The following is a 72,089-nucleotide window of genomic DNA, read 5'->3' as shown; positions in this document are numbered from 1 at the left end:
CCCTGGCCCCTATTTATAGGCAACCAGAGTCACCCGGAACGGCCCGTATTGAATTCGGAACGGCCCGTTCCGAATCTTTCAAATGTACGCAAATTTTTAAACTGGAACGGCCCGTTCCAAAATCGAAACGGCCCGTTCCCAAAAAGCAGAACGGCCCGTTCTAAAATCAGAACGGCCCGTTCCAAGACTCATCCAGAACGGCCCGTTCTCCCTCCGGAACGGCCCGTTCTCCCTCCAGAACGGCTCGTTCCAAAACCAGAACAGCCTGTTCTCCTTTTGGAACGGCCCGTTCTGGGTATAATTTTTATGCTTGGAACGACCCGTTTTGCTTTTGGAACGGCCCGTTCCAAGTTACCAAAACACCCCTTAAATTTTTTTAAAATTGCGAAAATGCCATCAGTAATAAAATTACAAGAATACCCCTATACCTTTATAAAATTTACGAAAATGCCATTGATAATTAATAATAATAAAAAAAATGGGTATTACAATCATCTTCACATCACAATTCACAATTACACCAATCCATCACAGATCTTGCAATTAACACTATGCCAAGGTCACGCCACCCCTATAGCATCTCTTGCCCAAGGTCATGCCACCCTTGACATAAGTGTTAATTGCCTCACACATCCCACACTATGCCAAGGTCAGGTCACCCTGTAGCATCTTTTGCCCAAGGTCGTGCCATCCCCGACATAAGCGTGATGAATCACACATCCCACACTATGCCAGGGTCATGCCACCCCTGTAGCATCTCTTGTCCAAGGTCGTGCCACCCTTGTAGCATCTCTTGTCCAAGGTCATGCCACCCCTGACATAAGCACGAGGAATCACACACCCCACACTATACCAAGGTCACGCCACCCCTGTAGCATCTCTTGCCCAAGGTTGTGCCACATCATAATTAATTAAACAATTAAGTCATAACATACCATTCGCCACATCATGTTATCAATTCAATACTAAAACGGTAGATATAATGTATACATTTGTGCCAAGACATCACACCACATTCCATAACTCAATTCCACATCACATGCACAAAATAGATAAGTCCACACAAAATAGTGGTTCACATACCCCTCAAGCAATTCATCATGAATCCACATCTAGATCATCAATTTTTACCAAATAATATAACAATAAAATTTATAAATTAATATAAAACCTGATTGAATCACCAATTTAATAGAATCTTAACTCAAATATTAAAAAGCCCCAATTTTTCCAAAACCTAACTCACAGGCACTTTTCTACGATTTCGTTCTCTCTCCCATATCATCATTTTTACAAATTAATTTCCATATATTCATAATCCTAAACACATACAAAATCTCATAATACCAATAATTCTCCAAACAGAAAAAATTATAAAATTATTAAAAATTTCACAGGAACTCTTCTCCACCCATTCCCTCATGTAACTCTACACATAAATCTCCCCTTTTTCCCCGTACCTTGATAAGCAGTAACTGAAACTAAAGCAGGATCTGGTTGGTCTCCTCCTCTGGGTTCCCCTCAATGTTCAGAGAGTGTAGAAGGAAAAAAAGTCAGAAGTGAAAAATGTGTTTTTGGGAGTTCTAGAGCATGCTATTTATAGACATCAAGAGTGGCCAAAACAACCCATTTCGAATCCGGAACGGCCAGTTCTAGACTCATTCATCATGTGTAAAATTCACATCTAGAATGGCCCGTTCTTAAACCAGAACGACCCATTCTGGGGTTGCATTTTAACCTATAAAAGCTATGTTTGGAATGGCCCGTTCCCAACTAGGGCTACAAGTCTTTTTGGTGATTTGGAACGCCCCGTTCCAGTTGGGAACGACCCGTTCCCAACTAGGATTTATAAGCCTTTTTAGTAGTTTGGAACGGCCCGTTCCAGTTTGGGAACGACCCGTTATGGGCTACTAAATCACTCTTATTGGGCTTTGGGCCTTCATATAACTTGTGAAAATTGGGGTGTTACACTAGTGATGGGTCCCACATGAAGCTCCAAGAATGGTCCTCTATTAGTTTTCGATTAGCAATATTCAACCCTTTTTTCTAGTGTCTTTCATTTCTCCATAATTATGAATCTATTATCTCTCTGAAAAGAATTAAATGTTGCGTAAATGGATAATTTAGGTTTGACCTTATGGTAATGATGTAGAGGATATTTTGTTGCCCTTAAAATCCCAAATTTATTGAGTGGGGTGATGATTGGATAATATAACTAGAGATTGAGAAACTGGAGTATTGTTGAATTTCCGCTGGGGTTAGTCTCTTTTCTTGCAAAATGTAATTTAATTTCTAACCACGAACTCAAAAACACGGCAAGTGCACCGATCGTTTAAGTAATATATAAGATCGTATCCATAAGAACTAGATAAGGTAAAATAAGCATTTAATGACTATTAGTGACTAAAGAATGATTTCATTTTGTAATTGGTGATGCATATAGAAGTAAATATTATAAACTACTGTAAAACTAAATTTAGAAGATAGTTTTTGTGTGTGAAAGGGATAAGAAATGATATTATGGAATTGTGAAATTGTGAGGGTTAGACGTCACCAAACTACACTCTTATGAATTAGTTGTTCTCTTATTGCATACATTGTTGAGTCAACCCACAAGTATACTCAAACTTAATCCCTTAGAGAAAGAGACAAAGAACATATATTGAATATCAATCCCTTGAGTATTCAACATATGAACCCGCATTAATGGCTAAGGTTTGAGACTACTAATGGGTCAAGCTTCATTCCTAGATACATTTCCCACTAGGTATTTTGTTTCAAAGCTAGTTTCAAGGGCTATTTTCCAATACCCAATGGATCCTATATCAAGGAATGGGAGATCAATCCAAGGCAAGCATTAAGAATAGAAACATAATACAATAATGAATGCAACAAGCATTGATCATTGATAAGATACATAATACATAAAAGTTTAGTTGGTTACATTTAACCCTACAAAAAAATGGGTACAACCAATCAAAACTATGAGGGTAAATCAATAATAGAGATGGAAGAACCGAAGGAAAGACACACACATGGAACGGTCCCAGGCACCGGGAATCCCTTCCACAGCTCGTAGAAGTCGCTACCTGTGTGAATGAGGGATAAAACCCTCGAAAGTGTGTTCAAATATGAGTTGGATGAGTCAGGAAAGGGTTTACATGCCCGATGCTTTATACTTTCGCACCCAGCATAATAATGGAATGCAGAGAGTGGTGCTCTCAACCTTGAGCACGCCCGACACAAGTACTTACGTGCCCAGAGCGAATTTATTTCTCTTACTCCTTAGCTCTTCCTTTTTTACTCCTTAAGATTCCAATCCTGTGGATCCTCAATATCAACTCTTCTACTCAATACCTACACAAAAAATGAGGTGTATCAAGGTATTGTCAGGTGATGTTTGGGTTAGCTATATATGCACAAAAATTGAATCAAAAGAGAATAATTATATTGCAAGACTGAATGAAGGAGTTGAATTTGCTTAGTAATTTGTATCAAAAAAATAGGTAGAAATGAGACTTAATAAGTATTAAATGGGTAATTAAGGATGCAATAAAGTCATATTAGGCTTCAATATGTGATTTCATCAATTAGAATGAATTGGTAATTAAATTGGTTGAATTGCTGAGTTAAGGATGAGTTAAAACCCTTATATTAAGATTTAATTATATAGAAAGTTATGTGTCTAATAAAGCATACTATATGACCAAATTAAGATTTTTTATCTTCACAAGAATTACAACCTTGGATGTTAGCTTTCTAATGGCATTAGAATCACCTGAAAAGGAGATATAGAACACAACTTATGATCAAATTAGTGAGTGAATGTCAAGTTGAATATCATGGTTATCAAAAGAATCACACACAAATAAGTAATAACATATAAACTCAACCATAAACTTTCAGAATCCATAACAATAAGCAAAGCACATTAATGAAAGATTTAATGGACAAAGTATAAATATTGAAAGAGATGGTAAATACAAGATAACTTTCTAAATAAAGTACACTATAGCAAATGATCCCAACATCATTTCAATATTGTTCTTGATTACACTTTCATTTTTGTTAACTATAATTTTTATAATTTTTCTCGTTTTATACTATCATTTATTTTATCTCATATTTTTTCTTTATTCTCTTCAAACTCTCTTCTTTATATAAATTATTGTATAAATATTATTAGTCTCTACATATTTTGGTGGAAAGAAGAATTAAAAAAAAAACTAATAAAAGGCTATATTAAAGAAAGTGTTTTTATATTGTAACGAGATCAATCTAACCTTAACAATATTAAGTTTATGTTATGATTAAAAATTTAGCATTCAAACATTAGTTAATATACATAAATTGCATTTGTTACACATGTAAGCTCAATTCAACAACAAAAAAAAAGGAACCTTAACGATAAAAGGAAGAGTGATTAAAATTTGAGAAATATTTCTTATTGAATTGATTGTTTCATGGCCTCATTGGTTGTTAACTAAAGAAAAAAGCATAGTTCCTTTTCCAAGTAAGGTTATTGAAAGAAACACAAGGTAACAATAGAATTTGAATTGAATATCACATTCAAAACCATAGTCAAGAGAATGTGAACAAGTAACTTCCACCATAAAAACATTTAAGGGGAAAATGAATGTTAATCTTTAAATAAACCACTTGTAGGGTTATAAGTAATATATAAATTAAAGATCAAAACAATATAGAACCCATGTAGGGGAAGAAACTAGCTCCAATTTCAAAAGAACTTATACGTGCAAAAGTCCCAAGATCAGTTAAACAAAAGTCCCAAAATATCAATTAATATGCCAAACTTAACAAGAATAGGTAAGCTAACTTGATCAATTAATTTCGGTTCATAACATTTTCTTGAAATGTGTATTTGAACGCAAATCCTAAGATTGATATATAAATTAGTTTAAAAGAATTACTAGTCAATTCAAATAGTTCAGCTCAAAATTCATAAGCAATTCTTCATTATATTACAAGAGGTTCTAAAGAACTATGTTTACCAACGTTGTTGTTGAAGTACTAAGCGCTAAAAATATAATACATTTCTTTTGCGTAAGTTAAAAGTTCAGAAAATAAATTATTACATTTTCTTCTCTAATGCAAACCTTTAGTAGTATAATTAACCACGTTTTTAGCAAGAAATAAAAACACACCTCTTCCCATATTGTTTTATTATCAAAATGCAACTTTGTTTGTTCTAAAACATCAATTCTTTAAGTTGGTGACTTGGACTACCCTTCACATAGAACAACTTAGGACTAAAACACATAAGTAAGATAACTTTGTAAGCATGCAAAATAGACACACACAAAAAAAAAGAATTTAAACCCTTGAACCCTATCTTCACTTGGTTTGTATGTGTGAACGATGTCATTGCATGTGTAAATCTTGGTTTTATGTTTAAGGATTTTGTTTAGAAAAGGGATAGGTAAGGAATTTAGGGTGACGGGTCATCTCTATGGTATTGGGAGTAGGGATGGGAGGTTTTGTTGACCTTTGCACAGGAAGGATTGGGGGAAGGGATGTTTGGATGTGTGTTTCTTTAGGTTTTAGGGATTTAGTTCAAGGGAAAGGGTGAGAGATTCAATGTGAGGGGTCATCTTTGTAGGATTTAGGGCAGGGATGGATGGATTCACATGGTTGGATTTAGGAATAAGGTTTCCAACAAGAGTGAGAGTCGAATGTGTCATGATCAGAGAAGGGTGAGTGTTTGAGTATTTTATTTGTTGGTCTATGATTCAATGATATAATTTTTTATTTAAAAAAAGTTTGGCTTAGTTGACATTATAGCCATAAAATAATCATAAATAAAACCATATTCCTAAAGTCGGATAATTCGACATAGGTAAAAAACATAATTTAATTTAATCTAAACATAATAAAAATATATAAATAAACTTACTTTCAATTAAATGATAACATTGTCGAGTCACTATAAAAAATAAACTAGATTTTTCCTAAAAATTTCCAATATAGGGAACAATGTAGATTATTCTTCACGAAGACACAAACACATTAAATTCGTATTTTATCACACAAAATTAGCAAGGGGATTTTTAATATTTTAATAGTATTCGATCAACAAATAGAGAATTAAGAATAAAAAAAATCAATCAAAGAAGTATTGGTTCAAGGTTTTAATCTATACGGTAAATTTTAATAGTTCAACAAGAAATTTGAATTCTCAATTAACCTAATTCAACACGAACTTAATAAAAAAATGTAGATCTAGGTCTAGATCTATGAATTTCATCAAAACATGAAACACAATCGCAATCTCACAATTTTAATAAAATTCAAGAACAATGAACGGTTAAATTAGGTGATTTAGGTTACTCAGGATTAAATTTAAATCTAAATTTAGATCTAAAGTTAGTATTCAATCTCTATTATAGATCCAAACCGAAATTCACAATCATGAAAAACAAAATAAAATCCTAAAATAGAGAAGAGAAATAAAAAAAAAAATTCGGTAAAAAGATCGTGAACTTGAATTTTACCATAGTTCTTGAAACCTATAATCGATTAATGAACTAGCCACACATGATAATCATGTTGTAGCAATCCAATTTCTGTAAGCAAGAGTGAAAATCTAAGAGAGAGAGAGAGAGAGAGAGAGAGAGAAGATTTTGAGAGACTTCTAAGAGAAACAACACAATTTCTAAAAAATGAGGTATATGATATCAAGTATACATATATTACACTAATTTGTAGACCACACTAATGGGCCTAATCTAAGAAATTAATGACCTAACCGACTAAATCAACTAATTACATCACTAAACAAATCCTAACATTACAATCTAAAAAGAAAAATAAAATACTATGTAAGGCTGCAACTTAACAATGCAATTTTCGCTCACTTAATGTCTTAACTAGCATTTTCTCCTAATAAAGAAGTTGTAGACCTCAATCTTATCTTTCCAAGGACACCAAGAATTTCTAAATTTGATGTTGGAAGCTCTAGAAATGACATGCACAAGAAACAATTTCAAAATAGGAAAAAATTACAAAAATTAACTAAAATTTACAACTAAGACCAAAATGATTCACTATAACAAATCAAAGTTAATATATTACAATAAGATACTAATGAAAGTCAAATAAATAAAAAACAATGCATAGAAAGATATATAACAATTGATATATCATTAAATCGACGTAAAAAAAAAGTAAATCTAAATAAATGAAAATTTGCTTTAAGAAAAATAAAATTATGTTAGCTTACTGTCAACAAAATAGACACTCTGATAGTTAGTTTTTTCTAGTGTCGGCTTAACTAAGACAAAAACTAGAGATTTGTTTTTTACAAATAACAAAACATGTAAATTATTTAAATGAATGAAAAATTAATAATAAAAAACTATAGTAGTGGCATAGAGACAACCAAGTCGTCTCTATTTATGTCGACTCTTAGTCAACCCTCTTAATTCACACCTATTATGACGTTTTCTTGTAGTAGTGACAATGCACGCAAGTGTCTCTTTGCACAAGAGAAGGTATGGAGGTTGTTCAAGGAGAATAGTTCTTTTTATTTCACTTTTTGTAGCTAAAATACTCTTCATTTTTATTTCACTTTTTTGTAGCTAATTTCCCTTGCCTTTTTATTCTCTCTTTACTTCATAATGATTATTTTTTTTTCTTTCTTTCTTTTTTCTCTTCTTCTCTTTTATTTTTTCATTTGTACTTGATCCTCTATCACTTGAATGGGTTATAAAGGATGAAGTACAAATTTATTTTCCTAATGGGTGAAGGATATTTCATTAGTTAAACCATTGTGCATTGATTTTTTTTTTTATCAAATTGCCAAGCTCTACCTAACATGATATGACAAGCTCCCATTGGTACTATATCACATAAAACTTCATATTCATAATTATTTCTTACAGAAAACTTGATTTTTTCTTGTTGGTCAACCACCATATCCCCATCTTCATTAAGTCAATAAAGTCTAAGATTTAGAATGTGGAATGGTGGTGAGGTTCAACTTATCTACCAACCTTGTACTACAACACTTGCAACAAGATCCAATATCTATAATGAGAGAAATATTTTTTTTTTGAAATTTTACATCTTATATGAAAGATTTTCTCCCTTTGAGATAAATGATTATTAATTGGTTGGCTTTTAAGGAGCCTCCTGACTATGAAGAGATCACCATGACATGGATAAACCCTTTCCTCATTAGAATGTACCCCATGTTCTTCCTCACTCTAAATATAAAATAAGGAAGATGTATTCTTCTCTTGACTACTATAAATGTTTTTATCCTTTAGAATCATGGTTTTCTTGATGAGGCATTGAGAAACAATGTTAAATCTTCCTAGACATTTAAAACATTTTATACTACTAGTCATAGAACTAGTGTTTGGTGTTTCTCTTTCTTGATAGAGTTTCTTTTCTTTTTCTTTTTCTTTTAAGGGTTCAACCTTGGGATATTTTTTAGAAGAATATCCCTCCCTCTTGTGATCTTTCTTGAAATAAGTTGTAGAATTAGAGGATTCCTTCTTGAAAGAAATCTTCCTCAAAATTTGTTGCTCTACCTTAATGCAAAGTTAGACTAATTTATTTAAGTCCCTATAAGGTAAGTGTTCTACCTTGTCCCTTATTTTTCTTCTTCTCTTATTTTAGCTTTCATCATGTAAAGATCCATTTTCTATCTATACTCTTCTATAGTCATGTTTCTTTGTTGGAGCCTTTGGAGCTTATCCGTAAGTTCTTTTCCACAATAAGAAGGAATATGCCTTCTCCTCAATGCACTCCTTAATTCTCTGTTGGAGCTTAGCTATGATAGCCTTTCTTTTTATTCTTTGTTTTTTTGGCTATCATTCAGTTTTTACTCCATAGTGTAAGCGATTTAAGTTCACACATGACTTTTGAAAGACTTATTGGTTACATTGAATCACTTCCACTATACAGAGAAGAATGATGATTATGATGCAAATGCAAGGTTTGAGGAAAAGAAGTTTTATCTAAAACTGTTTGGCCAACTATTAAAGTTAATGAAACCTTTGAAACTTCTTAACACTCTTAGGGTAAAGCAAAAAAAAAAATGCAAGGAATTAAAGAAAAATTACAAACAAATGGTGGAAGTCTTAAGTCGACACTTAAAATCTCTTAAGACCACTCCCACAAGTATAATGGTCGAGTATAACAAATTGAAAAGAAAAGGAAGTTTAAGTTTCTTTTTGTATTCTCTTAAGTGTTTCACTCCTTTTTGGTGTTGCTTCTCCCAATCTCCAATTGCTTACAAAGGAGTAGACCCCACTAGGCTTCCATCAACAACTTAAGACACTACCTTGTGACATAGGTCTTGTTTATACTTCAATTGAAAAGTTAGCACACCAAAATGTTAGAGATAATTTAGAAGACAACCAAGAAAAGATAAAAAAAATAGAAAAAGTTAAAGTCAAATAAGGATTTGATGTGAGAAACACAAAGAAAGCCAATAAAATAACAAAATAAAATTAAGAATAATTTTGAAAGCTGACACAAAAGAAATCCTAGAATGGTTCTAAATTGGATTACAAAAATAATAAAAGACTCAATGAGATTTCAAATGAATTAGTTACAATTTCAAATCAAGTTTATGTGACCAATTCTTGAATTTAATTTGCAGATTTTTTTTTAAATCTTCAAGATCCATTTAAATTTTTTTTTCAATAACAATGTGTACTATATTTTTTTGAACTCTTTATTTTCTTTTCTTTGGAACTGTGCCCTTTTTTTTAGTTCAAATTTGTCAACAAATTTAATTCCAAAAGATTGAAATTTAAAATTGAAACTAGATGAGAAATTAAATTCAAATTTGAACTAATAGTGGTTTGTTTAGTATAGCCATGCACATGGAGACTAATGTAATGCATGTATTGCACTTTTTGAATATTGGATTTCAAATTCAAATCACCAAAAGCTTTGAATTCACATTCACAGCCAAAAATTCAAATGAGATCAAAGAAATTGGTAAAAGCTCAAGACATAATATAGAAATTTAACTCTACAAATTCACCAATGATTTAATGGAAAATTTGAACACAAATATAGAAACACAAAAACACATAAAGCATTCGGCCAAATCAAGATTAATACATGTTTTGCATCATTTTTTTAGAATTCAAACAAGAACAAGCATTACTAGCTACATATTGACATTTAAGGATTATACATGACTCTAGACGGCTTGAATGAATTCAAAAATCAAAATCATGCATCATTTACATGCTATGAAAAAATTTAATTCTTGTGATCAAGAATCAAAACTCAAATAAAGAAAAATAACATATAAATGGCACGAATCCTAAAGAATAATAAGGATTGGTTCAAAAGGACTATATAAAAAAAAATATGAACTAATAGTTTTTTAAGACACGTAGATCTATCAAAATCATGAAGATTTAGATCTAAACTGCACAATGGAATCCAAAACATGACTAAAAAATTTTGACATGAAAACGTAAAGAAAATTAGAAGACATAACCTCATGGAAGAACTAAGGCTCTAGATAGCAAAATGATGGAATTCCTTGAGAAAAATGGTTGGCGATTTCTTCCAAGCAACTCCTAGCTTCCTTCAATTTCTTCCATAGACCCAAAACTCAATTTGAAACACAAAAATATGGAGAGATTTAGAGAGTGAGGCATACCACTTCTCAATAGAGAAGATAAGCAAGAAGAGTTGCACTTGCCACAAGGAGAGTTCCCTTGATGAAAGTGCTTATGGAGATGAATTCTCCTAAGAAACTCAAGAGAGAATTCAGAAAATAAATCTCATATGTCTACAAAAGTGATGGATTACGCTATCAAATGGGCTTATATAGACCATGTAAACTTTTGGAGAAAGCTAGGTTAACCAAGGTTCAAGTTTAACCATGGTAGCCTAACCTTGGTTAAGCTAGGCACCAATTTGAATTTGAAATCCAAATTTGACCAGCCCTAGGTATATACATGTGCATCTATGTGCTTCTAGATCTAGGGTAGTTAGAACTTCATTTTTATGCCATGTAAGTTGTATTTGAGTTTGATTTAGGCAAGATCATGTGTGCCTCGCACATGGTCAATCACATTGCTTGCTTAATCAAATTCAAATATGACTACAAGGCTCAAATGAAAATATGTAAAAATATGATGGAGGACCATCCTTGAGGATGCATGTGGGCTCCATCACTAGGTCCATGGCTAGGAGAATGAAAGAGGATGGAGGAGAGGCTACCTTATCTAGAGTTATGCTCATGATGATCATTGAGTATTGATTCTCTCATAGGTCTATAGTAGATTAAGGTTTATTGATTTATTTTATATTTCTCATTTTACCCTTGTATTTTGGGGTATCCTAGATGATCGAATTTTATTTTATTTTGTTCAATAGTTAGGGTATTATATTAGGATTTGAGAGATAGGTCTAGACCTCTTCTTGGTGTTTATTGGTGTTATTTTTGGGCTTGGTGAAGCTTAGGCCCAAAAGGAGGGCACCTAGGTTGCATAATCTTATTGTGCACCTAGATACAGCTTAGCCAAACCAAAATTTTCATCCTTGGCCACCAAGTAGGCATAACATTTAGGGTTGCATGTGGCTTGCATTTGTGATGCATTTCCTTCCTATTTAGCATAGAAATGCACACATTTCTAAACATAGCCATCACCTTCATCATTGGCCAATAACCCCATATCTTAATCTATAAATACCCTAGGCCATGCTTCATGTATTCACTTTGGATTATATTGATATTAAAAGAGTCTTTATGCCTTAGTATCATATCTTTAGTCTCCTTGATCTACTTGGCCATCTTGTAACTATCTCCACCTTGAGAAGAGTGAACCCTATAGTGAGTGGCCTTCATCACCCATGGAGTGAGCCAAAAACCCTAGAGCACCTTCTTAAGCATTTTCACAAACACCTTGCTTCCTTGCTTTTTTATGCATCATCTCCATCACATTAGGGCTAGTCTTGCTTGGAGAATCAAAGGTCCTTGGAAAGGAGGCTTCTCCATTGATATATCATCCATCAATGCTTGGAGTTCCATCAAAATATATAAGAGGTATACTGCTTATATATTTATTAGCCTATACCTTAAGATGAGCTTAGGCCTACTAACCTCATTACTGACCCAATCCTTTTGTATCATCCTAGCTATAGTCCTAGTGGTAGGTGTTAAGTCAGGTGAAGAAATTCTTAAAAAGGTTTTGAGTGAGACAAATATAATATATGTTGTTACCTCTAACAAGTGAGTTAGTTTTCCAGAAAGACATAAGAACAGGTAAAATGACGACGAGGCATAAGCATCAGACGGTACAAGACAGAAGGCCAACACAAGCCAAATCAAGAACAAGACCATGCCAAACATAATCTAAGGCAGCATATAAAGACTCAGACGGAAGATGGTCAATGACCAAGAAGAAACTCCAGAAGAAATGGAAAGCCTGACCATATACAAGGTTGACCAAGACGAAAGGAAAAGTCAAAACGCTGATGATCAGACAAAGGATGAAGTATTAAACTAAATGTCGACTACCAAACAAAGATGAAAATTGTCACGCAATCACCTGAGGAATCAAGCTTCAAAGGACAATTTGAATATCGTCCATACTCACAGGAGAACACACGAAGTCATCAAAATTGTAAGAAGAAAAGAAGAAAGGAGAAAATCAAGTGCAGAACTAGAAGCACGCATGCGTCATAAAAAGTACATTACTTTTTCAGACAAGGACAAAACTTCACAGCTATGAGACTAGAAAAGGACAAAAAGGTTCCTAGGTCTCTGTTAAACTTAGACACTACTACTACCAAGACAAAGATCACTTCACGCAAGGTTTATCACAAGAAGCAACATTTAATGCAAGAATCTGAGCATTAAATGACAAGATTAAACGAGTCATGAACAACTATGTCTGCTTCAACGGACACTTGCAACGGGCAGATTTCCACTAGACTATATATATCACTACTTCAAACCTTAAAAGGTTGGCTTTTCGATTGGAAGAAAAAGAGTGATATCAAGCCCACGAGACAGAGACTAGAGATGAGCATACATAGTCATATGTACAATGTAATATTGTATTTTTATCTCTATAGACTAAGGTGTTCGAAATGTAAGTGATGGACTAAACCTTAGTGAGTGTTGTAAACCTATGTATCCTCTCATGAGAGTAACCCAAACACTCAAACACTAGTCTCTGTAAAACTAAGGTAGCAAACCTTAGTGAGTGTAGGAAATTCCCAATCCTCTCTGTGAGAGTTATGTATGCACTCAAACCAAAACTGTCTAGCCAACATTGTAAAGCCAGAAAAGGCTAAGAAAATAATACTTGTAAAGCCCAGAGGGGCTTGTCAAAGAATACTCATTGCTAGCCAGAAATGACTGAGAAGAATATACTAGCGTTGGTGAATGAAGCCTACGGGCCAAGAGTGGTCGAGAATACTTGGAGAACCAAAAGTGGTTTAAGAATACTAGCGTTGGTGAGTGAAGCTGGCGGGCCAGGAGTGGTCGAGAATACTTGGAGAACCAGAAGTGGTTTAAGAATACTAGCGTTGGTGAGTGAAGCTGACAGGCTAAGAGTGGTCGAGAATACTCAGGACTTGGAGTGGTCGAGAATACTCAGGTCCAGGAGTGGTCGAGAATACTCAATATTTTTCATTTCATATCTAGTGGAACCCTTTAGTTGAAAGAGACTGGACGTAACTCAATTGAGCGAACCAGTATAAAAGTGATTGCATTACTCTATCTATATTTCAGACGTAAACTATTTTCAATTGTCAAATCACATTTAATCTTCATCTACTGTCTATTCTTCATTAAAACCATTTTTTCATACATAGACGCAAATTTTGTTTAACTAACATATTATACTGAAAACTTTTATCGTCTACTTGTCTTCAAATGAAACTATCTTGAAAAGGAAAATGTTAGAACTTCAATAATTATCATCATAAAACTTTTTTTTACAGTAGACGATGAATCCTTCAAATGCAATGACATTATGTTAACCAAAATCTGTGTAACAGTCTAACATTCGAAAGTGCATTAGATGAAGAGCATTACTCTTGCGAAAACTTTTTTTTAAAAGAATTCCTCGTTCACACACACACATATTCAACCCCCCCTTCTATGTGTTTTTCCGCTAACCTTAATTGGTATCAGAGCTTGACCCCTTGGGTTGAGCATCTAACAATGCAGGGGAATACGACGATCCATAGAAGAACGAAGGACAAAGGAAGCTGCAAAGCAAGCAAGATGAATGATTGACATAGGTAAAACAAGTATCATCCTACCTACTCAAAAGCATAATGTATACTATACTAGGATAGATATCGTCTGATACCCTAAAATATTCATATATGTTTAATGTTCATACAGATAGAGACATAGTGAATTACTACGTCTATATACACCTAAAGACATTGCAAGAAATTGCAGCGTTTGTGATCCCTCATCAGATAAAGTGTGCAAACACTCCTTTTGCGTTCAAAAAATTTAGTTCATTGGAATTGTCAATAATGGACGGAATGCAATCGGAGACAAACATTCTCCGCATTTAAAAGGATGAGACAACTAAGTAGAAAAATGACAAAACCTTCATTTGAAATTCTATCTCGAAAAAGAGATTTTCCTCCTAATATTAATGCGCTCCGTACGATAGCTTGAGTAGAATAGACCAAAGGATGCCACGTCGTACAAATCATTAGGGAAACAAAAAAAAATAGAAAATATTCTTCTGTTTCAAAATAAGAAATCTTATATCTTCCCTCCTTTTGGAAAACGTACTCCCTACGTTTTACAACTTTGAAACTCAAAACCTTTCATCACCGCCTTAAGTCTCTAAACCCTAATCTCTCATCTCTGAAACCCTTCTTCCCCATTGCAATGGCCGCACAAATTGAAAACAATGTTGACATGAACATTCCAGCAGAGATGTGCAAAGCTACCGACTGTGCTCACACCTTCTCTACAGAGGAAAAGCCAATCGTGTACTTAGAACACTGCTTCGACATTAACAAAATGCAGGAATGGGGGATACCTATCTATGAAGATTTCGCCAAATGTGGAATCCTTGGGTACTTCAACATTAAGGAGGTAGTCTACCCTGGTTTGATAAAATTGTTTTACGAATCCCTAAGAATCCATCAAGAATCGTTTGAAGGGAAAGTCCTTGGAGTAAAGATCAGAATATCCCCCTCCATCATCGCTCAAGCCATTGGATGTGAAAGGGCTAGGAACACTTACTGGGATGAGTGGATTTCCGACGCTGTAGGGTTGACAAAAGTTACCAAAGCCCTTCATAAAGAAGGTGAGAATGGGCCAATTGTCTACCACAACCTTAATGACAAGGCCAAAATTTGTCAACAAATTCTGAACAAATCAATCCTTCACAAAGTAGGTGGCAAAGACAACATATCAGAGATGCACAAATTCTGTCTGTTCCATATGATGACAGGAACTGCCTTTAATCGACCTCAAATACTATTTTAGCATTCGAAAGGATGTCTAAAAGATTGCAAAAATTTCATAGTTCACACCATGCTTCTGAATAAAATTCTCTGGGATCAAGGCGTCTATCACAAGTTTCACAATCTTGAAAACACAGAGGAAAAGCAGGAGATCATGGACATGGGGTCAAAAAAACGGCTACAACCTATTGTTTTCAGAAAAGCTAATCTAGGAAAAATGCCTGTGAGCTACACCATTCCTGATCCCACTGAAGCAATTGAAATAAAGAAGGAGATTGGAGAAGGGTAGCGTGAAACGCGTTCAAAGAAGTGTAAGTCATCTACGAATACCGAACCACTAGCTATTGCAGCATCAACGGTCAGACGAAGAATGGTTTTCCAATTAGACATAGAACCCACATCTGAAGATGAGGACAGCTAACCCATTGGGGAGATTGTAAAAAGGAAAGCCCTGTTACCACCACTCGTACCAGCTCAGTCTATAAAGAAAAGGATCATAAAGCTCAAGTCAAAGACGGTGGGTAAACCTGCGTTCGAAGGGCTCACAACTTCAACACAGATAAAGATATCTGCGAACGTTCCTCTCCTTCCTGTCACTGAAAGTCTGTCATCTGTAAGTGGCACTCTTATACCCATCTCTTCCTTGTCAAACCACTAATAATCCTTACTTAACCATGAATCGTCCTATAGGTTGTCACTGTAAATACTGCGGCATTGAGGAAGAGAAAGTTGGCAATCAAAGCTGATCTTATGATCCTACCTCCAATGCCTTCATTCTTTCCAACATTTTCCCTTAAAGAACCACCTGCCTCGAGGATACCAGAAGGAATGGATAAAGGGACAAACATGTACTCCATTATCTTTCTTGGAACTGTCGATTCTGATAAAAAGGCAGAGCTGCTCAAAATCGACCATCTCACCAATGATAAGAACATCAGTAAGAGAAATAGGGTTGGCCTAAGAACAAAGCCACGACCTTACATGGTTGACAGGATAATTAGTATGCTTTGTGAGCGTTATCCTATCAACTGGCCTGGACATTATGTCTTACAAAGGCCCACCATACACGCTCTGGGATACTATAGGCCTGTGTACTCGTGGCTCGAAGAAGGGTCAATCATACTAGATGCTTTAGGAAACCCTTTGCGAGACTCGCAAGGGAAGACTCACAAGTATAAAGCCATTCTACCTAACAAACCTACATATGGGCCAAAGTATTATTATCTCGAACAATCTCCTCCTCCGGCTCCATTTTCTATCCTTGTTCGCCCACCTACCTTTGGGCTTAAACAGGAATCTCCTTCTTCATCTTCGTCCTCCTCTCAACCAACAGACGAACTGCCCAAACACCCCTCATCCATGTATTCTCTGTTGAAACATTTCCCCGCACTAACTGTCACTGACCCACACAGTCAAACAGTTATAGACTCCTCTCTGATCTGCTCAAATGCTCTTCCCATGCCGGAATATGAATATGAGGAAGGAGTGTACGAGAACCATACTGCCCAGATGTACCTTTCTCTCCATCTGAGGCCTATCTGACTCTCCCACCAGATGCCATAACTGCTCTTCCTTCACCAACCTTCAAGAGGAAGATATATCAAGGGGGAGTGATCAAGTCCAAGTCCGTTTGGACCCCACCACAAGGAACACTTCATCTCATTCGTCCTTTACATCAACAACAATCCTCATCCTCATCCCCTAAAAAGAAAACGTCATCCTCATATCATCTAAAAGGGTCCCTATCTCCTTTGCCAAAGGTAGAATTCCTCAATTCTCCAAAAAAATTTGTTCCTGTACATATGAATCACTACCGATCACTCTCAGCATCGGACTGAGCAGCAATAGGTCACCTACGCCAATGTATAGATATACCCTTGCAACTATACATACCTCCCTCTCTATACACTCCAACAGACAAGCAAATTTATGTCTATCCTAATTGAATCTATCCATGACTTCCTCCGATTGATCGGAACAAGATGAAAGAACCTATCCTACATCTGGGATCGATGCCCAGGCGATCAAAAGTCAAGATTCGCCAATACAAAGGAGTAAGCCTGAATTGGCAACAAGATCCTGCCAGGGCACTAACATATACTAAAGATGATGTAGAGAAGTTCTATCAGAACTTTATGTATAAGTGTGAACAGGAAGTTAGTTCATCTAGTCTCTCAAATGAAGAAAAGGCTAAGACCCTCATGCTGCATGGGTATCACTAGCTGACCCCATGTAAAGTGATGCACTTTAGCGACACATCTACCGCCTTCCTTCATAGACGACGAGGACCTGATCTTGATGCTCTTAGCAAGAAATACTTCATCCACTCCTCGCTTTTTAATCTCGACCTATATAGAGATGAGTGGAAGGCTATCACAAACACCTGGCACAAGGTAGAATATCAATGGTGTAAGGACATTACACCATGGAAACCAGGTATGCATATGCCCTAGGATGCTCCCTCAGAAGATGAACAGTCAAAAACACAACGTCCGAGCCTATCACTGCTAAACCTATCTCTGCGTCTGGACCTCTGGTGGTACTTCAATCTACCCCTGATCCAGAACCGCAGTATGTCTCGATTGAGGAATTCAACAGATACAGGACAGACCTAGACAACAAGTTTGAAAGCTTGTTTAACCTGATTGCCTCCAAGCTTTCGAAAGATCCTCCTCCGTCCTAATGATCATATTTAGGGAAGCTAGGATAGCTCGTGCAGGATTAGTCATGTTAGGAAGTAGAATACAATGTGTATTTTCTTTTGAAATTTTTATTGTACACACTCATTGTCATTCAATACACATTTCTTTTTCTTTCGATACCCTACTTCTTATCTTGTCTCCATTTTTTTTAAGATTACAAAGGGGGAGAAATAGAAGAGAAATTAATCAAATATACAAGGCTAAAAACCTATTTTAGTCCCTTATAATAATTGTTTGTTTCAATTTAGTCCCACTTTTATTTTTTGTCTCAATTTGGTTCTTAATAAATTAATTGGTTGCAATGTCGGACTTCCATCTAAATTATTTCAACGGAGTTAACTGTTGGCCACATGGATGCCACGTAGATGCATAGGTGGATGCCAAATTTCTTGAATACACCTGGAACCAGAACGGCCCGTTTTGAAACCAGAACGGCCCGTTCTGGTTTCAAAACGGGCCGTTCTGGTTGCACTCTTGGCGTGTTAATTTTGCACCTGGAACAGCTCGTTCTGAATCCAGAATCGTTCTGCTGTACTCGTGGTGTGTTAATTTTGCATCTGGAACGGGTCGTTCCAGATGCAAAATTAACACACCAAAATGCACCCAGAACAGCCCGTTCTGGTTTCAGAATGGTCCGTTCAGGTTTTAGAACGGTTCGTTCTAGTTTCAGAATGGTCCGTTCTGGTTCCAGGTGTATTCAAGAAATTTGGCTTCCACCTATACATCTACGTGGCATCCACGTGGCCAACAGTTAACTCCGTTTAAATAATTTGGACGGAAGTCCGACATTGCAACTAAGTAATTTATTAGGGACCAAATTGAGACCAAAAATAAAAGTGGGACTAAATTGAAATAAACAATTATTATAAGGGACTAAAATAGGTTTTTAGCCAATATACAACTAACAACTAACATCTCATATACGATAAAAAGTCCTAAGGGAAAATCGAGTAAGGAGGAGTGCATACACTCAGGGGGAGTGTTACGGCTCATAAATAACACAATGATCCAAGGGAATATAACTGAAATAAAACATTTCAATTCCTCAAGTTTTTTTTATCAGAAACAAGTTTGATTAATTATATTTGTCATCATCAAAAAGGGGGAGATTGTTAAGTTAGACGAAAAAATTCCCAAAAAGTTTTTGAGTGTGACAAATATAATATATGTTGTTATCTCTAACAAGTGAGTTAGTGTTTCAGAAAGACATAAGAATAGGTAAAATGACGATGAGGCATAAGCATCAGACGCTACAAGACAAAAGGCCAACACAAGCCAAATCAAGAACAAGCCCATGCCAAACACAATCTAAGGCAGCACATAAAGACTCAAACGGAAGATGGTCGACCAAGAAGAAACTCCAGAAGAAATGGAAAGCCTGGCCATATACAAGGTTGACCAAGACGAAAGGAAAAGTCAAAACACTAATGATCAAACAAAGGATGAAGTATTAAACTAAATGTTGACTACCAGACGAAGACGAAAATTGTCACACAATCACCTGAGGAATCAAGCTTCAAAGGATAATTTAAATATCGTCCACACTCACAGGAGAACACACGAAGTCATCGAAATTGTAAGAAGAAAATAAGAAAAGAGAAAATCAAGTGCAGAACTAGAAGCATGCATGTGTCAGAAAAAGTACATTACTTTTTCAGACAAGGACAAAACTTCACAGCTATAAGACTAAAAAAGGACAAAAAGGTTCCTAGGTCTCTATTAAACTTAGACACTGCTGCTACCAAGACAAAGATCACTTCACGCAAGTTCTATCACAAGAAGCAACATTTAATGCAAGAATCTGAGCATTAAATGACAAGATCAAACGGGTCGTGAACAACTATGTTTGCTTCAATGGACACTTGCAACGGACAGATTTCTACTAGACTATATATATCACTACTTCAAACCTTAAAAGGTTGGCTTTTCGATTGGAAGAAAAAGAGTGATATCAAGCCCACGAAACAGAGACCAGAGATGAACATACATAGTCATATGTACAATTTGATATTGTATTTTTATCTTTGTAAACTAAGGTTTTCGAAATGTCAATGATGGACTAAACCTTAGTAAGTGTTGTAAACCTATGTATCCTCTCCATGAGAGTAACCCAAACACTCAAACACAAGTCTTTGTAAAACTAAGGTAGCAAACCTTAGTGAGTGTAGGAAATTCCCAATCCTCTCTGTGAGAGTTATGTATACACTCAAACCAAAACTGTCTAGCCAACATTGTAAAGCCTGAAGAGGCTAGGAAAAGAATACTTGTAAAGCCCGGAGGGGCTTGTCAAAGAATATTCACTACTAGACACACTACTAGAAAGTGATTGTTCAACATCGCCAACTCTACATCGGTTTAGGTAAAAATGATGTAAAAATCGAATGCGGTGGCATTTTTGTAAATAAGAGTATAATCTAAAGCATATTTACATCGGTTATGGTTGAGATCGATGTAAATATTGAGCGTTTTACATCATTTTTGGTGGGACCGATGTCGTTTTGAATGCGCCGTGGCAATTTTGGGAAGAATTACAAATACATCTACATCGGTTCACCCAGTAACCGATGTAGTATTGAGACGCATATGTTGGCTCGCATTGGATTCCTTTCTCCACGAAGAACATTATGTTCATCTTGTTTAACAAAGAAATCTAGAGGACTAGAAACCCTAGTCGCCGCCGCACTCGAATGATAGACGGCGCGCCTGACGATCTTCCCCTCTCTTATCATTTGGAGGATGACGCCGGTGGCCTTGCGCGCAGCGATGTGGCCCACCTTGCCCTCCGAGAGGGCGCGTGGGGAGAGGGAGGAGTCCAGCCCCAGGCCACGGATGTGGGAGTGCGCGCCCACGTGCTCGATTTGGGTTAGGTCGCGGCGAGCATGGAGGAGATCGGATCGGAGGACGACCTGTTCTTGACTGTAGACCCCTAAAATTGTCCGGGTCGGAAATAAAGCTTGAAGACTCTCGAAGACTGAAGGAAGATCAGCCAGAAGGACTTCCAGAAGGCCCAAGGAGGGTTCTCTATAGGTTTAGAGGTCTTAGGATAGCTAAAATAAGAAAAGTGGGAGGAATGAAGCCCAATACGGCCTCCCAGAGGTTCAGTACGGCCGTATTGAACATTTTGAACTTCAATACGGCCGCACTGAACTCAATACGGCCGTATTGAAGTTTCTGGACTTCAATACGGCTGCATTGAATTCAATACGGCTGCACTGAACTTCAATACGGCCGCACTGAACTTCAATACGGCCGTATTGAGGTTTTTTGAACTTCAATACGGCCGTATTGAATTCAATACGGCCGTATTAGTTCAAAATTTCAATGTTGACCGTATTGACCCTCATAAACCGTATTGAGCCTCTTCCCTATAAATATGACGTCAATGGGACGTCATTTGACACTTTTCCACACAGTTTTGACTCCCTCCTTGAGTATTCTGGGGTTTTTGAGCAGTGTTCTGCCCTAGAAATCTCTCTGGGAGTCGATCCGACGAAGTTCTGGAATTCCGAGCATTTAGCTTGGAGATTCGAACTTAGTCGAAGGGAAATCCTCCGGATTTCCATAGTCAAAAATTATTTTTAGGAAGGAGTGAGCGGGCTTGTAGAGTGAGGGAACGCCAAAAAGCTTCCCAGTTTTACTTGAATATAAAAGCACGCTTCAAAGGTTTCTTCTTAAGACCTTCCTTTTACTGCTTTCTGTGTGCATATTTAAACTGTCATCATGTAGATAGTTAATTTATAATTACTTAGAATAAATAGGGGTAATTTAGTAATTTCGCACTATTATTTTTAAATAATCTGTCATAGGGAACCCGAAAGGGGCGCTGTGGGGTGCTAACACCTTCCCCACGCGTAACCGACTCCCTTACCCGACTCTGGTTGTAATGGCCAAAGTCGATTTTTGAATCGATTGCCTTAAACTTCTTTTTCCAATGTTTTGAGTAAAACATTGGTGGCGACTCCATGAACCCTTCCTTTTTATGAAAACCGCTAATCCATGGAGGGTCCCGCTTGGGATTAACATGGATTGGTGAGCCTTTTAATAAAATTGCTCGTTTGACAAGGTCTCAGTTTGAGAATAAGTCATTCTAGCAATCCATATTTTTAAACAAATAAAAGAGTCCAACCATCCTTCGCGAATGCCGAAAGCCCGTTTCGGGCCGGTGGCGACAGATGGCGACTTCACTGGGGAAGCCTCGAGAGTCAGTCCCATTTAGTGACAGATTATTTTTAACAAATAATAGTTAAAATTACTTTATTACCCCTTGCTTGTATGCTAACATGTTTATCTATTTGGCTTTAATAATTGTTGTATGTTTAATTTTTCGCAATTGTTTGAAATAAAAACTGCACACAAACCTTTGCATACAACAGTTCCCTCTATACCCGGGGGCATGAGTGGTAAGCCATAGGGAGTGGATGTTAGTACGGCCGGTTGTCGAATGGGTCTATAGGTGCCCGTAGACCGTTGTCGGAAAGCATCACTCAAGGTGATAACCATGAACTCGAGTCCGACAGTGCGTTGGAGCTTTCCATCGGCTTACGACGAGAGGAATTGGGTCCCTATAATGGGGGCACCTTGGGGGCCTCAGACCGGTGAGAACAGTTAGAACCACCTTGAATATGCACCTTTCTGCAGGAAACCCCTACCTCGTGATTCGCTCGTGACTGTTCGTGGATGAGTGAATTGTTTGTGTAAATGCTTATGTGCAATTGTTTGTGCATTAATAAATAACCTCGTGATAAGGTCTAAAGAATAATCCCCATGCATGAAAATGTCATGACATGAGAGGAAAAACCAATGTGTGAAAATATAATAAAAGTAAGGAGCATAGGCATCATTATCAATAATACCTCATGCATCCTCATCAATTATTCATTTTAGGATCACCAATACCCTCTCGATGTGAGTAAAAGGGACCCATGACTATTGAGATTCTCCGTTGGGGAGAGATCATAGGCTAGGGAGGGTGATAAACCTTCATCTTAAAAAGGCAGCGCCTTTAAGATGGAGTCTTATCAAGCTCACATCGAGAGCGTATTCATACCATGAATAAACTAATTAGAATAAAACATTCATTTTAGAAAGTGGCTGGTCATCTCTCTGTCCTCACACGCGCGCAGAAAATCAAGAAGATGGAAGCGCTGGAGGACCAAAATAAGAAGCTTACAGCCGAGCTCTTACAGCTCAAAGAACAAATGGCGCAAATGATGGAACTCATGCGTCACCATAATGTACATGGGTCTCACCACAGTGACCATGAGTCCCATCATCATGAGGAGGAGGAACATGAGGAAGAACCTCCACGAGCTGTACCCCTTGGGGCGGGGATCATGATTAAAGAGCCCGAGGTTTCAAAGGAACAATTCCACGCCCTAGAGGATCGGCTAAGGGCTATGGAGGGGCATGATTTTGACATCAAAGATGTCGCCGACATGTGTTTAGTGAGGGACATCCAATTCCCTCCTAAATTTAAAGTGCCGGATTTCCCAAAGTACGTGGGATCGACTTGCCCTAAGAGTCATCTCACCATGTACTGTCGCAAAATGGCTGCATATGCCACAAATGAAAAGCTCTTGATCCATTGCTTCCAAGAGAGCTTAGCCGATACTGCGCTCAATTGGTATATGCAGCTAGATGGAAATCTAGTACATACATGGAGGCAGTTGGCCGACGCCTTTCTCAAGCGCTATAAATACAACATCGACCTAACACCCGATAGGTCAGATCTTCAAGCCTTGAGTAAGAAAAGTGACGAATCTTTCAAGGCGTACGCCCAACGATGGAGGGAGTTGGCGGCACAGATAGAGCCCCCGCTGTCGGATAAGGAGACGGTGTCCTTATTCATCAACTCGTTGACTGGTCCCTATTACGATAAAATGATAGGGAACACAACGACGCTCTTCTCGGACATCATCACCATTGGGGAGAGAGTGGAACAAGGACTCAAAAGTGGGAAGCTGGCTAAGCCTTCCCAATCATATGAAGCTAAGAAGACCTTCGGGAAGAAGAAAGAGGGAGGAGTCAATGCTATAACCATACCCTCGGCTACTTTCACTTCGAAGTCGGGAAGATCGCAATTCACCCCTGTGAAGAAGTTTGATAAACTTCCGACCACTTATAGCGATCTCCTGCCGAAGCTAGTAGAAGCCAAACTTCTAGCTCATGTTCCACCAAGGAAGATCGACCCACCTTACCCCGATTGGTACAAGCCACAAGACAAATGTTTATACCATTCAGGGGCACCAGGGCATTCAACAGAGAAATGCCTAGCTCTCAAATACAAGGTCCAAAACCTTATTGATGCCGGGTGGGTCACCTTCGATTCGACAGCGCCCGACGTGAGCAAGAATCCTCTGCCAAAGCAGGAGTAGAGAGAAGAACAAGCCACGATAGGGCCCCTTCATTTTTCTCTTTTAGGGACTCATGATCAGTACCCGAGATCATGAGAACCTTTTCATGTAAATAAGGGTTTTTCTACAGTTTTAATACATATCAATAAAGAGGCATTTTTACTCTCTTTTTTGTTCTTTTCTCTCTTTCCTCATTAACATTAATAATTCTAAACCTAAACAGAACCAATAAAATAATTATGTCTGTAATTGTTCGCTCTGACCGGGATCCGAAAAGTTGAGGATAAATGGGTTGAGTTGGACAGTGATGAGGAGACCATTTCTCCGGATCTGCAAAGATTGCTAGATCAAGAAGCTCGTCAAGAGAAATTGGAGACCGTGAATTTGGGGCAGGGCCGAGAGATAAAAGAGGTCAATATTGGGACCCATATCAGTGATGAAATAAGAACACATGTTTCCGCTATGATTATAATAAAATCATTCTTCATTGCTTCTTTTCTTGCTTATAATAAAATTCTAAACCACATTATTTTTAACCCTGTTTGAATAAACATGAATGAGGTTAAAATCATCTTAATAATAATAAACCCACATCATTTTTATGTGGAGGTGTGTGTGACAACTTGGAGCACCTTCCCTTGGCCTTGACAAGTGCCATCATGGGTAAAAAGAAATCTTTCAAAATAAAAGAAGCTCGGCAGGAAACTCAAAAAGGGGGACTGCGCAAAAATAAGAGCAAAAGACCCGCTAGGAATCCCACAAAAGGGTGACCTAGGCAAAAGTTAGGGTTACAAAAATAAACAAAAACAAAGGTCCGCTAAAACGCCACAAAAAGGTGTTTTAGGCAAAAATAAGGACAATCAAAAAACAAAAATAAATCCATGATGGTACCATGAACCGAATTCAAAAAGAAAGGTTCAAGGGAAGCTATCCAAGTTGTCGAATCACAACACGACTTTTTAACTTCATAAGTGTTTAATCAAACAAGCCTAAACACATAAGCCTATCTTGGCCATCCATTCTTACAAAAACCATTTTTGAAAAATAAATCCCCTCTAAAACACAAACTTCAGAACAAAAAATATCTTTCCTTTCTTTTCGCTCTTGTCCCAAATGATTTTAGAATAATCTAGTGGAAGCACGGAGAAATAAATCATCACTGATAATGGATCTAATCTGAACAACAAAATGGTGGAAGAACTGTGCCAAGAATTCAAGATCCAACACCGCAACTCTTCCCCATATCGGCCAAAGATGAATGGGGCAGTCGAGGCAACCAATAAGAACATCAAGAAAATAGTGCAAAAGATGGTTGTCTCATTTAAAGACTGGCACGAGATGTTACCCTTCGCTTTCCATGGTTATAGGACTTCTATACGCATATCTACAAGAGCTACTCCATTCTCCCTCGTCTATGGGATGGAGGCAGTGCTACCCGTCGAAGTCGAAATACCTTCCCTAAGGGTAATCATGGAAGCAAAACTTTCCGAAGCAGAACGGGTTCAAAGCCGGTATGACCAGTTGAACCTCATTGAAGAAAAACGGTTGAACGCCATATGCCATGGTCAAGCCTATGAGAGGAAGATCAAAAAGGCTTTTGACAAGAAAGTCCACCCTCGAGTCTACCATGAGGGAGAGTTGGTAATGAAGAAATTGCTACCAACTCGAAAGGACAAAACCGGAAAGTGGGCCCCAAATCACGAAGGACCATACGTGGTAAAACGAGCCTTCTCAGGAGGAGCATTGATCCTCACAGACATGGATGGAAAAGAACTTCGATACCCAGTCAACGCTGACGTGGTAAAGAAGTACTATGCTTGAAGACGTTGCTTGCATAGGCCCGCTAGGATGAAAACCCAAAAAGGGCGTCCTAGGCAAAAGTTAGGGCAAAACAAAAAGCCCGCCAGTACAAGGGTACTAGGCAAAACAAAGGCAAAATTATCCCCGCTAGGATACGTCCTAGGCAAAAGTTAGGGGCAAAAGAATAAGATGTAAAAGCAAAGCAAGCAACGGTCACTTGAATCGAAAACCGAAAGGCGGTTCAAGTGATTATCTTCTAGAAGCAAGCGTCTTGCAGCATCTACGCTCTTGGCTCAGGCATCTCACCCGAAGCAACTAGGGGAATGTAAAGAGCAACAATTACAGATATAATTGTTAAGCCCAATGTATATAGCCTACCCTGGCCAGCCATTCTTCAGAAAATCCTTCTGTATATCTTTCTGTAAAAACACTTGTGAATATCAATAAAATATCTATTCATTTTCTCTTCTCTCTTGACCATGTGATTATGCCTCTAAAATTGGTATTTCTAAAAAAATTGTATGAAATTCCTTAATAATCGGTCAATAAAGAAAATTGGAGGGGTTCCTATAAAATCCATAATCTCCTGCATAAAAGGCTCACAAAAATATTCCCTCACGTCGATGACAGAAATTCCTCCAAGAAAAGGAGGATAGGGAGAGCCATTCATTTTTCTAAAAACATTAAATAATAAAACTTGCATTTGTGCATCACACACATTAGTTGCACATTCAAAGACCTTATCATGAGGCAATTGCATAAAATAGAAAAATAGAAAATTGCTTGTGTATGACAGCAGTCAACAAAAGCCGAAAACGAAAAAAGGCAAGGATACAAACAATACTCCTCAGTTTGTACAGAATAATTGAGCCTGGAGAGGCTTGCTGAAAAAATACTTCCTCAGAATAATTAAGCCAGGAGAGGCTTGCAGAAACAATACTCTCTCACCATACAGAATAACCGAGCCTGGAGAGGCTTGCCGAAATAATACTCTCTCAGAAATAACTGAGCCTGGAGAGGCTCGCCGAAATAATACTCTCACAGAATAATTGAGCCTGGAGAGGCTCGCCGAAATAATACTCTCTCAGAATAACTGAGCCTGAAGAGGCTTGCCAAAATAATACTCCTCAGAGACATTTCTGTACAGAAAAAGCCAAAACCAACAAAAGAGGCAAAAATACAGAAAAAGCCAAAATCAACAAAAAATACAGAAAAAGCCGAAATCAACAAAAAAGGCAAAAACACAGAAAAAGCCAAAATCAACAAAAAAGGCAAAAACACAGAAAAAGCCAAAATCAACAAAAAAGGCAAAAAAATACAGAAAAAGCCAAAAACGACAAAAAAGGCAAAAGATTTAGAAAATCAATCGCCTCCCACAGAATAATTAAGCCTGGAGAGGCTTGCCGAAATAATACTCTCCAAAAGACGTCTCAGCTCGCATTCTCGGGCTGAACAAAAAACAATACTCCCACAGAATAACTGAGCCTGGAGAGGCTCGCCGAAATAATACTCTCTCAGAATAATTGAGCCTGGAGAGGCTCGCCGAAATAATACTCCCCAGAGATATCTCAGCTTCCACTCACGGGCCAAATTCCCCAGTGAAAGCTATCAAAGCGAGATCAGCAAAATTCCCCAACGGAAGCATGATCCAAACAAAATATCCAAGTCAAAGGACTTAGACTTCCTCAGTGGAAGATAGCTTTCCAACTCAAACGAAGAGTGAAGCTAAGCCTGAAGAGGCTTTCTAAATAATACTTTGGGATACATAAGATCCCCAAATCCCCAGCCGCCTACTCAAGAGGCATTCCTACAAAAAGGAAAAAAAATCAAAAGATCAATAATCATTCCCCAAGTGGAATCCGGCTCTTGGCCAAACATCAAGCATCAAGATGATCTGCCTAACAGAAGAGGCTAATCACAATCAATGACAAAATCCCCCAGCGGATAACAGCCTACACAGAGGCGACAAAACCAGAAAAACAAAAAGAGTCACCCGAATAAGGATAACCGGGATACTCCACCATCGTCGAAAGGACGTCAGCCAATCATAAGGCACCGCTCATCTCAGAAAGAGCATCTTCGTGTCTACACCCCAGGGAAACAAAAATTCCTCAATGGGCACCAACTATGCAAAGGAAAGTTGGGACACAAGAACCTATGAGTAACTGCACATCCCCTAGACGGATCCCTGCGTTATCCAGCCCTCAGTGGCACAAAAATCAAAAACAATCGTCAAAGCAGCATCGTGGACTGTGGAGACAAAATCAAAATCAACATCCAGAACCCTCAGTGGATAATAGCCTACACAGAGGCTACAAAAATCAGAAAAATCAAAGAGAGACACCCGAATAAGGATAACCGGGATACTCCACTTACGTCAAAAGGACGTCAGCCAAACATAAGGCATCGCTCAATTCAAGAAGAGCATCTGTGTCTACACCCCAAGGAGTCAGAAATTCCCCATGGGTACCAACTATGCAAATGCAAGTTGGGGCACAAGAACCTATGAATGACTGCACATCCCCTAGACGGATCCCTGCGTTATCCAGCCCTCAGTGGCACAAAATCAGAAAAACGTCGAAGCAGCATAGTGGACTGTGGAGACAAAAAATCATCTCAGATCCCTGGAGAGGGTAAACTCGCATTGCCGAAGTGATCAGAAGACACGGACGCAGACCCTGGAGAGGGCAAACTCAGTTGCCTAGGTCATCAGAGACCAAACAAAGTCTGGAGAGACGGTACTCAAACAAAGTCTGGAGAGACGGTACTCAAACAAAGTCTGGAGAGACGGTACTCAAACAAGGTCTGGAGAGACGGTACTCAAACAAAGTCTGGAGAGACGGTACTCAAACAAAGTCTGGAGAGACGGTACTCAAACAAGGTCTGGAGAGACGGTACTCAAACAAGGTCTGGAGAGACGGTACTCAAACAAAGTCTGGAGAGACGGTACTCAAACAAGGTCTGGAGAGACGGTACTCAAACAAGGTCTGGAGAGACGGTACTCAAACAAGGTCTGGAGAGACGGTACTCAAACAAGGTCTGGAGAGACGGTACTCAAACAACGTCTGGAGAGACGGTACTCAAAGAAAGTCTGGAGAGACGGTACTCAATCAAAGTCTGGAGAGACGGTACTCAAAGTCTGGAGAGACGATACTCAAAGTCTGGAGAGACAGTACTCAAGGTCTGGAGAGACAGTACTCAACCATCAGCGTCGTCAGAGGCACGTTGGTGTTCAACTTCCGGCTCGGGCGTCGAGTGAAGTTGACCCTGGAGAGGGTAAACTTAGCTACCGAGGTTGTCAGAAGCGCCGAGGTATGCAACAACCTGGAGAGGCTACTCAACAATTTTCCACCGGAAGACGCTACAAGTCAGAAGGTTGGCACATCACCCGGAAAATTGGGTCAACTCCTTTACTTGTCAGCCGGTACACCAAAAGGCCGTCCGACTAAGTAAAGGGGGGGCAGCTGTAGACCCCTAAAATTGTCCGGGTCGGAAATAAAGCTTGAAGACTCTCGAAGACTGAAGGAAGATCAGCCAGAAGGACTTCCAGAAGGCCCAAGGAGGGTTCTCTATAGGTTTAGAGGTCTTAGGATAGCTAAAATAAGAAAAGTGGGAGGAATGAAGCCCAATACGGCCTCCCAGAGGTTCAGTACGGCCGTATTGAACATTTTGAACTTCAATACGGCCGCACTGAACTCAATACGGCCGTATTGAAGTTTCTGGACTTCAATACGGCTGCATTGAATTCAATACGGCTGCACTGAACTTCAATACGGCCGCACTGAACTTCAATACGGCCGTATTGAGGTTTTTTGAACTTCAATACGGCCGTATTGAATTCAATACGGCCGTATTAGTTCAAAATTTCAATGTTGACCGTATTGACCCTCATAAACCGTATTGAGCCTCTTCCCTATAAATATGACGTCAATGGGACGTCATTTGACACTTTTCCACACAGTTTTGACTCCCTCCTTGAGTATTCTGGGGTTTTTGAGCAGTGTTCTGCCCTAGAAATCTCTCTGGGAGTCGATCCGACGAAGTTCTGGAATTCCGAGCATTTAGCTTGGAGATTCGAACTTAGTCGAAGGGAAATCCTCCAGATTTCCATAGTCAAAAATTATTTTTAGGAAGGAGTGAGCGGGCTTGTAGAGTGAGGGAACGCCAAAAAGCTTCCCAGTTTTACTTGAATATAAAAGCACGCTTCAAAGGTTTCTTCTTAAGACCTTCCTTTTACTGCTTTCTGTGTGCATATTTAAACTGTCATCATGTAGATAGTTAATTTATAATTACTTAGAATAAATAGGGGTAATTTAGTAATTTCGCACTATTATTTTTAAATAATCTGTCATAGGGAACCCGAAAGGGGCGCTGTGGGGTGCTAACACCTTCCCCACGCGTAACCGACTCCCTTACCCGACTCTGGTTGTAATGGCCAAAGTCGATTTTTGAATCGATTGCCTTAAACTTCTTTTTCCAATGTTTTGAGTAAAACATTGGTGGCGACTCCATGAACCCTTCCTTTTTATGAAAACCGCTAATCCATGGAGGGTCCCGCTTGGGATTAACATGGATTGGTGAGCCTTTTAATAAAATTGCTCGTTTGACAAGGTCTCAGTTTGAGAATAAGTCATTCTAGCAATCCATATTTTTAAACAAATAAAAGAGTCCAACCATCCTTCGCGAATGCCGAAAGCCCGTTTCGGGCCGGTGGCGACATTGACGTACATTGATGTGGGAAAGTTCGACAGTGTCAACGGATCTAGCAACAGTGGAAAGGGTGCAGATCCAAACGACAAACTTGAGAAGAGTTCGACACCGGCACAGTAGTTTAGTCGATGGTTCTTCATCGCTCAAGGAGATTATGGAAGCGAAGAAAGCTATGCCTCCTGATAAGCTAGTATTTTACTTAAATAAATTTATGAGTTGAAATTTCAATTTTAATTGAAAAAGAACATCAAGAGCTCCTCAGAATGTAATTTTTGTGCAGTTGTAATTAGATTGGTGGATTCGGGAGTTTTTGGTTGATTTGTGTTTGTATGCAACGTTTTTTTGTTGATTGTGATATCTGAACTAATCGATCATTATTATTGTATCCTGTTGTATAATTTTATGTGAGATTCAGAGTTTTGAGCTTTGAAAATTATCTGACAAATTCCATATCTATATGGCAAAACAGAGTCGTAGAAGAGGTTATTTTTGGCCAAGAAAATGTCACTACTGGAGCATTAAATGACTTCATGCAAGTTTCATGAGTGGCGAGGCAAATGGTTGAGAGATTTGGGTTCAACAAAAAAATTGGACAAGTTGCCATTGGTGGACAATTGATCCCAAGCGTGCCAAGAGGTTCTCAATTTCGATCATGAAAATGAATCTTCTACTTTTATTTTGGTTTCGAGTGGTTAATTAGGCTTTGGTGTGACGTGTGAATTCATAAACAATAGGGTTTTCTCTATTTCATTCAGCTTTCATTTTAGTTGCTTTTCGAGTTTTTAGTTTAGTTCGCCATTTTTGGATAAATTTCTCTTTGATTCTCATAAAACTGGAAAGAAAATTAAAATAGGTTTCTTTTATTAGCTAAAATTAACTTAAAAAACAAATTAAAAATAAGATTTGAGATGTTAATTGTGGAGAATTTATACAAATTAATTTTAGTTTATTTAATTTATTTGCCTACTATTGTTTGAGGAGAAATTTACCAGCCACATCCCTTAGTTTATGAAAGCCTTGTTGACTTATTTTTTATGCTTGTTTCATTCAGTAATTGTAGTGGATTTGATTTTTGTATAATATTTTTCTGATGGTTGTGGCAGTGTGAATATTGAATAGAATACTTGCGAATCGGCAATCTGCTGCTCGTTCAAAAGAGAGAAAAGCACGATATATATAAGAAAAAACTTTAAAATAAATAAATTTTTAACAAAAAAATACAAATCGGTTCAACTATGAACAGATGTAGATGAGGATATAATTTTACATCAGTTCACCTAAAACCAATGTAGATTTATGTTCTAATCTACATCGGTTCTCAGAACCGATGTAGAAATCTATATATTTTTTACGTCGCTCTATTCTACATCGGTTTCAGAATCGATGTAGATGGCTTCATAGAACCGATGTAGAAAACGTGTCTTGTAGTAGTGCCAGAAGTGACTGAGAAGAATATACTAGCGTTAGTGAGTGAAGCCGACGGGCTAGGAGTGGTCGAAAATACTTGGAGAACCAGAAGTGGTTTAAGAATATTAGCACTGGTGAGTGAAGCTGGCGGGCCAGGAGTGGTCGAGAATACTTGAAGAACTAGAAGTGGTTTAAGAATACTAGCGTTGGTGAGTGAAGTTGACGGGTCAGGAGTGGTCGAGAATACTTAGGGCCAGGAGTGGTCGAGAATACTCAGGTCTAGGAGTAGACAATAATACTCAATGTTCTTCATTTCATATCTAGTGGAACCCTTCAGTTGAAGGAGACTGGACGTAGCTTAGTTAAGCAAACTAGTATAAAAGTGATTGCACTACTCTATCTATATTTCAAACGTAGACTATTTTCAATTGTCAAATCACATTTAATCTTTGTCTACTGTCTATTCTTCATTAAAATCGTTTTTCAGACGAAGACGCAAATTTTGTTTAACTAACATATTATACTGAAAAGTTTTATCCTCTACTTGTCTTCAAATGAAACTATCTTGAAAAGAAAAATGTTAGAACTTCAATAATTATCATTATAAAACATTTTTCTCAGTAGATGATGAATCCTTCAAATGCAATGACATTATGTTAACCAAATTCTGTGTAACCGTCTGACATTCGAAAGTGCATTAGACGAAGAGCATTACTCTGGCGAAAACATTTTTTTTTTTAAAAAAAAAATCCTTGTTCACACACACACACATATTCAACTTCCCCTTCTATGTGTTTTTCCGCTAACCTCAATAGGACCTTTGTCTAGGTGTCTTCTATCAGATATTGTTTTGATAAGTAAAGATATTTTATTATGTAAATATAATGTGTTTCATTATAATATTGTATAAGATATTCATGTCAAGTTATTTCTTACTAAGCCTCTTCAAGCTTATCAACACACAAAGATTGAATGTTTGTAAGTGTTTAACCCACTAAGGTGAGGATATATAGATTACAAAACACTTGAGATATCTACACACTGACTGACAGTAAGGTTATATAGAGTTTCAGTGATCGTTTAATATAAATCATCCACTTAAGATGACTTAAGTTTATATGAACAAGATATTTTTCCTGAACTTGAGAGAATAAATGCTTAACGAATTTGATTAATCATTTTTCTACTCCATCGTTGTAGGTCTCATAATATAGTCTCAAAAACATATGTTGGGGGACAAATGTAAGGAACAAATTGTATTTTAGGTCTTGCGTTTTGCACATCATACGAAGGTACGCCAAATGATTTTTTTTTCCTTTTGTGTCATGTAAGTGTGGGTTGCACAAAACCACTTTTGGATAAGCGTGTTAGAGATATATTTGTATAGGAGTTAGTTAGTAGAGTTATTACTTTTTGTTGTATAAAAACTTGATGTAATCCTTTTGTCTCAACTTTCTCATTTTCAATACATTGTATTTTCAGGTTTTTTTTTCTCTCTTTTCTATCCTCTGACCTATGAATTCTAATAAAGCAACATTTACAAAATTTTGTTTATTTTCCATTGAAGTGTGGCTAATAATACCCAGTCGACTTATAATCTCTAGATAAGAGAAAATAACAACTACTATTCTTTTTCTAAAGAATGTTCAAACATTAATTGCATGTAAGAATATACAAATATAAATAATCCATACAAATTATGAGATCATCATACAAATTACGATATATTTTTAAAAGTTGCTCTATTTATTTAATTTTTAATTATTTATACTATAAGAAATGTTATATCCAATGACATATAAAAAGTGTCATTATATGTATAAAATATGTACATGTAGATATAAATCTATTTGACATATAATTACACATAATTTTAGTGTTGATTTTGAATGAGATCTAATAACATATAATGTGTGTAATTATAACCTATATCTACACATTTTAATAATATACTAATATATATTGTATTTATATTATATGTAAAAATAATTTTTAATAACATGTACTGAGTCATTATAAAATACATGTCACTATAAAACTTTGTTTTTTTATAATGTTACTTATTAATTATTGGCTATTTAGCCTACCTGTTATATTGTCCGTTATATTGTCCATATTTTTATTTTTTGTTTTTCATCTATATATACTAGTTGTAAAACCATTCTGTAGCTCTCTCTGATTTTTCTATCAATAGAAGAAATACTATTCAGTTTATGTGGTTCCAATTCTCAATATGGTATCAGGAGAATAATTTTTTTTCTCCCCTTCCCTCTTCCGCTGTTCATCCATTCTCATCTTCTTCGCGTTTCGTTTGTCGTCATGGCTGATGGGAATTCATCATCCCTCCCAAACGATGATTACGCGAATTCGTTCTTCCTTCATCCGTCGGATAATCCTGGTGCGTTCATTGTCTCACAACCATTAAATGGCGACAACTACAATTCTTGGAGTTGCGTAATCTTAATGGCCCTTGGCGGCAAGAACAAAATCGGATTCGTCGATGGCACGATTCCTAAGCCAAAGGAAACTGCAAAATCTTTCCATTCTTGGCAACGCAACAACAATATCGTTGCTTCTTGGTTATTAAACTCCATCTCGAAGGATCTCCAAGCAAGTGTCATCTATTCGTCTTCCGCCGCAGCCATATGGAATGATCTTCGAATACGTTTTCAGCAGCAAAATGGTCCACGCGTTTTTCAATTGCGACGCGATTTGATGACCTTGAAACAAGATTCCTTTTCTATCACTCACTATTTTACCAAGGTCAAAGCCTCATGGGAAGAATTGGCTGAATACAAACCCCTACACACTTGTGGTTGTGGTGGTATCAAATATTGGATTGATTATCATCAATATGAATATGTCATGCTGTTCTTGATGGGATTAAATGAGGGTTATTCTCATATCAGAGGGCAAATTTTGTTAATGGACCCAATTCCATCAATAGAAAAGGTTTTCTCTCTAGTAATGCAAGAAAAGAAACAAAAAGAAATTGGAATTGTAGAAAATTCCACTGACACACCAACAACTTTTACATACAAATCAGGATCTAACGACAGTTCAAGTAAAAACAGGCCCAAGTGTGAACATTGTCAAAAACTTGGTCATACAAAGGACAAATGCTTCAAGCTTCATGGGTACCCTGCACATCTGAAAAGGGGACGCTCAGCCAATGCTGTCAATCAAGTTTCAGACACACATGATAAGTCATTTTAGTTTACAGCAGATCAATACCAACAACTTATCTCATTACTACAGAATCAACCCAGTACCAACATTGACAGTAATCCCCTTGTAAATGGTGTGCTTCTTTCAATTAGTCCCTCTGTTGATCCTCTTTCTTGTACTAGTTGGATTCTTGATTCTGGAGCCACCACTCACGTAGCATGCTCATCAACCTTTTTTAAATCCTACAACATTACCACTGATCATCATGTGACTTTGCCTAACCAAAGTCAAATACCTGTTTGTGGCATAGGCACTATCATTCTTGATAATCATATTATTTTGAAAGATGTTTTATATGTGCCAAAATTTAAATACAATTTGTTATCTGTACATTGTCTTCTAAGGGACAACCCTCTTTCATTGTCATTTGAGTCTAATAAATTCGTTTTGCAGGATACTCTTCACAAACGGACGATTGGCACGGGTGAAGCTGTAAAGGGATTATACCTTTTGAAACAGCCTTCCAACAAACAACAAATTGATACTGTTTTTTGTTCTAATGCTAATTTTCCAACACACTTTACTTTCATTTCTAGTTTTCCCACTTGTAATAAACAGACAGATATATGGCACTATAGGTTTGGTCATGTGAATGACCTTGTTTTGAAAATGTTAAGCAATAAAGTTCCTTTTACTATGTCAAATTCCTATTCTTCATCTACATGTCATATTTGTCCTGTTGCTAAATTCAAGAGATTACCTTTTCAATGTCATAATCATTTTTGTACCAAACCTTTTGATTTGATACATTGTGATGTTTGGGGACCATATAGACATCCCACTTATAATTCTATGAAATATTTTCTGACTTTGGTAGATGATCATTCCAGATACACATGGATCCATTTATTAAGAACCAAAGCAGAAGCAACTTCTGCAATCAAGTCTTTTTTTAGTTTGATTCAAACTCAATTTGGAGTCACCATCAAACAATTCCGGAGTGATAATGCCAAAGAGCTTGCCTTGACAGAATTCCTCAAGGAAAAAGGCACTATTCATCAACTATCTTGTGTTGAAAGACCCCAACAAAATGTCGTGGTGGAAAGAAAACATCAACATCTTCTAAGTGTTGCACGAGCCTTGTATTATCAATCTAAAATCCCAATTCGTTTCTGGGGGGATTGTATCACTACTGCTGCCTTCCTTATAAACAGGATGCCCTCTCCCAATACTAAGAACATCTCACCCTACAATCTTTTATATGGTAAGGATCATGATTATACTGTGCTAAAAAGTTTTGGTTGTTTGTGTTTTGCAGCAACATTAAACTCCCAAAGAGATAAATTCTCTCCAAGAAGCACAACTTGTATCTTTGTTGGCTATCCTCTGGGGATGAAGGGATATAAGCTGTGCGACATTTAGACCAAAAGGGTTTTTGTCTCCAGGGATGTTATCTTTCACGAAACCACTTTTTCGTACCATTCCATCATTGGACATGAAACACAGGACTTCTTTCATGATACTGTTATTCCTTTACCCATTTCATCTTCTGATAATTGTCAACCCACAAAAACCAATATACAACTTGATCCTGATTCCACTCATCATACACAGGATCTCACTCTTCCAAGGCCCCACAATAATTCACCTGAATCTAGCCCTCCCGATAATCAGACCTTAGATACACCTGATCATAATTCTGCCACTACTCAACATGTTGCTCAAACACACCCTACAGATGTTACATACTTACCAGGCACAAGAAAATCTTCCAGAACTTCAAATAAACCTGCCTATTTAGAAGCCTACGACTGTACCAATGCAGTTCTATATCCCATACAAGAATACCTTACCTATGATAATTTGTCACCCAAGTACAAATATTTCATTGGTCACGTTTCATCCATTTATGAACCAACATTCTATCACCAAGCAATGAAATTTCCTTAATGGAGAGAAGACATGAGCGAAGAATTAAGAGCTCTTGAAGATAAGGATACCTGGACTCTTGCCAGGCTACCTAAAGGAAAGAGATGCATAGGTTGTAAGTGGGTCTACAAGGTTAAATACCATCTAGATGGCACGACCGACAAACTCAAGGCCAGATTAGTTGCAAAAGGCTATACATAACAGCCTAGAATAGACTACTCAGATACTTTCACTCATGTGGCTAAAATGACAACAATCAGAACACTTCTTGTTGTTGCTGCCATTAAACGTTGGCACCTCTTCCAAATTGAAATTAGTAATGCTTTCTTGAATGGCGACCTACATGAAGAATTATACATGACGTTGCCTCCAGGATACCCCACATCAGAAAAACACCTTGTTTGCAAGTTAAAGAGGTCGTTATACGGTTTAAGACAAGCAAGCAGACAATGGTTCAACAAGTTTTCCTCCACACTCAAGTGTCTAGGCTTTACACAATCTAGACATGATTACTCATTATTTACTTGTGGTAATGGTCCTAACCTTGTCATTTTAATTGTCTATGTTGATGATATCATCATTGCAGGTCCCAATACTTCAAGGATCCATCAAGTGCATATTTCTTTACAGAAACATTTCAAGCTAAAAGTGCTTGGAGACCTTAAATACTTCCTAGGTTTGGAGATAGCTAGAAATAAAAAGGGAATCAATCTCTGTCAACGAAAGTATGTGTTGCAACTTCTTTCTGACACTGGTTATTTAGCCTCCAAACCAATTGTACTACCAATGGATCCAAATACCATCCTCACTGCTGAAGCCGGCGATCTGCTACCGGATCCATCTCTATACAGAAGGCTTATCGGAAGACTTTTGTATCTTACCATTTCGCGCCCTGCACTAGTGGAAAAATAGGATATTACGTCACCCATTTTACGTCGGATATACAAAGACCCGACGTAATAAAAATACGGTAGCACGTTTCGTAATTTTGTTAAATTATTTACGTCGGACCTCCAAGGGTCCGACATAAATTTTAACATCTACGTCAGCTATGCATTGTGTCCGACGTAGATGTTAAAATTTACGTCGAACCCAATTAGGGCCGACGTAAATAACCCACAGGATGCTTAAAAGAAGGTGTATTGCGCGCATTAGCTAGTTCAAAAATTTCATGATTTCCTTCTCCCGCCTCCTCCTCAAATCGTGCACCTTCTTCTATCTGTTTTTCTTCCTCATCCCTCCGCCTCCTCCTCAAATCGTGGTTGTCCTCCTCATCTGCACCTTATTCTATTTTTCTTCGCGTGATGATGTTTTTCTTCTTCGGAGGGTTGCATTTTTCTTCTATGAGGTAGCATCTTCTATCAAGTTAGTGTTTTCTGGGATGTTTTTTTCGTAATAATGTTTGTGTTGCATTTCGAGTTTTTGAAGCTGGAGAAGGAAGTGACCAAGTCCGAGTTTGGAGAACCCACTCCTGGGTCTATCAAGCAGAACGGCCCGTTCTGCATGGAGAACGGCCCGTTCTGCTTGCACTCATTTTTTTAAAATTTTTTATAACTTTTTTACGTCGGACCTTGGCATGTCCGACGTAAATTTACATCGGTTTTCGCACCCCGACGTAAATTTAAGTCTCCCGCTTCAACGTCGAAAGTTTTTCTGACGTAAAAACCCCTAAAATGACCGACGTAAAATGTGTATTATGTACTAGTGCTGATATAACATACATTGTCCATAAGCTAAGTCAATTCATGCAAAGTCCGAGAAGTCCTCATCTTAAGGCAGTTCATCATCTATTGCAGTATCTAAAAGGCACACCTGGACAAGGTATTTTATTCCCCTCTGATTCAAATCTTAACTTGACTGTTTACAGCGATGCAGATTGGGCAGGATGCCTCAATACCAGAAGATCGACAATAGGATTTGTCATTTTTCTAGGTGAATCCTTAATTTCTTGGAGGTCCAAAAGACAAAACACAGTGTCAAAATCATCCACTGAGGCTGAATACGGATCTATTTCTACTGCATCCAGTGAGCTGATTTGGCTACAAAGACTTCTTACACACTTTGAAGTACATATTTCCTCTGCTATGTTGCTGTGTGATAACAAATCTGCCATTTCTTTGGCAACAAACCCAGGACTACACGAAAGATCCAAACACATTGATATTGATCACCACTATATCAGAGAGCTATTTGAAGAAGGATGTATCAAATTGATACATGTTAAGGTAGAAGACCAAATTGTTGATATGTTTACAAAAGCGCTCTCACAACCACTCTTCAAAAAATTCAACAGCAAGTTGGCTTCTTTCAATATCTATTTACCAACTTGAGGGGGGTATTGGCTATTTAGCCTACCTGTTATATTGTCCGTTATATTGTCCATATTTTTATTTTTTGTTTTTCATATATATATACTAGTTGTAAAACCATTCTGTAGCTCTCTCTGATTTTTCTATCAATAGAAGAAATACTATTCAGTTTATGCGATTCCAATTCTCAATATTAATTCCCCCAATAAATCACATGCATGACTCATTAAAATCTTACATAATATCCCGTGGATTAGTTACGTAGGTTTTATTGTGTATTCTGCCGGCGAAAATCAAACTACCACAAACAAAATTAATCTTAATTTTAGTGAATTGAAAATACTCATGAAAGCGAAAAAAAAATCATAGATATTTACACTAATTTTATTAAAAGAAGAAATTTTCCTATAAATATTCAAGAAGTGAATACGCGCATTTTGCTACATAATTATGAAACAATTCTGATTGGGATATTATTTAATTTAAGTAGTCCATTAAGCAAAGAGACATAATGACATTACATTCCGTACATAAAATTAATTTGAAATGATTTTTTTAATGCAAAAATGGAGCTAATACGTTCTTTACGAGGTACTTTGCAATGATACCATTGGTTTTCTCCGTTGGATGGAATGAGTCCCAAAATACATATTTGGAAGCATCTATGCAACTGAAAGAACTGGCCCTGCTGCATGCGTATCCCATCTCAAACATTCCAGTAGCACAACATGCCATTGAGGTCACTTGAAACCCTAAAAATAAAAAATATTTCAATTTTAAGTATAGTACTATTTATTTTATATTATTTTTATATCTATTCCACTACATGATAATTAGTTTTTCATGGTATTTTTCTCCAGGAAAACAAACCTAAAATATAAGATGTGAACCACAAATATGAAAAAAGAAAGACAAAATATAAGGACAAATGCATGCTGATTCAAGTGGCCAAAGAGTTTGATGATCCTTCATAAAAAAAATTGTATAGTTTATAATTAAATAACAATGTAAAATTTTTTTGTATTATCATTCATTGTCTATTTTCTCATATTTTAATAAATAAAATTCATGTTGGTATATAATCATAATAGAAAAGTAATTAAAACAAAAAGGAGTCTACACTTACCACCCCGATTTATTGTTTACGGTTCTGTTTTTGGACACCCAACTTTCACAAGACACACTCAAACAATACCTCATTTTTCATTTTTTCATTTTTACCTTTTTAATTAATTTTTTACCTCTTCTTTTTTTTTCAAATAGAACACTAAAAGAGAGAGAGAGAATAGTTTTTTAAGAATGTTAATTGTTTGGAATTTTTGTCTTATATGAGTGTCTAAAAAAGTATTTTTGTATTGTTTAACATGTGTCTTGTTATGCTTATGCACAAGTAAATTAAGGTCCAAAAATCTATATATAATTGTAAATTCTATTTATGACTTACCATACTGAGCTGGCTTTTTAATAATTTGCAACATAATATCATACGGATTTGAAAATACCAATCTGATCCCAGGAAGATCTTTGTTCAGCCTCGTTGTCAACTTAGTGAGTTTGGCATTGAACTCTAATGCAATGTTATTGTAACTTGGCACACAGTCATTTCCACCAACAAAATTTGTGGTTCTCTCCAGAGGCAAGCACCCCATAGGAGGTAAACCCCCTAAGGATATTTTTCTTGCACCAAGAGCATAGAGTTTGTGGATGAAATTCTCAGCTATTCCAGCAAGAAAATTTTGATACTCTCTTGGTGTATACTGTGATGCTCTACCAGGGATTGCATAATAGTTCTCTAGGAAGTCGTTTGTTCCAAGACTTATTATGTGCAATGCTTTGGCAATTGTCTCATGTGCCCTACTTTCTCCAAGATACACTCTCAGCTTCTTTTGGTACCCTTTGTAGTACTCCAACTGCTTCCATAATGGTATCACAGACTGCAACCAAAAATTCAAATTCATATATGTGGTGTTCAAACTATATCGTTTTCAGCATAAAAAAAAAACGGCTATTTTTTTGTTAATATTTTTGATATAGTGAGAGGAGTATTTCACATGAGAGGATGAGAAGAGCAAATCTTGTATGTATGTATGTGTGATGTTTTTTTTTGGCATGCTTGCAATCCATAATAATGAAAATTTATAATCATCAATAAATTCTTCAACAAACTTTTTTATCTATTTTTTTTATACTTTTTTCCAACCCTTTTCATAAGTTTTACAAGGTTTAAAGTGTTTTTGGTTTTTCTATATATTGCATTTGTGAGATTTTAGTCCTTTAAATTTTAATCGAACAATTTTAGTCTCTAAGTATTGTAGGTGTGTGTGATTTTGGTCGATTAATTTTTAATTGATTAATTTTAGTTCTTCAAGTATCACATTATACAATTTTAGTCTCTTTCGTTAAAAATTTAATATTTTTTATTAATGTGATACTAACAAGTTACATGATGGTGAACATTTATTTATATACACACAATTGTCTGTATTGATTAAAGACTTTATGTTTAAAATGGACAATATCTTATCAATGTAATCACACGTGTGGTAAGAACCCTCGGTGTACAACAAGAAAGCTCATGCCTGCATATATGTACTTTCTTTATTGTAAACTAACTACATTTGTAATGTTCTAATTTTTAAATTATATATACGTTTATGTTCATTTATAAATATATACATAGCTTGTGTAGTGATAACTAACTTTACCCCAAAAACATTAATATATAATAAAAACAAACACAAAATTTTATACATATATTATTATTTTGAGCCTTATAATAAATATTATGTTAGTTTTTAAATATAGCAATAGAGACTTAAATCCAAATCAAATAATATCTTATCAATATTGAGACATGTGTACGTTAAGAATTTTCGGTACACAATAAAAAGGTTCATACATATATGTATTCTTTTTTATTGTAAGCTAGCTACATTGTAATATTTTAACTTTTAAATCATGTATACATTTATGTTGATTCATTTATATATATATATAGGGATAACTCACTTCACCACCAAAACATTAATATATATTATAAAAAACAAACACAAAACTCTATGCATATATTATTATTCTGAGCCTCATAATAAATATCATGTTAACTTTTAAATATAGTAAAACGGACAATATTTTACTAATATATAAAGACATATATATGTTAAGAACCTTCAATGCACAATAAAAAAAAAGCTGATACATATATGTACTCATTTTTATTGTAAGCTAGCTACATTATATATATTTTTATTATTTACACTCCTGAAATCATGTAGAAAGTGATTGTTTTGTTGAACCGCTTCTAACAAAAAAATTAATCATAAGATTAATTTTATAAAATAATTATTCTCTTTTATTTATTTATTAATTATTTAAAACTTATTTAAAATAAATTAAGAGGAGACTTTAACAAAATAAGAAAAGGCATGACTCACAAGCACATCGGAGGTAGCATTGTCGTAGCCAGTAGCAGCAGAAGCAAAGGTGACCCCAGTGAGAAAGTGGGAAATGTTATGACGAGGGTCCAAGTATGGTGGCACGTAGGGTTTGATTCCAAAGGCTTCAGCCAAGAAATCAGTGGCTATTCGTCCATTGCTGAATCTCCCAGTTGGCTTCGCACCCTCAAAGTCACGCCCATATGGCTCGAAATTGCTGCGTGCAACCGTCGCTATGTAATTGTTGTTCCCCGCATCAACCGACGAGTCCCCGAACACCACCATCGCCCCAACCTTTGCCCTAGCCACCGAGACCCACGCAAGCAAAACGCTGCACAAAATTATCACCTGCACTTCCATACTTGTGAATTCACTTCTCACACACCACCGTTAATATAAATAAAAGACACCTACCACTACCATCACTTTCTAACATACTCTTTTTATAATATAATTTCTTTTATTAGTTATAATTTATTACGTTAAATTACACTTTTTTGTCATTATTTTTTTATTCATAATTTTAGTCATTCTATTTTAAAATAAAAATATTTAGTCTTTATTTTTTCTAAAATACGAAATTTTGATCCTTTTATAAATTTTATATTTATTAATTATTAAATTTTGACATTATTTAATAATTTATCATTATTTAAGAGATGATATATATATATATATATATATATATATATATATATATATATATATATATATATATATATATATATATATGATGTATATAAGGGTAAAATTTAAAAACAACATATAAATAATTTCGTTTGTATTTATTTTTGTAAATAATTAATATTTATTTTATCAATAAAAATATTATTTGTATATTTTATTTATAGATATTATGTTATTAAATATCATATCACTTAAAATATAAATAAATATCAAAATTTAGCGATTAGTATCAATTTGATGGAAGAACCAATTAGTATATGTCAATTTGATGAGAGAATCAAAATTTTATATTTTTAAAATTAGAGAGACTAAATATCTCTATTTAAAAATAGAGGCATCTATTTATTAAAAATCACACAATGGGAAGAGAGAGTTGTTAAATAAAACTCATCATCTTTTATATTTTTCAATATATTTCAACTAATTCAAAAATATTTTAGAAAAATATATATTAAAGAATGTGTTTCTAACAATTCTACCATCGGTATGGGTTTGTTTGGAACATTAATGGAAATATGATTTTTAGGTGCATGAGTTGGTTGGGAACCATAATGCAATGGACTAGAAAACGGAATGGGGGTTTGCACCTTTTTGTAATCAAAGGAAATTTACATTAATATGGTGTGAGAATGAGTGGCAACTGTGTAAGCTGCCGCAGTTGAGTAGATAAATTTATCCCAATGTAATTGGACCACGCCACCAGAAACTGCCTACAAATTGAATAACTAATTAATGTTCTACTCATTCTTTCAAGAATATATACGACAAATATTATACTCATGCTTCAACAAAGTTAGTATCGTATGGACATTTTATGTTTAAGCACCATTTTTTTTCTCCTATTGAAGTCGGTTTATATTGCAGAGAATGTATCTTAAATTTACGTTTCGTATCTTAATAAGATACAGTAACTTATGAAAGAAATAATTATTTTTACACTATCAAACCAAAAAAGAAAGAGAGAAAAACAGCAAGATCGTATGTAAAATAAATATTTAGTGAGAATTGCTTAAAATTATGTCATTGGAGTAAAAATATGGTGAATTACTTAAGAGCTATTTAGATGTGATGTAACCGTTTGGAACATAATAAAGTAAAATAAAATACATAGTTAAAAGCATGTATTGTGGATGTTCTAAATGCTGGCATCTTATATATTTTACATAGACCAAGAAAATATATATATATATATATATATATATATATATATATATATAATGATAACTTTACAAAATTAAATTTATTATTTGATGAAATTATGTTTAAGGGCCAAATATAAAAAAGAACCAAGAGAGTAGATTAGGCTTAAAGAAAAGATCCAAGCTCTTATTGAGCTTTGAATTAATTTTAGTAGTCCATTTTTTCTTCATTGTAAATATTTTCTTAATTTTTATATTGTATTTTTTGAGTCAAATAGTGTAAGAATTTATTTTCTTGTAATTTTCTTTTTAGGAGTATATTTAGTATTTTAGGGGGATATAACTAGTATTTGAAAAATGTCTTTATTGGACTTGTTTGAACCAAGAGAGAGTGGAGGGCATTTCTCCTTAAATGGGACGTCCAAAATGGTCCTCCACACTCTCTCATTGGTCCACACATAATTAACAAATCACATGTTTCACACACTAGTCACATTTTTTGCATGCTTGCCTCTATACTCCATTTTCTACTAACACACCCTTAATCACACCTTTTGTACCTTGTCATATGATAAACTCTTATTTTCTCTTTTAAATATAGGATGTTGACAATTTTAGGAGGGAAAATTCAAATTTGAAATAGAATTAGTTGACTTGAGTACAAGTTAACGTAACTTTGGTTAGCTTACACTATAAACTACCAAACTCTATATATACTCATATCCACCCTCCTAGACATCACTTTGTGTACATTATGATAATTGAGTTTCCAAAATTCTCTATTCAAAGTCTTGTTTCTCCTTGGAAAATTTTCTCCTTATGAATTTTATCAAGGAATTCCTCCTTGTGACAAGTTCAACATCTCTTGTTTATCTTTAACTTGGAAGTGGGGCACCAACCACTCTCTCTTCCTCTTCCATATTTTTTTTATTTCTTTGATATTTGGAGCCATGGATGAAGCTCTAAGAAGTTAGGAGAAGTTATGGAGAATTCATCACTTCTCTCCTTAAAATTTTCCATCATTTTGGTATCAAAAGCCTTGGTTTCATCCATTAAGGTTTGTTCTATAAATTTTCGTGTTGTTCATATATTTTTAGTTGTCTTGTGAGTTTATGTTGAGTAGATATAGTTTTTGTATGCTAATTCTATGCATCTATATTTTGTCTTGAAAATTTTGGTTCAAAAATTTTTAGATTTAGGATTCTATGAACCAAATATTTGTGGATGCTTTTAGGATTCATGTTCTAGTTTTATTTTTAAAATCTATGCAAAAGCATGTTGTCTTAGAGTTATGTTTAGTTCTTACTTGTCAACATTTCTAGTTTATTCCATTTTTGTTTTGAAATCTTAAAAATGTAGATATACATGTGCTAGCTGAATATGTTTATGGGCTTTTAGGTTTATAATCCTTGAGTTCATACATATTATTAGATCATTAACATGTTCTAGTAGAGTTAGGTTTCCTCTTACTTAGTAGTTTTCACTATTTCTTGTTTCTTCTTACTTTTCGTAACTCAAATTGAATCAATTTTGGTGAAACACCGAAAACAGTTATAGCTGTTATATATGTGCATTGGACTTGTTCTTTTGAAGGTCAAAAAAAATTCTAAAGAGAAGCAAAAGTGAAAGCAAGTGTTACCTCGAAATTTATCACCAAATTTTGGTTCATTTTTGAGTTTATACTTCTAAATCTTTTTGAAAATCTGAGTTTCTCTTCTAGGAACATTTTTGAAAAAAATTTACAACAATTAAAACAAAAGAAAAGAGACAAAAATTTCTTCAAAGGAAAAGAAAAACAAAAGTGTAGAAGAAATAGAAAAGAAAATACAAGAAAAGAGAAAAATATTTTGTGTGAAAATTTATGTATATATAGACACACACATACATACATACATACATGGAGTATTTGTGAAAAGGAAAATTCAAATATGAATTTGTCACTTTTCATTTAACTTGAATTAATTTGGAAGTGGACTTGAGTCTCTATTGATTTTGTGGTCCAATTATAGAACCTATCTAAGGCACCTTTAAATTCTAACTTCCAAATATTGACTTAATTTTAGTTTTTCTATTTTATTGGCATTCTTTGAGTTTTTATAATATCAATTCCTTTAGAGTTTAACTAATTTTTAATTGTGCATTTCTTAAATTGTCTCTTAAGCCTTCTTTAGTATTGTATTTGTGTTAATCTTTCACGTGAAGAAAAATCAATAAGAACCTTGCCATAAGGTAACAACTTTCACTACAAGAAATGTTACATATAGTGACATACAAGAAGTATCACTATAGGTACAATATGTGTAGGTATATATCTATTTGACATATAGTTACATACAAGTTTAGTGTTGATTTTGAATGAGATTTAACAACATATTCGTATGTCACTATAGCTTATACCCACACTTTTTAACAATATACTAACATATATTATATTTATTATGTGGGTAAAAGTAGTTTTTAGTTACACGTATTGTGTCACTATAGGGTGTATGTCACTATATTATAATTTTCTTGTAATGTTGGAATGTTGATGAAGGACTAGGAGGATTTACTCCTAGGTTAAGACTTTCTTTGAAGAAACTTGAAGATTAAATATCAAGAGAGAAGATATAAAGACTAGAAGACTTCTTACACTAATGAGTTTGTCAATTGTGTAGGAGAAGGCTTGGAGACTACAATGCTTGTTTTCATTTCATAGTTTTAATTTATTTTAATTCTTTTCTTGTAAAGGCTTTTCCACTTGGAAGCGGTTTTGATAGGTTTTAAGTGTCTTCTCAAAACTTCCAATTTGTTTGTTATCAGTAATTTTCATTAATGTTTGTGAAAGTCACAAGTATCCACCCAAGCTTTCACATAGGAACACGTCTAGTTTGCATTAATTTACTTTCTTTGTTGTGTCTTTTAATTCTTTCAAATGTTGGAGTGTTTAAAAGGCTCCAAAGACTTTTTTAAACACATTAGGTTGCATTTGCATTTAGTATAAACCATTTTTCTACAATTTGCATCATGAGTAAACATACACACAAAGTTTCCTTTCCTTTCTAAAGAAATATGTGACTTAGAATCACCATGAATGAAAAGCTTCTTGGGAACAAGGTTGAGACTGGCACCATTAGGAGTTATTTTCAAAGAATTAATAAGGTGTCCACCCTTCAACAACACAACTCCCACTTCTAACTCAAATGCCTGATTTTCTAGCTCAATGGTTTTATAATTTTCTAAAAGATCTAGAACTTGTTGAAAATTATCAAATATTCATTCATATTTTATTTAATGTAGGCAATTATATATATATATATATATATATATATATATTATTCTTCAGAATCCTTTTTCAATTGCAAAACATTTAGTCAAGAGATAATTTCAATTTTAGTTTAATTGTTAAATCTTAGGCATCTTTTATGTTTTTCTTTGTTGAAAAATCATAGGGAGAAGATAATTTGGAAACTTACAAAGTCTTAGCCATAATTATTACTCTAGACTATAAAAATTTGCTCAAAGTTGCCACAAATTCGTTATGAGCAAGTGAAGACAGAGGACACCCCTAGAAGTATTCACTTGATTGCTCAAAGTGAGAAACATAAGAGCTGTAGACACCCAATTTCGTCCGGGAGGTACAAAACAACAATATAGGACGTCAGGGACCCAAAAGACAAATTAGGGATTTTTTAGGGGCCCGGAACGGGCCGTTCCAAATTTAGAACGGGCTATTCTGGTTCCCCCGGAACGGGCCGTTTCGATTTCAGAACGGGACGTTCTGGTTACCCCGGAACAGGCCGTTCCGATTTTGGAACGGGCCGTTCTGGCCCCGGAACGGGCCGTTCTGAATCCAGAACGGGCCGTTCTGGTCCCCCCGGAACAGGCCGTTCCGATTTCAGAACGGGCCGTTCTGGGGTACAAAATTTAGGCACAACGACCATATCCAGAACGGCCGTTCCGATTTTGGAACGGGCCGTTCTGGACCCCCTTCCTGAAGTCTATAAATAGACAGCTGGGGCTCATTTCTCCGGACTCCAAAATTTCATCCAGAGCTCGAAATTTCTCTCTTCTTCTCTCTTTTTCTCTCTCTTTCTCTCTCTTGTATTTCTTGAGAGTTTGTGAGGTATTGTAGTGTGAAAAGGTCGCCACAAAGCACCTAGAATCACCATTAACAAAGCTTGATACGAGGTATTTTAGTCAATCTTCTTCTCTCTCCTTTATTTTTATCTTTGTTTCTTATTTCTGATAAACATCATTATAATAAAAATAATCATGTAGATATTTTAGAGTCAATTGTTTAATTTAAATTTCAAGCATGTAAATAGTCATCAATAAAAGGGGATTTAATATTTATATTATTATTATTTATAATGTTAACTTCGTCATAGGGTACCGATTAAGGGCGTTGTAGGGGTGCTTAATACCTTCCCTACACGTAATCGACTCCCGAACCCAATTCTGGTTATCAAGGCCATTATTGGACTTTTAAAAACCTTTCTTTTTCCAATGTTTTGAGTAAAATATTGGTGGCGACTCCATGAACCTATTTTCAAAACCATTAATTAAGGATTAGTCTGGTGTCCGGACATTCCTTAATTGATGAGATCTTTAAAAGCATGTCTAAACCATAGGTCGCAAGATCGGAAATTTTTGGGTTGCGACAAGAGCTTTGAGCGACTAGATCCAACCCAAAAGCCCATCAAAATTTATTATAAAATTAGGGTTTCTAGAGGACTATATATCATTTTATATTATAATACATTCTTCTTAGTACAATTCTAGAAAGATTAGAGAGGATTATGTGATATCAATATTGTAATCACGGATCACTCAAAGATTCATCTAGAGTTGTAATCCTTAGTCATGAATGGCTAAATTCTCCATTGTAGGAGATTAAGGTAGCTATTAGAACTATGTAATTTCTTCCAGTTTTCATTCAATAAAAGTATTATTCAATTAATTGTGTTTCTTCTATTCTTAATGTTTGTTATGACTTTATCACCCAATGCATGATTTCATAGAATTAACTGAGGTTGGAAAACCCCTTTGAAACTATGATTTGGAGAAAATATTAATGACATTTATTATCAAGGAATTAAGATAAACCTCATCATTCGACTTTTGATTTTAGAATTTATCAACTAAGGAGTTAGGGTTTAAATGCATGCATAGGTTGTCGAATTAACTGTTTACTTACAAAGTTGAATGGAAAATTGATAGAATTTTACATAAAGAAGGTTAGTAAATCAATCTTTTACTACTTTTATTATATATTAAAATCATCCAAATTAAAATCATACTGAAAAACCTAGAGCAAGCCTAGGAGGAGACTTAGAGGAGATTGTCAGGGAAGGCACAAATTAGCAATAAGAGCTACCAAAGGAGCATCAATCCATGAGATCATCACTCCATGTAAAGGAAAGTGAAATTGCCAAATTTGCAGGCATATATATGAGGGATAAGGGTATGAAGGTTATCCCTAAGTCTCATAGGTTATCTATTTTGATGGCTATTCATGTGTATGAAATTAATTAAAAATGTATTATTGTCCTATTATGTGATTGATATATCTAATATGAATTAATCTATTCAATTGATGAGTTTGTCCCTTTGAATGATAAGGTTATTTATATATGAATTAGGGATTTTTAGTTGGATTGGGTGAATCTTGATGAATTAATGTTATAATGATGCTTATTGAGTATGGTTCAATTGAATGATTGATTGGGTTATGCTTGGAAGCTATGAACGTGCGTGTGTGTTTAATTGAGGAAAAAGACTCAGGTAGATCGCGCTTCTGTGAACTGTAGGATTTGCAATTGTGTTGGGTGTTTGTGTTGTACTCAACACCATTTGACGATGTTGGGTATGGCCTAGACAATGTCAGGCAAGATTGAGGTAGAGAGGTCCCTGATCTCTCTACGTCGGGTGTGAATCCATTTTCATCAGGTGTCATGCCCTCTTCCATTTAAAAATGTTTTACTTTAATTATTAATTATTAACTAAGGAATTTCGAGGAAATATTTATATTGTAAACTAAAAGAAGGAGTTAATGAGTATTGATGTGTGAGTTTATGAAATTTCTTATGTTATACCTATGATGATGTTATGATATTGATAACATGTGATGAATGAATGATGAAAATGTATAATAATGATGACCTGTGAGAAATTATAATTATGCATGATGTGTGGAGTCACTATGAATGTTGATAATGAGATATAATGAATAAATCCAGTGCTACAAACTGACACACGATGTGTTGAGTATGATATTGTGTTGTTGTATCGAGTGTATTGATTCGATGCATTCATACTTTATTTTGTGGGGTATAGTGTATGGAATATCATAGGTCATCTACTTGTGCTCGGGGGTGTTAGGGTGGGAAAACCTCTAATGGGAATGGGAAGCTACCATGGCTAGCTGTAATACTTTGATAGGACCTTGATAGGCATTCCCTAATTGAGGTGGTTCCGGGGGATCACTATTATTGGGTGGTATCTACATTATTCGATAGAGTGGTCATGTTCCATTACTCCTAAGCTATTTTGTATTCTCAATGATGAGAAAATTGATACCAGATGCATATAGAGTTCAAAGCGTGCATTGCACAAGTCTTATATTATGATTGTGTTATATTGAGTGACTAAATGATAAAGTATAATGGAATGAGGCATATTGATTTTCATTATTGATATAATTAAGAATGTTTATGATTATTGATATGAGTGATAAACTTTATGAATATATGAGATGCTATTAAGGTATAAATGTGTGTGTATCCTGTATGTCTTATATATGTTGTTTATGGATGAGATCTATTCTCACTCCCTCTTGATGGAAATGGCTTGTAAGAGTGGTTGATGATCTCCTCCAATCTTCATTTCCTTTGTCCAATCTTCTCTTGAGGTTGAACTTGACTTCGAAAGTAAGTAAACAAGCTTAGAAAGCTTGAGAAACAACTCCAATGGCACGGTTTTCTTTTTGAAGGAGAAGAAGATGAGAGGAACCAAGGCACAAAGGAATGATTCCTTTGTGAAGGTTCTTAAGGAAAGAACTTTCTCCATGGTTTTGGGACCTTTGAGAGAGATAAAAATTATGAAAATTCAATCTCATATATGTCAAAAGTGATTACAATGCTTAAGAAAAAGAATATGTAGAAGAATGTAGCTTGTGGAGCAAGCTAAGCTTAACCATGATTCAAGATAACCATGATTGGCTTAACTTGACCATCCACAATGGTTTGGGAGGCTTGTGGAGCAAACTTCTAACTTAGAAGCTTGGAAAGAAAGCTACGTTAGAAGCTTGTAGCACAAGCTTCCCATGAGTGCAAGGTTTACTAGCAAATTCGGCCAAAGCAAGTTTATGGAGCAAGCTAGGCTAACAATGGTTCAACAGTACCAAGATTAGCTTAGCTTAACCGTCCACCTTGGTTTGGAAGGCTTGTGGAGAAAGCTTCTAACTTAGAAGCTTAGGAAGCAAGCTAAGTTAGAAGCTTGTAGCATAAACTTCCCAAAAAAGCCAAATGAACAAGCCAATCCGGCCAAGGATGGAGGTGGGCGGCCAATGGACTTTGTTCCATATTAATCCAATCCAAATAAATTGGAATTGGTTTAGTTAGGTTCACTAAATGATGGTGAGGCCTAGCTAAATCAATTCCTTGGAAAATATGGAGCAAATCAAGCCTAATATGTAAAATTTAGCTTAGGCCCAACTTTGACCCATTTACTAGTTACACCTACACACCTTACTAATTGTCACCCCACTTCTACTACTGAAAAAGTAAAAATGAATAACCTTTAATACAAGGTCAAATGGAGTAAAAGTATCCAAAGAACCTACTCTAAATTCATAATACAATAGTCTATAAAACGGAAATAAAGTGTCTCACAAATACAAAGGTAAAATAAACCTATACAAGTAACTACTATATTTACAAACATATGAAAGGTCTTCAAAATCATCTCATTCCTCTTGGTTCCTTTAATATATCACCTCTTGGGCTCCTTAGCCTTGGCATGTTTCCATCACCTCTGCTTGTATGTTTGTATTTGGACTGAATGCCATTTGTAAGATTAGAGCATGTATGGGTAGATATGTTTAATGAGAGAAAGGCATAAAGAGGTATTATGCTTTGCTAGCATGACATCAGGGCATAGTTTTAATTTTAGTAGATGTTGTATTGCTGAATTTCTTTTTAATTATGTTTATTGTCAAAACATATTTAATTAGGAGGTTGTGTTTTATTTTGGTTCAAACAATATTTCATGTTTCTTCGTTTAATAAAATGATGGATAAAGATTTGTGAGCTCTTTTACTATATTTTAATGAGAAAAGTTTTATTATTAAATTTTAATTTATTTTTGAGAATCATTATTATTTATTTATTTAAATTTTTTGGTGACACATGTTTTCTAAATGATGACATTGTATTTTTGGATCAAATGGTGTAAGAATTTATTTCTTTGTAATTTTCTTTTAAGAGGTGTATTTAGTATGTTAGGGGGGTGTAACTAGTATTTGGAAAAAAGTGTTTATTGGGCATGTTTAATCCTAGAAAGAGTGGAAAGCTTTTTTCGTTAAGTGGGACATCCAAATTGGTCCCTCACACCTTTTTCATTAGTTCACACATTACCAATAAGTCACATGTTTCACACACCAATCACACTTTTTGCATGTTTGCTTCTACAATCATTTTTCTAACACACCCACATCACACCTTTTGCACATTGTTATGTGGCAAACTCTTATTTGCTCTTTTAGATTTAGGATGTTAACATTTTTAAGAGGAAAAATTCAAATTTGAATTTCAAATATTTGAACTAGAGTTAGTTAACTTGACTACAAGTTAACCTAACCTTGGTTACACCTAACCTTGGTTAACTTAACTTATACTACAACCTATCAAACTCTATATAGACTAGTATCCACCCTTTTGGATGTCATTTTAAGTATTGTATAAGAATTGAGTTTCCAACATTCTCTCTTCAAAGTCTTGTTCTATCCTTGGAGAATTTTCTCCTTAAAAACATTTATCAAGGAATTCCTCCTTGAGACAAGTTTAACCTCTCTTACTTATCTTCCACTTGGAAGTCGCACACCATTCACTCTCCTCCTCTTCCATATTTGTTTGACTTCTTTGATATTTGGTCATGGATGAAGATCGAAGAAGCTAAGAAAAGCTATGGAGAATTCTTAACTTCACTCTATAGGATTTTCCTTCATTATTAATCTTCTATATTAGCAAAGATATAACACAAGAATTTTCTAAAGATTATTATTAGGATACAAATGGAAAAGAGTTAACTAATATTAAATTAAAAAAAAAGTTTCTTCAATTAGTCTTTGAAAAATTTCTACTAATTTTAGTCTGTGAACTTTTTTTTTATTTTCACTTTTTTTGTCTTTAAACATTTTCTTTCGTTAATATTTTGGTCGTTGACATTAATATTTTTTTATGGATAAAATTTTCAGGAACAATTCAAAAAGGACTAAAAATAAAATTCTAACAAAATTTCATGGATTAAAATATATTTAATCATTTTTACATGACACTTATTATGAAACAGAATTTAATTTTTATAATGGGTTAAGGTTAAATTAGTGAGTTACTAATTATATTGCATGACTTGTTCCCCATTACTTTTTTCTAATATATATATATATATATATATATATATATATATATATATATATATATATATATATTTTGATCTATAATTTGGTTGTTTAGTCAAAATTAAATTGAATAAAAAAAATCTTCAACAGTTAGTGATATGGATTTTATTGAAATTTTTAAGTAAAAAATATATAGAAAATGAATATATATATATATATATATATAATATAATATAATATATCTAAATTAAAAGTGTATTATATAAATTATTTAAGTCAACTGTAATAATAAAGCATATTGTTTTAGTGGTCACTAAGATATTAAATAATTACATTTAACTAAGTTCAAGTCCTACTTTTATGCAAAATCAAATACCATAGTTGTCAAAATGAAACCAAATTGATCAATTCAATCAACCTAACCGGGGATCGGTGACTGGCCAGGTGGTAACTAGAAAAAAATGATATATTTTAGAATTGATGAAGCATTTAAAAATAGGAAGAAAAAAAAATGATGCAAAACTAGTGGAAAAAATTGGGTTGAACTGGTACTATTAAAAATATATATATTTTTAAATTTATTTTTTATATTTTTTTCACAATTTTTCTTTAACTCTTTTGACAACCTTTTTTTATATTTTAAAATGTATAAAAATATTATACTAAATAAAACATATTTGATAAATATTATAAATTGAAATAAATTATTTATCATTTTTTTAATAATTTTCTTATAAAGAATGATTTAGTCATTTATATTAATATACAATTTTTTATATCTTGATATTTTTCAATTTTATTGCAAACTAATTTGACAATTTTTTTAATGTAAATTTGTTATTGTAAATGGAAATTGTTTTAATAAATTTAAACTGAAATATTATATTTGAACTTTTATGTTTTCTTTTAATATTAAAATTTATATTAATTTTTAGTGTTATTAAATAACAACATTTTATTTATTTAATACTATATATATATAATTTTATTAATTTTGGTTTGACTACAATTCAGCAAAAGTTGAAACATTAGACCTTAAACTAGTGTCTTGACTATTTTAATGACCGATCTGATTTTAAAAACATTGAGAAATATATTAAAATGTAGCAAATACCTCTTAAATTTTACTCAATCATACTTGTATTATATTTTCAATTGCTTTCATCAAATTAAAGAATTGTAGATGCAACATTGTATGCAAACCCTAAAACCTACATGGTTAGTATGCATTCATTATAGATAACTTGCAAAATCTATAATCAATGTTTACAATACACGGAGGCCTTTACTTTATTTCTACCAGGTGGTTTGATTAGTTAATAATTTGGGGTTTAATTTGATTATTAAAATACCACACACCCTTCTAACACTAGGTTGAGATGTACCCTAGGTGACCACCCATAACTTAAATTCCAACTCAACATCCAAGTCTAGGGGATCCAGGCACAACCATTCAACAGCTACTATGCAACGAATAGTATGTATCAACTCATTACACACCATATTCACAACATCATTTAAAGAAGAAACATGTTTTTAGAAAACACATCCCCATTAAAGACAACAAAACACTAAGCTCTCAAAGATTCAATCATCTAGAATCTCACATTGAACAACTCAATGTGACACTCTCTAACTCTCAAGCATATATTTAATAATATAAAATAATGGGTCTAAAAAATACTTCATTAATTAACCAAAACTAGTAGCAAAAAGTACCACATGCAAACTCAAAACTAAGAAAACTGAAAGCTAAAGCAATTAAAAAGAATAAAGAAATGGAAATGTTTCCTGAGGAAAGAAACTAAAATTCTAAATGCAATATAATAGAAAAAAATCCCAAACTAGAATCTCGATGTCACATCCTATCAGAGCAAACCATCAAAAATTCAAACTCCTCCCAAATCAAAGTCACCTACATAAACAAATAAAAGCATGTCACAAAGGAAAAATGGGAGTGAGCAGATATCTCATAATGGCTACTGATGTAGGAACGGTCGGGTAGCCACACACATACAAAATACATAATATGATCATACAATAATTAGTATTAATTATCCCATTGATAACAATATGACAATCAAGTTAATAGTCATCCAAGCATATTTTGTCTCATCACATTGATGTCACAATTCAAACACAAGTGTATGCTATACTCATTGATCGAGGCCGTACCCGGTCAAATAAAAAACAATTAACGTAGTACTAGGAAGTGACTCCTAGGTCGTCTCCCAAGGACCAATTGTCTCAGTCAAAGGTTCAAACACACAGTGGGGGGGGGGGGTTGGTTCAGATTATCGAGTTAAACAAAACGAGCAGAAGTATGGATTACTTGCAGTAATTAAAATAGGTCAGACCCCTGAACATAATGCACCTCTGATTTCCTTGGTTCACAACAAATAATCTGTCCAAACATAATCCTGTTCAGTCCATGATTAATCAACTAAGCGAAGACTAACATGAGACCTCACTACACGAATTAAGCAAACGTGAACCTTGCAAGACCTCCTTCCCCAGGATTAAGCAACCTGAGATACTGAACGTGAACAACCCAGAGTCATTAAGCATGGCTCAGATGTTGAACGCCTCAGAACAGAGATCCCACAAGGGAGGATCAAGCGGAGCAGAAATGCAACGCACAGAGAACCTCTTTCAGAGGATTGCATTCTGTCCAAGGGCCCAAACCCTGGGGTTTAGCCCTCCATTAAAATAGCAACAGAAACGAAAATAGAAGAAAACATGAAAGTGGCAACAGCAATGCAAGCAAAACGTAACAGAGAAGAGGAAGAAGAAAACGAAAATGGAAGCAGGAACAGAATACAAAACGTGAATAACAATAGCAAAACGTGAATGTTCAGATACAAGAGGAAGATCAACCAGAAAATGTGAAGAACAAAGAGCCACCAGCAGAAAACGAAAAAAAACCAAGTTCGAAGAGAGACAGCAACGTGGTCACATCAAGTCTGCATGTGGGTGGGTGCTCCTTTCCCTAGAAAAACCCTAATAGAGTGTAAAAATGGGCCCCCACTGGTCTGACCCGAAAAATACAATAAAAATAAACGAAAAAGAAAATAAAATGCTGATATGGCATTAGTGGTGCAATGGTGACATGGCATGTGATGTGGCAGATGACGTGGCAGCTCTTCTTGAAGTCCAAAAATTTATTCCAAGCCCAAATAATTATTAAATTGCCCTGAAAATAAAAATTGGGATAATAAGATCCAGAAAATTCAATTTAGTTAAAATATGAATTACCAGTCTAATTAAAGCCCAAATAGAAAACAGTGCAGAATATAAACAATTAAGCACAAATCAGAGATTAAGATAAGCACAGAAAGGTAAGAAAATAAGGGAAAATAATGACTCATCAAATTCCCCCACACTTAGCCTTTTGCACTCCTGGGCAAAATCAAAAAGCAGAGCAAGGAACAATTTAAAAGATACCAAAGATAGCAAAGAGAGCCACATGGAGAAAAACGAAAACAAAAACAACAACACACAAACAGACAGAGTTACATAATCCTCATTGAATCATGAGAAAAGAGAGGAATAGGCAACATGCAACACACAAAGAGTCAAAGAAACCAGATACTTATGGAAATCATCCAAGCATTTCAAAACATGGCAAGACAATCAATCAACTTAAGAGGTGAATCAAAAATAACAGAACCTCACAAGATGCACTATATCACTGTATCTCTCAAGTGTCTAGGCAACTGTATACTCTCAAAGCACTCATGAAAAACAAGCAACAGATAGACTTGGCAAGCCTCTAAAATCAACACTCAACACACATGCACATGAGGATCAAAAGGTCTTTTTAGGGTTGTAATGAGGCCAAGGACAGGGTAGAAGATAATATATGGGATAAGTAACTACAAACCAGAGGAAGCAGAGGAGCAATGGGGAATAAGTCAAGAATAAACATAATAAGCAAACCCAAAACCTCTAATGACCTCTAAAATAACCAATCCTCTTCCCCTTTGCCTCATACAATTTCTCTTTTTTCGTTTTTTTTTTTTTTTTGATTTTTGGAAGCATGAACAGTACACACGAAATTTTGAGATAATCTAATATAAGATGTGCAGAGAAATAAATATACAGCATGAAGAACCAACTAGCCAATATATATCATCCAATGAAACATACACACACACCCCCACACTTATTCAAGAACTTATTCCCAAAACAATTCCAAAGCTCCAAAACTCCCTAAGGTTAAGGTAATCATGGTTTTTCACTTAAGGCTTGTAATGAGGTTCGAACAAAGAAGGGGAAATAGGCTCAGCAGGGGTTATCAGAGGAGTTAATTCAAGGTAGGCTTATTTGGCTAGAGGCTTATCAGAATAAAAATGCCTTAATCCTTTCCAAACATGCATGTGGACCAAGAAATATCAAACAGAGTCAAGCCAAGGATATTGTGCAAGCAATCAAGAGGCAAAACACACAAGAAAGAGCAGAGAAAGGGTCAAACCTCACATAGGGTAAATCTGTCACATTCAATTCAACCTCTCAAACCTCATAATCAAATTGCCAAGCAGAGAAAGACAGGGATTTCAATCCATAGAATATCAAGTAACTCATATCCAAGAGTGAAGCAAGTGCCCACAAACTATCAAAACCCAGAAATCAAAGAGAAACATGCAAAACTGTACATGACACCTAAACATAGAACCTAAACCAAAATTGACAAATAAACCCTAAAAGCATCTAAACAAGACAGTGTAAACAAGACACCCCCCCACACTTAAATCACACATTGTCCCAATGTGGCTCACATCATAAGATCAAAGCAATTAAAATAATCAACAGAATGGGACATGTGCAAAGAGGGGGAAAAGAGAACTCCCTAAGTCATGGAGATGGTGGAAAGGAAGTGGGGTCGAGCAGAGACATCTCCTCTACAACTGCATTCAACAGGGAAGGATTGCTGAGGAAAGGTTTCAGACGGTGCCCGTTAACTTTGAAGCTCTTGTCTGTGGATTCACTTTTGATCTCAACTGTACCATAAGGAAAAACATTAGTAACAACAAAAGGTCCAATCCACTTAGAAGCAACTTACCACCCATGAGACCAAGCCTTGAATTATACAGTAAAACTTTCTGCCCAACCGTGAAGTCCTTTCTAGCTATCAAACTATCATGGAACTTCTTGGTTTTCTCCTTGTAGAACTTAGAGTTCTCATAGGCTTCCAGGCGGATCTCATCCAGCTCACTCAGTTGCAACTTTCTTTCCTCACCAGCCTGATCAATGGAGAAGTTGCAGGTCTTCACAACCCAGTAGGCCCGATGCTCAATCTCAACAGGTAAATGACATGCCTTGCCAAAGACAACCCGATAAGGAGACATCCCTATAGGTGCTTTGTAGGCAGTCCTATGTGCCCAAAGAGCATCATCCAACCTGTTACTCCAATCTTTTCTGTTGGGCTGTACAATCTTCTCTAAGATTCTCTTGATCTCCCTATTTGAAATCTCAGCTTGCCCATTAGTTTGGGGGTGGTAAGGTGTGGAAATTCTGTGCACTACCCCATACTTCTTGAGCAAAGCCTGCATAGATCTGTTGCAAAAATGGGTTCCTTGATCACTAACAATGGCTCTGGGTACTCCAAACCTGCAAAATAGGTGAGATCTAACAAAATCCACTACAACCCGAGCATCATTAGTTCTGGTGGGTTTGGCTTCCACCCATTTTGAAACATAATCAACAGCTAAAAGAATGTAGGAAAATCCAAAAGAAACAGGAAAGGGACCCATGAAATCAATACCCCAGACATCAAACACCTCACAGAATAGCATGGGCTGCTGAGGCATCTGCTGTCTCCATGTAAGGGATCCTCCTGCTCGCTGACACTGCTCACAAGTGCTACAAATCTTCCACGCATCTCTGAAGATCATGGGCCAGTAGAAACCACAGTCAAGCACCTTGCGAGCTGTCCTCTGAATGCCTAGATGGCCACCTGGTGGGGAAGAATGACAAAACTGCAGGACCGAATCAATCTCATTATCTGGTATGCATCTCCTAATCACCTGGTCACTGCAAAACTTCCACAAATAGGGGTCATCCCAAATATAATGCTTAGCATCACTCTTAATTTTATCAATTTGAGCTCGTGATGCTAAGGGAGGAAAAACAGAAGCAACTAAAAAATTAACAATGTTTGCAAACCAAGGGGTAGAAGAAGCAGAAACAGAAGAAATAATAAACAAATTTTCATCAGGAAAATTATCCTGGATGGGCAAGATGTCAGCACTATCCTCAGGTCTTTTAATTCTGCTGAGATGGTCTGCCACCAAATTTTGAGCTCCACTCCTGTCCCGGATATCCAAGTTAAACTCCTGGAGCCAAAGCATCCACCTGATCAATCTAGGCTTTGACTCAGCCTTTTTCAGAAGGTACTTCAGAGCTGCATGGTCAGTATAGATAATAACACGAGAACCAAGCAAATAAGATCTAAATTTATCAAGAGCCAAAACAATGGCAAGAAGCTCTTTCTCTGTGGTAGTGTAGTTTGCTTGGGCAGCATCCAGAGTCCTGGAAGCATAATATATCACTCGAGGCAACCTGTCAACTCTCTGTGCTAGGACAGCTCCCAATGCATAATTGGATGCATCACACATCAGCTCAAATGGGACTGTCCAATCAGGTGCCTGAATGATTGGAGTGGTGGTCAGTGCTTCCTTGAGGCAGTCAAATGCCTGTTTACACCTGTCATCAAAAACAAAATCAACCTCCTTCTACAGTAGATTGGATAGTGGAAGGGCCTTCTTGCTGAAGTCTTTAATGAAGCGCCTGTAGAAACCTGCATGGCCAAGAAAAGATCGCACCTCTCGCACGCAAGAGGGGTAAGGCAATTGTGAAATAACAGATATCTTTGCAGGATCTACCTCAATGCCCCTACTAGAGATGATATGCCCTAAAACTATACCCTGCTCAACCATGAAATGACATTTCTCAAAATTAAGAACAAGGTTAGTCTCAATGCATCTATTCAAAACTTTATCCAGACTATCCAAACATGTATCAAAAGAGGATCCATACACAGTGAAATCATCCATAAACACCTCTATGCAATTTTCAAGAAAATCAGAAAAGATACTAAGCATGCACCGCTGGAAGGTACCAGGGGCATTGCATAGGCCAAAGGGCATCCTCCTATAGGCAAAAGTGCCAAAGGGGCAGGTGAATGTGGTTTTCTCTTGATCCTCAGGAGCAATGTGGATTTGAAAGTAACCAGAAAAACCATCAAGAAAACAGTAGTGAGATTTACCTACCAGACGCTCAAGCATCTGATCAATGAAGGGCAGAGGAAAGTGATCCTTCCTAGTTGCTTGATTCAGCCTCCGGTAGTCGATGCAGACCCTCCAACTGTTTTGCACTCTAGTGGGAATGAGCTCATCCCTCTCATTTTTCACAACAGTGAGACCTGTCTTCTTAGGGACAACCTGGACCGGACTCACCCACTGACTATCTGATATAGGATAAATGATCCCAGCTTGAAGAAGCTTGGTCACCTCCTTCTTCACTACATCCAAAATGACAGGGTTGAGTCGCCTCTGGGGTTGTCTGACTGGTTTAGCTCCATCCTCTAAGAGTATCCTATGCATGCAAGTGGATGGGCTGATACCAGGGATGTCCGCCAGGGTCCAACCGATGGCTTTCTTATGCTTTTTCAGAACGTGCAACAGTTTCTCCTCTAGAACAGCATCAAGGGAGGTGGAAATGATAACTGGAAACTTCTCATCATCCTCCAAGTAGGCATACTTGAGGTTTTCTGGTAGAGGCTTTAATTCTGGAATGGGTGCTGGCTGAACAGTGGAAGGAACTAAGGGTTCCACAGCATGTACCTCAACCTGCAAGTCAGACTCACGTGTACTTCCTGAAACATGGTTAGTGCATTCTGACTCTAAAGAAATAATATCCAGAGGTACAGCACCCAAAACATCATATGCACAATCAGTTACAAAATCACAATTATTCTTGGGACAGGAATCAAAATCTGATACAGAAACAGATTCAAAATCAAAAACAGAATCAGAATCAGTGCATGCAAGAGAAGTATATAGATCAGACAGAAAACAATGTTTCTTATCATGCAGAGAATGAAAATTAGAAGAATACTCATCAACAATATCATCAAGTATCTCAGCACGAAAAACAGAATGGTTTTCAGATGGATGTTTCATGGCATCAAGAATGTTAAAATGGACAATACTATCACCAAATTCCATGGATAATGTACCAGCATACACATCAATCTTAGTTCGGGCTATTTTCAAAAATGGTCTGCCTAAAATGATTGGGGCAGATCCATGGGAGAATCCCTCCTCCATATCAAGCACATAAAAATCGGCAGGGAAAATCAGTTCACCAACCCGAACTAAAACATCCTCAATCAAACCTGTAGGGTGGGCAACACTTCTATTTGCCAACTGTATCACCACACCCGTAGGTTGCATAGGACCAAGAGACAAAGATTTAAAAATGGACAGAGGCATGACATTTATAGAAGCACCCAGATCAAGCATGGCATTTTCAAATTTGCTATTCCCAATAATACAAGGTATGCAAAAAGTACCTGGGTCCTTACATTTTTCAGGAATGTGAGGAACAGATTTACCTATCAAAGCAGACACATTTCTGCCCATGCTGATTCTCTCATTTCCCTTCATCTTCCTTTTATGAGTGCACAGCTCCTTGAGGAATTTTGCATATCTCGGGATTTGCTTTATGGCATCAAGCAAAGGTATGTTCACCTCTACTTTCTTGAAGGTCTCCAAGATTTCCTTATCCACCTCTTCCATTTTTTTGCTTGGAATCACCTTAGGAGGAAATGGAAGAGGGATAGGAGGCTGCAAATCCGAACTGGTGCTGGAAGAAGGTCCACCTGCATGAAAATTTTTGACACCAACTGGTTGATCATTTTGCTCAGATGCAGATGTTGGAACTGGAACTGGTACAGGTGCAGATGGCGGTGGAGGTACTACAGTGGGCATGTCAATCTGTTTCCCGGACCTCAATGTGATGGCACTCACATTTTTTGGATTCTGCACAGTCTGTGAAGGCAACTTATCTGAATTTTGTGACTGTGCCTGATTAAGTTGAGTAGCCATCTGTCCCATCTGATTGGTCAAGCTCTGAATGGAAGCTCTGGTCTCTTGCTGGAATTGCATATTTTGAATTGTCATCTGCCTCACTAACTCCTCCAATGAAGGTTCGGAAGTAGAAGGTTGAGGAGCTGATGGTGCAGGAGCTTCATTCTGCTGCCTGTGATATTGTTGCTGTTGCTGCTGCTGAACTGGTGGAGGCACATAAGGTCTGCTTGGACCAGCAGAACTCTGAAATGGTGGTGAAGGTTGTTGCTGCTGCTGCGAAGACCATCTAAGATTAGGATGATTCCTCCATCCTGGATTATATCTGTTGCTGGACAAATCACAATTTTGTTGTTGTTGCTGCTGCTGCATTGGTCTGTTATTGTAGATATTTGCAGCATAGGCTTGAGGAGCATTAACATCAGAAGACTGCTGCAATGATGGACACGAATCTGTATGATGATCATTTGATGTGCAAAGGCCGCAAACTCTTGCCACAGATGCTGACTTTTGATTCGCAGCAAGTTGAGTCACCAGGCTGACCAAGGCATCAAGTTTACTCTCCAGCTTTTTATCTGTATCAGTGGCCACATCATGAACTCCTCTAACAACAATTGCATTGTCGTTTCTGGTACTGAATTGTTGAGAGTTGGAGGCCATCTTTTCTATTAAGTTCCTAGCTTCAGCTGGGGTCATGTCACCAAGTGCTCCACCACTTGCTGCATCTATCATACTCCGCTCCATGTTATTCAGCCCCTCATAGAAATATTGCAGCAACAACTGCTCTGAAATCTGGTGGTGAGGACAGCTTGCACATAATTTCTTGAATCTTTCCAAGTACTCATACAAGGTTTCTCCACTAAGTTTTCTGATCCCTGATATATCCTTCCTAATTGCAGTGGTCCGTGAGGCAGGGAAGAATTTCTCCAGAAACATTCTTTTGAGATCATCCCAGCTAGTGATGGACCTGGGAGCCAAATAATACAGCCAGTCCTTAGCAACTTCCTCCAATGAATGTGGAAATGCCTTCAGGTAGATGTGATCCTCTTGAACATCAGGAGGCTTCATGGTAGAACATACAATATGAAACTCCTTTAGATGTTTGTGTGGATCCTCACCTGCATGACCATGAAACTTGGGCAACAAATGAGTTAGTCCAGTTTTAAGCACGAAAGGAACATCTTCTTCAGGATATTGGATGCACAAACTCTCATAAGTGAAATCAGGTGCAGCCATCTCCCTAAGAGTCCTCTCACGAGGTCCATTATGTTCACCCATGTTTTGTTGTTGACTTGAATGAAGTTCAGATGCAACACTTATACTATCACTAACACTATCACTATCACTATCACTATCACTATCACTATCTAAAGATGGAATGATATGCTCTCTAATTAATCTATGGAATGTCCTATCAATCTCAGGATCAAATGGATACAAAAATCCAGGGTTGCTCCTAGTCATGCACTACATGCAACACATGCATCAGGTCACGTGAACAGTAGGGGTAAACTGGGAATTTCCATGAAAGCTCAGAAAATATCAAAACTAATGCACCAACATCATCCTAAAATCATAAGACACTACCACAAAAAGGTTGAGAACAAAATTCAAAACCTAACTATTTTAAAAAAATTAGAAAAGTTTGGGAAAATAGTGAAATAAAACTTCAAAAATAAAAAAGAAATAGTAAATGACGTTTTTTTGAAGATCTGGCTGGGGACACACAGCAAAGCTGTGTGGGTTGGATAGATCTTTTTTTTCTACACAAAATGAAAAAAACGTTTGCCTAATTCCGATAACCAGAGCAAAAATTATGGCCGTTTGAAGTTTTGCTGAAAAGTTTTTTAAAAAAATTTGTATCTCCAAATTTTGACCAAACTATGTGCCCTAGCTATTTTTTACACAAAATATAGGTTGAAAGAAGTTACCACAAAAAAAATCAGACAAAAATAACAAGTCTAGCTATGGAAACCAAAAATCACAATTAATTGGAAAATTCTGGCACTATTCACAGCCACTTGATGCACCAGCTTTTGAGCCAATTTTCACACCCTTTCCCACCAAATTGGAACCCGAACAGAGTAGTAGTAGGGAGAGAAAACAGAGTATGCACAACCGGAACAGAGCATGCACCAAAATTCGGACCAAAAACAGAGCAAACAAGCTACAAAACGGACCAGAATTCAAGCCACAAAACGCACCAAATTTGGCACCAGACTAGACCAGATTTTTCACCACATGAGCCAGAAATCAAACCAAAAACCGGACCAGAATTCTAACCAAAATGCACCAGATTTCTAACCAACATGCACCAGAATTTGAACCAAAATGCACCAGAAACCAAACCAGATTTCGAACCAAAAATTGAACCAAATATCAGACTAAGTTACTGTTCCATTGATTTACTGTTGAATTGGTTCTCTAATTGCATGACCTTAGGGACTAATAACACACAAAATTACACAACATAACATGCAATATGACACGAAAATGCAAGCATCAAACTAACTCACAAAACTGATATGAAACTGATATGAGACTGACACACACTAACACACCACCAAGAACACCAAGAACACCAAGAACAAACAGAACACAACAGAAACTTAAAACTACTAACAAAAACACAAAACACACAACAAACACAAAACCTTTGACAAGAACCGATGGTCCCCAGCAACGGCGCCAAATTTGATCGAGGCCGTACCCGGTCAAATAAAAAACAATTAACGTAGTACTAGGAAGTGACTCCTAGGTCGTCTCCCAAGGACCAATTGTCTCAGTCAAAGGTTCAAACACACAGTGGGGGGGTTGGTTCAGATTATCGAGTTAAACAAAATGATCAGAAGTATGGATTACTTGCAGTAATTAAAATAGGTCAGACCCCTGAACATAATGCACCTCTGATTTCCTTGGTTCACAACAAATAATCTGTCCAAACATAATCCTGTTCAGTCCATGATTAATCAACTAAGCGAAGACTAACATGAGACCTCACTACACGAATTAAGCAAACGTGAACCTTGCAAGACCTCCTTCCCCAGGATTAAGCAACCTGAGATACTGAACGTGAACAACCCAGAGTCATTAAGCATGGCTCAGATGTTGAACGCCTCAGAACAGAGATCCCACAAGGGAGGATCAAGCGGAGCAGAAATGCAACGCACAGAGAACCTCTTTCAGAGGATTGCATTCTGTCCAAGGGCCCAAACCCTGGGGTTTAGCCCTCCATTAAAATAGCAACAGAAACGAAAATAGAAGAAAACATGAAAGTGGCAACGGCAATGCAAGCAAAACGTAACAGAGAAGGGGAAGAAGAAAACGAAAATGGAAGCAGGAACAGAATACAAAACGTGAATAACAATAGCAAAACGTGAATGTTCAGATACAAGAGGAAGATCAACCAGAAAATGTGAAGAACAAAGAGCCACCAGCAGAAAACGAAAAAAAACCAAGTTCGAAGAGAGATAGCAACGTGGTCACATCAAGTCTGCATGTGGGTGGCTGCTCCTTTCCCTAGAAAAACCCTAATAGAGTGTAAAAATGGGCCCCCACTGGTCTGACCCGAAAAATACAATAAAAATAAACGAAAAAGAAAATAAAATGCTGATATGGCATTAGTGGTGCAATAGTGACATGGCATGTGATGTGGCAGATGACGTGGCAGCTCTTCTTGAAGTCCAAAAATTTATTCCAAGCCCAAATAATTATTAAATTGCCCTGAAAATAAAAATTGGGATAATAAGATCCAGAAAATTCAATTTAGTTAAAATATGAATTACCGGTCCAATTAAAGCCCAAATAGAAAACAGTGCAGAATATAAACAATTAAGCACAAATCAGAGATTAAGATAAGCACAGAAAGGTAAGAAAATAAGGGAAAATAATGACTCATCACTCATACAAGAACAAGATTCTTTGAACTCCATGTAAGTTGTGCCAGTAAAACACTTTATCACTATAGGAGTTTATGACAGGTCAAGTCATTACAATATTCTACATTAGGAGAAAATAAAGTAGTAGTGCATTGAGATAACTATGTTGACCAAGTTTCACCTAGGCATGGAAATCTAACCCACCCCTCAAGGGTACCTGCCTGAACCCACCCCGATTTGGACTGGGAAAACCCGTGTTTATCGGGTTTGAGTTTTCCTCGATTGATAAAATCGAGGGCGGGGGCGGGGACGAGGATGTTAATACCTGCCCCGCCCCTGCCCCCGCCCCGCTTAATAATATAATTTAAAAATTATTTATATATATATATTTATAAACCAAAATTAGAAATATTTATATGTAAAAATATGTATTATTTTACTTTTTTAAATGTTTTGAAATTTGTTCATATTTATTTAAAAAAAAAAAGAAAAAAAGGTAAGAGCGGGGGCGGGGGCGGGGCGGGGAAACCCGAACTCCATTGGGACAGGGATGGGTACCCAAATTTTACCCCCAGCAAGTATCGGGGGCGGGGGCGAGGAACGTAAAACCCGCCCCCGCCTCGCCCGATGGCCATGCCTAGTTTAACCCCCCATGCACACAATGTGGTGGGATTGGGGTTCCCAAACCTAGCTATCTCCAAGGTCATGGAATCCCTAAGGTTTTACACAGGGGATTTTCGCTGGCAAAATATTTCACATTGTAACCATCACACAAAAACACATTTATGCAAATGATGAATGACATATCGATTCTCATGCATAGCCATAGAAATCATATCCACATAGTCTCTCAATTCACAATTCGCTTCACTAAGTTATACTTAGACTTATCACATAATCATTTCTCATATTCTACACATCAAGTGTTCATATTCACATGATGGACTCCTTCCACCAAGGGGTTGATCATGGACGTCCAAGGTGGGAAGAATCTCCTTTCTAAGGTCAAGATGATGGCTTTAGGGGCTGGACTTTCTTTCAAGGGTGGAGAAATAAAGGAAGGTGGGCATGTAGGGTGATGGTTGGGCGAATAGGAGAAAAGGGAGGAGGAAGGTGTCTAGGTGGTTCTAGGTTGGCTCACTTCACCAAATGGAGATGAAGGCCACTCAATAAACCCTAAACTCACTCAAGGGAGGAGATAGGAGGGGTAGGCCGTGTAGACCTAGTGACTAAGGAGAGGATTTGAGGCACAAAAGGCTCACTCAAATTCATATATTCCAAAGTATTTACAAGGTGTGGGGTGTTGGGTATTTATAGGAGGGGAGGCATCTAGGGTTGCATTTGGAGTAGGCAAATGCATTCTAAATGAAATGCAAATGAACCCTAGATGCAACTTGGTGGCCAAGGATGGAATCTTTGGGTTTAGATTGGCTATATCTAGGTGCATGATAAGACCATGCAACCTTTGCCCTCCACTTGGGCCTAAGCCTTTCTAACACCAAAAATAGACCCAAAAACACCAAAAACATGCGTCACCCTCTAAATAACACCCTAGCCCAAAATTAAAAACCCTAATCATCTAGAGCACCCCATAATACAAGGGTAAAATAGGAAATACAAGGGAAAATAAATTCTAAGTCCTAAACACCCCAAAATACAAGGGTAAAATTGGAAAATAAAATAAACCCTATACTAATGAGGCTTAGGAGAGAACTAATACTCTATGATCATGAGGAGAGTGTCTCTTGGTGTGTGAACACCCTCCTCCTCTTCAACTCTCCTAGCCATGGACCTAGTGATGGGGCCCACATGTGTCTTCAAGGATGGTCCTCCATCATCACATCACTTACTATTCATTTATTTCACATTACAAAGATAACTCACTATCTCATTCAACTTATTCATGTAATTCATCAATCAATGTTAATTTAATTAAATACAAAGTTCTACATATATTAGTCGCAAGTACAATATAACACTTGACTTGGGGGTGCCCTGTGCCCAATGCAATCAAGGATGTGAGCCTCTAAAACAATCAAGCCCAATATGACTCTTCCCACGCCCAACGAAATCACAATAAGGAGCCCCTTATAGCTTTATGCCTGACGTGACCAAGCTCACGCCTAACGTCAATGATGTCGCAAGTATTTCGAGCTTATATGCCTGACAAGCCGAAGGTGGTGCCTGACACGGTACTAGTAATTTCACAATTTGTAGAATTTGTGATTCACTCACATAACAAGTCTCACCACTTACACAAATTTATGTTAAAAAATGATTTATATAGTTTAATTAATTCGTTCTTAATACAAGTAATTACTACTTGCAATTGTTTCTCCAATAAGTCATTACATACATCCTTAGGATTTCCCTTAAAACCCATAAACACTCATAGATTCATAAACAAAGACAGACTCATAGATCTAAAGCATAAAGTGATGTCATACACACATTACAATCAAAAATAGGATTTGGGTTTAGCCCCCTCACACATACATACATACATAACCCAATAGATAACCCACACCTTATAGTAGGTTCTCATTCCCATCTTACCTTGATGGAAACTAAAATCTTGATTCCAATCTTTGAGCTCCTGCAAAGCTGCCTTAGGTTCTCCTTCCTCTTCTAATCACGAGATGCATGTGTTAATTTTTGAAGTGAAACAGCTTTAGCTCTACTAATACATTTATAATAAACGCTAACCCTAACTCACATGTGGCCGTCGACAAAAGTTTGTATTATTATTTCTTACTATTTTGAAAATAAACAAGAAAATAATAATAGTAATTATTTTTTTAAAAAAAAAATCACTCAAAATATAACATTACCCCAATTAATTAATTAAAAATATCTCATTAATTTATTATAAAAGAAACTAGGGTGTTACAATTCCCCTTTTTTTAAATTTTGTCCCAAAATTACCTAAAGTAAAAAAACTTGGATAAGATTCACATATTTGGCTCCCTAGTTCCCAAGTGGCATTTTCCTTTAGGTTCCCTACCCAAATCACATTAACTAAAGGAATATCCTTTCCTATTAGATGTTTCAGTCTCTTATCCTTAATCCTCAATTGCATTGTTTCATAAGTAAGATTATCCTTCGATGGAATATTGTTAGATTCAAGAATATGAAAAGAGGCACGAACATACTTACGAAGTTGAGAGACATGAAAGACATTTTACAAGTTAGAAAGAGATAGGGGTAAGGCTATTTGATAGGCTACTTCACCAATCCTCTTAAGAATTTGGTAAGGACCGATGGATCGAGAAATAAGCTTATGAGATTTTAGTGCTCTACCAACACTAGTCTAAGGATTAACTTTAAGGAATACATGCTCTCCCTCTTTAAACTCAATATCATTTCTCCTCTTATCATGGTGACTTTTCTACCTACTATGGGCTACTCACATCTTATCCTGAATTACTTTCAACTTTTTAGTGGTTTGTTGAACTATCTCTAGTCCTAAACTTGAACTCTCTTCAGGTTTTATCCAACACAAGGATGTTCTACACTTTTTTAAAATAAAGGGTTCATGAGGTGTCATCCCAATATTGGAATGGTAGTTATTATTATAGGTGAACTCAATTAAATGTAGGAAATTGTCCCAACTACCCCATGCTCAAGCTTCAAGAAAATCCTCGAAAGATTGGATTGTCTTCTCAGTTTGGCCATCAATTTGGGGATGGTAGGCTAGACTCAACCTAAGTTTAGTTCCTAAAGCCTTATGCAAGCTCCCCCAAATTCTAGAAGTGAATCTAGGGTCTCTATCAGAAACTATAGTACATGGTACCCCATGGAGTCTCACAATCTCACCTATGTAAATCTTAGTTAACCTATCCAAAGGATATCTAATATTAATTGGAACGAAGTGAGTAGACTTAGTGAGTCTATCCACTATCACCCAAATGGAATCCATATTCCTTGTTGTTCTAGGAAACCCAACAACAAAGTTCATGGATATGTTATCCCACTTCCACATATACGTATATCTAAGGATTGAAGCTTTCTTGAAGGCTTTTAGTGTTCTACCTTAGACTTTTGGTGTACTAGGAAAACTGATACAAACTCTTCTACCTCTTTTTTCATCTTAGGTCACCAAAACATCTTCATAATGTCTTGGTACATCTTAGTAGCTCTTGGGTGAATACTACGGTTACTCCTTGTCCTTCTTCTAAAATCATTCTCTTAAGCTCAAAAATACTAGGTACACACAATTTATCCTTAAGTCTCAATACTTCATCTATATCCTCTCTAAAGTCACTATCATTTCCTAACTTCAAATTTTGCCACTTGACTTAATAGGAATGGATCTATTTTTTGGCCTTCTCTAATCTCGTCCAATAAACTATTAGTCACTCTCAAGGTTCTTAACTTAACACTACTATAGGTCAAGTCACACACTAAACTAAGGTCTTTAAATTCCTTCA

The 72,089-nt window shown here is 36.2% G+C and overlaps 3 protein-coding genes across 3 annotated transcripts; 1 reads left to right on the top strand and 2 right to left on the bottom strand.

Moving 5' to 3' along the window:
• The first annotated feature begins 37,768 nt into the window (after positions 1-37,768).
• LOC109796260 (retrovirus-related Pol polyprotein from transposon RE2) lies at positions 37,769-38,434 on the top strand. The gene has a single exon (XM_020355943.2). The coding sequence runs from the start codon at positions 37,769-37,771 to the stop codon at positions 38,432-38,434; it is 666 nt and encodes a 221-aa protein (XP_020211532.2).
• Positions 38,435-40,197: 1,763 nt separating this feature from the next.
• LOC109817984 (GDSL esterase/lipase At2g04570) lies at positions 40,198-43,674 on the bottom strand. The gene is made up of 3 exons (XM_020383353.3): positions 43,266-43,674; positions 41,276-41,765; positions 40,198-40,583 (listed from the first exon to the last, which is right to left on the bottom strand). Exons 1-3 carry the CDS (start codon positions 43,623-43,625, stop codon positions 40,387-40,389), a joined length of 1,047 nt encoding a protein of 348 aa, XP_020238942.1. The 5' UTR covers positions 43,626-43,674; the 3' UTR covers positions 40,198-40,386.
• A 17,097-nt stretch (positions 43,675-60,771) lies between these two features.
• On the bottom strand, positions 60,772-65,081 carry LOC109794391 (uncharacterized). The gene has a single exon (XM_020353841.2). It carries the CDS (start codon positions 65,057-65,059, stop codon positions 61,427-61,429), a length of 3,633 nt encoding a protein of 1,210 aa, XP_020209430.2. The 5' UTR covers positions 65,060-65,081; the 3' UTR covers positions 60,772-61,426.
• Between the last annotated feature and the right edge of the window lie 7,008 nt (positions 65,082-72,089).

Source organism: Cajanus cajan, chromosome 6, assembly GCF_000230855.2.
Source record: "Cajanus cajan strain Asha chromosome 6, NIPB_CcT2T_4, whole genome shotgun sequence".
Lineage (NCBI taxonomy): Eukaryota > Viridiplantae > Streptophyta > Magnoliopsida > Fabales > Fabaceae > Cajanus > Cajanus cajan.
Note: the sequence above shows the minus strand (reverse complement) of the source record. Positions and strands in the feature narration are given on the sequence as shown.

Coding starts and splice junctions, on each gene's coding strand:
- LOC109817984 (XM_020383353.3), bottom strand. CDS start 43,625: ATGGAAGTGCAGGTGATAATTTTGTGCAGCGTTTTGCTTGCGTGGGTC. Junction 41,766..43,265: donor ATGCTACCTCCGATGTGCTT/GTGAGTCATGCC, acceptor TTTTGGTTGCAG/TCTGTGATACCATTATGGAA. Junction 40,584..41,275: donor TAAAAAGCCAGCTCAGTATG/GTAAGTCATAAA, acceptor TTTTATTTTTAG/GGTTTCAAGTGACCTCAATG.
- LOC109796260 (XM_020355943.2), top strand. CDS start 37,769: ATGACAACAATCAGAACACTTCTTGTTGTTGCTGCCATTAAACGTTGG.
- LOC109794391 (XM_020353841.2), bottom strand. CDS start 65,059: ATGGGTGAACATAATGGACCTCGTGAGAGGACTCTTAGGGAGATGGCT.